Raw genomic sequence first — 72089 nt, forward strand, 5'->3', positions numbered from 1 at the left:
CTTTTAACCCAGCTGCATATAGAGTCTAGACTTGCACAAAATAATAATTAAAAAAAAATATCCTTCTTTGAAGAGCCACAATTTGAGAATAAACCAAGATGCACAGGCTGAAATAAACTTGTCCAGACGTGATTCATTCTGGCATGTTTTAAGTGAGTGTTTTCTATAACTCTACCTCTCTTTTAATATAGCTTTATGCTCATGTTGATGTAATAAAACATTATTTAGAGTGAGGCTCACATGTCCAGAAAGATTCCATAAATTCTCAGGACCTTTTACATTGTTGGCCTCAACCATTCAATCACACAAGAGTTACACTGTATCGCAAAGGCTTATGACAAACGACAGTGATGCTGTAGAAGACCCAAATAATGCCCTTCAGTGATGCTGGAAAAAAAATTCATTGAAGGCCAGAGGCACCAGCATTCTTTTTTCATAGTAAGAGGGATTCAGTAACAGCCTCTAATTTCTTTGGCATGATTATACAGAATCTCATGCTGTGCATGCCCTCTAATGCATGAAATAATGCTTTTCTGTTGAGGACAGTCAGATCTAAAACAGGGGCATGGCAGAAATATACTCCCAAAGACAAGGACAGTTGAAAGGACATCTATAGCACATGCAGTGTTCAGGAGCAAAGGTCTATGCTTATGCTAAAGGCTATGAGGGAAATGAAGTATGAGCATTTAAAAGTAAACTATCTCTTCATTGACAAAATGTGAATATTCTTAATTTTCTGGATCATTAAACCTCCTCCTGGGAAGAGAGTTAAGAAACTTTGGGATATTTTTACAGCATCGAGTTGGGTTTCGGGATGTCTAATAATGTGGTAATTCAAGCTCACATTTGCAGGAGATCAGTGCCCTCGCAAAGCCTTCTCCAAGAGGGAGCAAGAGCTTCTCCTAAAAGGTCACAATTCAGGCACAAAGTACCAGTTGTCCAATTCCCTTTCATTTGGGTTAAGGATCAGTAAAGGATCTGTTTCTTTAGAAGAGAATGAAGGAGTTCCTGCAGACATACTTAACAACTAAGTATATCAAGATTAAACGTATTGGATGGAAATAGAGAAATGGAAAAGACAAACTGCGATTTGTATGTGCAAAACCTAAGCTCTTCTGAGCCTCACTGATTCTTGCCACGCTGTCTTGGAGAAGGTTTATGTCTCAATCAAGTGAGTTTGGTTTTTTTTGCAGAAATTCAGAAAGTTCAGAAATGGGAAGGGACAGACAGATGTCCAGAGCTGCCCAACACCAACCGATGTAACTCCACCCCATGATGTTAATTTTAAAATTATTTTGGAAGAAAATCTAGACAATATCTTACCATCAGGAAGAGAAACATCAAAATGGGCACCAAGTGGGCAATAAGGCACGCCAGGATTTCCAGTGTTGTTGTCTACAGCGCTTTGCCAGTCTTTGGTAGAGAAGCCACAGTCATAATTTTAACTGCTTTGCATGCCAACAAATACAGCTCCAGATTAAAACCGCTGAATTCTCCATAGCACCTCCACGTTGCATTTCAATTTCCTTTGAGGTAGGAAGTCTGTTTCTGAAATTTGGCTTCAAGATTTAATCTCTGGGTTTTTATTCCAAGTTTGCAAAATTAAACACAAGAGAATATAAAGCACAAGCACTCTGGGCTGCTCAGGAATGTGCGCAGCAGGTTTTTACAGGCTAGGGTAAACAGCACTGCGGTGTACGGAAATACCATGAAGTTAACATGTAAAGTATTATGGCATGCTAATCTATTTATATTTCATCATTGCACTTACTTTGCATAAAAATAAAATTACTGGGAAGGGTTTTATTCCTACTTGCAAAAACTTCTCTTCCTTTCCGCCCTCAAACTGCTCTTTAGAACAAGATGCTCCTTTTGTTCCTCACTGAAACAGTAATATTTTATCCAACAGGCAGTACAATATCTAAGACTTCTGGACACCATCATAATCAAATATAATAATAATATGATATTCTTCTTAGCTCCTCAGAGTACCAAAGTCATTTTATTATTTTGAAGATGCTTTGAAAGCATCTTAACAACATCTTTATTGAAGCAACATAAATGTCTTTAAAGCTATCTTGGTGCAAATGTATCAAGAATACTCTTGAAATTCTTTGTTATACCTTGTACCTGAAAATCTATTTGACACTTATTCTACTGTATTGAATTTCTGTCTGAAACAGCTGATTTAGGCAGCTGATAGAGTATGGCAGGTGCCCCATTCATTGTGTTATCATTTTATACAGTCTGTCCATAAAACCCCCAAGAGGAGGATGTACTGTCTGTCCATGAAAAATAATCCACTGTCTGTGGCTTATGGGAACAGCAACAGAATTTTAAATACCTTGGAAAAACCAAAGCTTGGCCATTTACATTATTCTAGCAGCATTTTTCTAGCTGAATGGCCATATTCAATCGCACAATGAGAGGAGTAATGCAATTAAACCAGCACCATAATGAGGAACTGGAAACATGGGGTTTAGTTTGAAAAACAAAAGCTTCTAAATTTTAAAATAATGAAGCAACACGACTGTTGCACACGATGTGAAGAATGCATTATTAGACACAGCAGTAAAAAGTCAAATATAATATATTACAGCAATATTCTACAGTTCATCTATGGCTCTTTTGACACCCTGTACTCATGTATTTCCTGATGTTAACTGCTCAGATCCCAACATTTTTGCTCCCCGCAATGATTACCCTGTCCGACAGGAGGAAAAACGTTTAATTAAATGTCCTCTAAGAAGGGACAATTAGAGAAATCCAGGCACGCCCGAAATAACAGCTGTCTCCTAAGCAGGCGGGCTGAGAGCTGGCACGGCTAGCTCAGCAGGCAGGAGAGCTCTCTGCAAATGGGATGGGATGCAAGTGAGAGAGTAGGATTTTAAAAAGGATAAAACCATCCCAAATGGGCAAAATAAAGTCTAAAATTTCAGAAGCCACCACTGAAGAAAAGTTTAAACCACAGTCAGCTGGGATAAGGACACGACTGGTGCATTGGCAAAGCTCTGGCCACAGCTCAGCTCCTCGGGGAGGAAACCACAGGAGTTTGTGCCATCAGTCTGAGTGTGGTTTTAGGTAGCCTGGCGATGACAAACCAAATATTACTGTATAAAAGAGCAAGAGGTGAGAACGAAAAAATGCAAAACCCCTTCAAAATTTACTGTTACTTGGTAGGACAGTGGAAGTTTTGAGGTATCAAGTGGAGGAGGCTCATAATGGTTGTTACTTTAGAGGCAAGGGGGAAAGAGTCACAGAAATGGAAAAGAAAGGATTTCCGCCCCCCCCCCCCCCCCCATAAGCTGCTCCCACTCCACACTCAGTAAATATCTGTTTATAGGCCTCACCATAGGAAAAGCATAGGAGGAAAATAGTTCAAAGCAATTAGTGGCAACACAAAAAATCCCAAGGACAAATAAAGTTGTAAAAGAAGAGCAGTTACCTCTGCAGAGGAAAAAAAAAAGAACGCCAACTGGAACCTGTTCCTATTGCAGTCATAATTTAGACAAAACTGAATATACTATATAATATATATGAAAACACATATACTGCTATAAAAAATTAGGTTCTTTTGAGCGCCCAACCCCACTCTAGATCTGAAAATATTTTGAAAGACTTTTACCCAGGGAAAAGCAGCAATCTTCCCTCAGCTTTAACCACTGACAAAATGGGCTTCATATGCAGCAGACAACTAAGTGACACAATCAAACAAACCATGGAAGTTATTCATAATATAGAATAAAACCCAAAGGTTCACTGCATCCTTAGATCTCTTGAAGGCCTTTGACAAAGCAGGGTGGTGCTAAAAAATACTAATACTTGCTAAAATACTTGCTAAAAATACTAATACTTGCTAAAAAAAGATTTCAACTACAAGAAAAAATTGTTCTCTATGTCCTGTGTTGTTCTGTTCTGTTGAAGTCCTGGAAGAGTCACGTCAACACAACTAATCCAAAGAAGCCCCAACAGCTTACTAAAACAGTAATGATTTCCATTCATAAATAAAAAATAAAAGTGCTGTCTCTGGGTAGTGCAACGTTACTGGCTGCCACCTCACCCATATTTTTAAAGAAATCCTATGAATTCAAGGCTATAACATTAATTATGTTAAATCCCCCCAAGAATCCATGACTAGAAAGACACATACAAGCTTACATGGTCCAAACAAATGAGATCATTGGTAACAATACTTCTTCAGCTATGTAGAATTAATTTCTTTCCATTATTTCAAGACAGAGAATTCCCCTGTCTGCTTTCCCCTCTGTGCAGCCGCTTCCCCAGGGGCTGCCACGTCCTTCATGGACCCCCTGTGCCTGGCACTGCCCCCTGATTTCCACGTTGGGAAGCTGCATCATGTACAGGGTATATGCATGGTACTGAGGGTACAGTGCAAGCTTGAGCTTAAATTTATGCTATTTAAACCCATGTCATTTCTGACAATGGATCCATGACAAGTGTTACCAAATGTGGGAAATAAGGTGATAATTTCATCTCCAATACCCACAGTATCACTTCTCAAACAAAACAATGACCAAATACATCAGAAAATTGTGTCTTAATCCATTTAAGTAAAAAAATTATTACCTCAGGGAAAGATCTGCTCACAAAACTATTACTATTAGCACCCAGTTGTGCAAGAACTCATTTTGGAAACAATTTTCTCCTGCACATTAGTGGCACGGAGAAATAATATATAATCATTTTTAATGGAAAAACTGACAGACAGTCTGGATCAAGCTGATTTTATAAAGTAATTTGTTCTTGGAATTTGACCAAAGGAAAAATGGATAGATAACATTAAGAGGTCACCCAACCAAATAGTAATTTACACTTAACAAATTCAAGTTATGACTAGGATTTGGTAATTCCTGTATGGAAAGTTCAGATATCATCTTAATGTTAAAATTAAGACCTTTGCAAAAGTACGCAGGGCTTCTAAACTGCTGTTCATAGAAAGTCAACTTGGGTTTAGTTACGCTGTGCTGGGGACAGCTGATCACATCAGCTTCCTTGTTCTGCAGCTCTGTGCGTGTTTATTCTGTTTACTGAGGAGTGGTGCTGGAGGGATGCTGAGCTGCCGGGCAGCAGGCAGAGCTGCCAAACCTTCCTCTCAAAAAGCAGTGCCCGTGTGGTCTGGGCTCACCTCTGCCATGTGCTGAGCAGATGGGAAATGAATCACTAACAACGAGGCACTTCGCTGCTCCAGTTCGGGCTCTTTGCTAAAATTATAATGGCTTTTTTTTCCCCAATGTGAAATAATTCCCTACTTTGAGAGAAATTGCCTAAGAAAATAAGGGCTTTTGCCTTAAATGTATTCCTTTGGCAGAACTGTTCAGCACATTCTCCCTCCTAAAATGTCTTACTGATGAACTTTAGCTGACCCTAAGAAGTCATTTCATATGCGTAAGCAGTCAAGCTGGCTCAAAAAATGTAGTTATTGAAATAGATTTAAAATCTCCCGAAGTCTAGGACAATATTTGCTATTTGGTTGCTTAAATTCATAGCAATGAGAGAAATAGCTAAAATAGTTAGTATTTATTCAAGTAGAAATATACTTTTCCAGTATATTTAATGTGAAAATGTATTTTATGAGCAGAAATAAGTACTTTCCACTTTGGGATGATATAAACTGAATATATTTGGAAAGATACACTGTTCTGTAATAGACACTGTTAAAGCGATGCTGCCACATTTCAGTGTTGATATAGCCACCGTTACAACCGATCAGGTTCTGGCTATTTCAATATGGTTTTCCCTACATACTAATAAGTTTTTATTACAAGTATTTCATACATTTAATTCCTTCTGGTCCTACTAATCACGACTGTATTGTCTGTTACTTAGATTTCCTACATTTTTTTCCCCTTTTTTGGTAACGTCAGAGTATAATTAATTCCAGTGAGTGAAGTTAATTGCCCCAGGGAAAACCTGCCATTGGAAATGACCCAGTCTCAAATAATCTAGAGCTGGAGACGTACCACAATGTACTCTTCCCACACAACTGATAGATGGAAAAATTAACCAGCAACAGCAGCTGCTGGAAAGAAAAACAATTCCGTAATCTTATTTTCTCTGTAGTAATGTGTCCTTATCACTGGAGGAATACCATAACAGAACCCATGCATGAGATGAGACAAGCAGTTGTGGCCAAGGGGGTGGTAGGGATAAATGGATGTGTTACCTGGAAGATGCTGCCAGGTCAGAGCAAACCACAGAGAACCTCTGCTCAGCTTTTGGGTTTTCCTCTCTTTCCCATCCAAAACCCATTCTCATTTTCTGCGCTGTTCAAATATTTGTCTCTGTAAATCTGCCCATCTGAGCTCTGTCTTCTGCAGCGCTGTCCCCACACATGGGGAGGGACAGATCTCTATATTTTGAATTTGCCAAGGCCTGCTCTTCCCCAACGCATCCTAGGAGCCGGGATTAGTGCGCTCTGCTGTATTCTCTCTTCATCTGTGCTCAGCTCTGAAACTGTCACCAACACCCAAAGTACAAAGCTGGGATCTCAGAGAGTTTTGTTAGTAACTACATATTCTAGTATTATTTTAGCTGCACATCCTGAACAGCAGGAAAAGACCTGGTCTTTTCTGGTCTAAAGAAAAAAAATCAGACGATTTTCAATGGGAGAGGGATCACTCCCCAAAGAGGCTGCAAATACCATCATCAAGACTCACTGGCCGCTGAGCATACAGCATTTGTCAGTGCTCATGGCATGCTACCCCAGCTGCCAGCACATGAGCCTGTTGGCAAATAACCATAGAGCAATGCACACACACACCCAACTCTAGCCCTGTTCTACATGAGAAGAATAACACAGAGAAGTAAAAGAACAGATGTGTAGAACATCTTATAAAATTGTGAAATGTGATTTTGAGGGATGTTCACTAGACACATGAAATCCTGGATTTTCAAGATGTTGCCACAAGGCTGAAGAGAAACCCTCCAAGAAGTTTCTATAACAGTCTGATTCTGCTCTGCACCCACCTGCTTGATTAACCATTAAAAGTCTTCACTACTATTGTTTTCATTTTGGGGGCCTGGCTTTGCCAAAGGCAGGGTGTGGAGTTTCCACGCTGTGGTAATAAATGAGATATTGTAGATAAATTTTTTCTCTAATTCTTTTTCTTAGAAAACCTTTATGAAGTATTCAGCCTAATTTTCCGAAATGGAAGTTCTAAAATAAACCTATTACTTTTAAGACCTGCCATCAGTACCAAACAGGGTAATCCCGTTGTGAGCCACCACACCAAAGCCAGCTCCCGTTCCAGAAGTACAATGAAGTTGTTTTCAGTTCTCTCGAGCTGCATGTCCCCACTGAATATTCCCACAGAAGCATTGTTCAGAAATGTCTTGTTAGACATCTTGTCATCAACTGAGATATTTTTTTAATTGATTTTGCTGCTACTAAACTGCAATGTATCAAATTGACTAACCACATCAATAGTCAACATTCAATATACACAACACAGAAAAAGAAATCTATTGGCATTCTGCTACCACCAGCAGAAAGGAACTGAGATGGCCCTTTTGTATCCCAGCATTTAAAAGCCCTGCGGGACACTATTTGTAAGATAGTTAAACATACATAGTCATTCTGGATTATTATGTGTATGTACACATATATACACAAACTCACGGCAAGAACTATTTCTACATAAAATCCCCATTCAAAAGACAAATGTCATGTTAGGCCAGAAGCATTGTATGTTGTTTGCTTATGTTTAGAGCTGAAATTATCTGAAGCAAATTAAAGAAACTGAAAAGAACATTTGTTTCTGTGTTCACTTAATTTCAAATGTTATCTTATAGCCCACACCAGCATTAATGATTCTCATGAAATCATCAAATATTTGATTTCCAATTAAGCCCTTTTCATCCCAATGCTGGGTTTGTCTCCCTCATCTTTAATTATGTTTCCATCTACGTTATTCAAGAGCAAATGCAAAGATTTGCATTTTTACATTATATAGAAATCACATTGTAAATATGTATCAGGCAGCTCCCTCTCTCCTTTGCTGTTCACAGGTTCACAAAGCCAGCCTTACAGAAAAGAGAGAGCGTACCCCATACCAATGCTCTGCTTCCTTTTGTGTAGCTTTTTAAAGACAAGAGAGTGCTTGTTAGGATTGCACTGTCTGAAATAATTTGGTATCTTCTTCTTGCTCCTGCAGGTGCAAAACACATCTGAGGAAAGCCGGCATAAGCACAGGTATCATTTGCAGGTGTGGGGACTTATAAATGCAGAAGCTGCAAATAGATTTTGTTCTACTTTTAGAACCAAATCTTAATCCATCACTGAGCAAAAGGAATGCAGCTTTGAAGGTACCACACAGGGGAGGAAGGACAGCTGAGCAAACTGAGCTTTTGGTGGCAGAAGTAGTTCAACACTTGGTCTTTTCCCAACTTGGTCTTTTCCCAACTGGACCTGTCCTTCCTATCTTACTACCTTCACATTACGTAAAATCTGCTCTTATTTCATAAACCTCTTAGTTTTGGATTCGTTTTTACTATGAGGGCTCTACTAATCCATTCCAGACAATCAGAAATAATAACAATTCTTCATTTGACCTTCCAGAACAAAATTATGAGATTTTCTGGCACAGGCTTCAGTATTGTGCTAGAGCATGCTTTGGTTTGCAAATATATAAAATGTTATTATCACTATGAACATTAATGCATTTATCACAATTAATGTCTCTGAGATTCTTTGTAATACTGAGTCACAGATTCATAAGCAGGGAATCAAGTCACACTTTCTGTTTGGCACTGGAGCTCGTTCTGCTAATCATCACAAATTATATTAGCTGGTAAAGTTCCACCTAAACAAACTACCACCCTCCTGCTAACGCTGCCTGGTTACTGCCAGAGGTAAAAATCTATTTCACAGTCCCAGCTCGCACTGTGTACTACCTTAACCCATGTCTGTTTAAAGCTACGCAGGATTACTGGTGCACGTTTGAACAATTCCTGCTAATATTTTACTACTTACTTTCAGTAACAAACCAGCTATAATGAAAACCAAGGGAAGTAATATTTAGTTTGAATGAGGGCAAAGCAACAGGGCTTGCTTAGTATTATTAATTCGTTACAAAATCACGCTTACGATTCCTCTTCTACTTTTCAGAAGAACACTATTTTTCTCAAACACATCCCTCTCACCAGAGCTGTCCTGGTCTCAGTCTCAGACAAGGCAGGAATTCTATTTGGAAATTTGGAGCTATTTTTGGTAACCCAAATGTAGAACCCTAAGTTTGTCAATGTATTTTTTTTTTTTTTTTTTAATGCGTTACACTGTACTCTCTCATTTATTTTAAGCAGGACATAAGAGCAGTGCTGAAGCAGATGGAACTGAGGAACAGAACAGAAAAGACTCTACAGGAAAAAAAAAAAAAAAAAAAAACAACACAGAATTAGGGGGAAAGCATTAGATGAGGGTTGTCATTTCAACCAAGAGGGATAACTTGCAGAGGCAGGACTATTTACTGTACCTACGCTGTAATCAAATTAAGACACATTCACAGTTTCACACAGAGGGAAGGTGTGAGCAAGGGGTTGCTGCAGGGATGTAGCAAGCAGAAGGGGAGCTGGGAAACAACAGAAAGGGAATAAAAATAGAGGTTGGGGGAATGCACAAGTGCTGTGGTGAAAGAAAAGATGTTTCTTTCTATCAGTGAGGAGAAATGTCCCAAAGACCAGGTTTGATTAACTTGGCCTCCTTCCTAGGTGCACCACCTTCAGTCAGTTATTAGAGCTGAGCCTCAGAGTGTCCAAGGGAAACCAAGCTCAGGGGTGGGCACTAATGTGATCTAGTAAGAACTAAAAATCTCCATATTTTGTGTCATTATGTCACAAGTCCTGCGTCAGAGCAGCAATTACAGTTCAGGATGGCACTAAGGTGCGGAATCCCACAGCCACAGTTTTCCCGGATAACTGAAGGAGTCGGTGCTGGAGATGAGAGCAGAGCAAACCCTCCCCTTAGTTTGTGTACCATCTGGCATGGGGTTTGATGGCATCTGGTTTTGCCTTCTACCACTTCCCCTTTTTATACCAGTGTCTTAACCACAGTATGTTGCGAAACCCATCGAGAGAAGATATAGCAAGAAACATGAAATTCTCATTGCTGTAATACACAGAATTTTTTTTAGCCTCCAAAATGAGTGAAATGAACACTTGTACAATTCGCTACAAATGAGGACAATCTGCCTACAAGCCAGAGGGTCCAAGCCCCATCAGAACATTTAGGGTGGAGATATCATTACCGCAAGTCCTTTCTTTTGAATCTTGAAGGCAGTATTTTGATTGAAGGCAGGTTTCTTTTGGAAATGTCTTATTTTAAATTATATCAGGCAGGATGATGTACGACTTTCCGTCAGCATGAGAAAAAAGGATGAATTAATGGAATCATAGAATCTCTTCAATCTTGTATGTTAAATTTCATAAATTTTTAAAACAAAACTTTGATAATAATGCAAAAGATCCCAATGCCCAGCCCCCAGATACAGGCCCTGGAGGGGTGGGCTCTGGCTACATTAAGTCAAGAGGAGTTTTAAACCTGCCATGAATGGAGCCTAGGTTTTACCCTAGACCTTTTTCTTGCTTCTAAATAGCACTGCATTGCAGTATACAAAGCCAAGATCACTTTAGCTAAAGGTGACAAGATTTATAAATATATGATGCTAGAAAACATTCAGGATGTTTTTTTCCTAAACCATAAGGTTGACAACTTCTGGTAGAGCAAATTAAGTATGAAAACACATGACATTGTCCAAAAGTTTTTTTTAGAAAACTCCACGTTTCTGAACTCTCAAGCTACACTGCAGTCCCAGATCACCAAACCAGTACTAAAACAAAGGAATGTATTTAATCCAAACAAGACTCAGTGTTTAAAAATAGCATCTATGAAAGGGCTGGTAATAGCTAAAAAGGAAACTAGCTCCTATCAAAGAGTTAAATAATTTTCAGCAAGCAGCATGTGGTAACAGCGCAGCTATTTTTTTTCTTTGTTCCATCTACAGAAGTTTGCAAGTTATGAAGAAAATGTTCTGAACTGTTGATTTTCTGGAGAGATACCCACCCACACATTATGAGTACTTGCACATTGTAAATTTTATAATTTAATGAAAAATAGTCGCTTAAATTCTGCCCACAGTAAGTAGTTATGGATTTTAGTAGTAAATCTGCATTACAAGGTTACTATTTCAAATTTGTAGTATAGAAAATTATATACACCCAGGATAAGTGGTGGAAACTAGCAAAGCCCTATATGCGTCACTACTAAAGTATGAAATAAAAAAAAAAACCAAACTTCTATAAAGAAATTGAACACCTTGCATCTTTTTATTTTGCTACTTTACAAAGGATCCCTCCCTCCTCAAAAGCAAACTTAGTAAATTACGTGCTAATTCTTACCAAGTAGAATTTTGTTGCAGTCCAAATTCTCCAAGCTACAGGATAAGAACTCCAGCCAGATAAGAGGCTTAATTATAAACAGAATGAGCTGCAAACATCTCCTAGCAGTTGTATTATCTTTGATTCAGTATTATAGTCCCTGTCCAACTACTTCACTCCAATTCCTACTTACTACTTTACAGAATCACAGAATGGTTGGAAGGCCCTTCTGGAGGTCACCTGGTCCAACCCCCCTGATCAAGCAGGGATGCTGAGAATAGTTTGCCCAGGACCATGCCCAGGTGGCTTTTGAATATGTCCAAGGATGGAGACTCCACAGTCTCTCTGGGCAACCTGTGCCAGTACTCAGTCACCCTCGCAGTTAAAAAAAGTGTTTCCTAATGTTCAGACGGAACCTCCTCTCTTTCAGTTTGTGCTCATTGCTCTTATCCTGAACATTAGAGAATAAATATCAGGTACTTGACACTGTAATTAGCTGGAAATAACGTTTCTTTTGTTGTCAATAGTATTCTTGTGAGACAAAGTAGGAATCTGGTCTTTAATGTGGATTTGGTTTATGTTGTATTTGCAGCTAACCCAGCTTGTGGGGAGGGGGGGAAGACCTTGGAAATGACTTTTTGTGACATCAACCAATGGAGAAAGGGTAGAAAAATAACCATATGGTCACATTTGGAAAGGCATGTTTCACATGTTTATAGCTCTAACTAGACTATTTCTTAGTAGAAAGCAGCCTATTCAAGCACCGTGCTCAAGTAAGAAATGATCATTCTGCAGAATCAGTTATTACCATCCTTGTGAACACCAGAACGAACGTTATTAGCAGAAAAGCACGTGCTTCGTCAGGCAGGAGCGAAGCGGTTAGAGGGAGAAGCCCAGCGAGCCCCCAGCCCGGGCGGGGCGCGCCGCGGCGGTGCCGCTGTCCGCGGTGCTGAAGGGCCCCGGCCCCCGCCGCTGTCCGCGGTGCTGAAGGGCCCGGGGAGGGAGGGCGGCCCCGCCGCCCCCGGCCGAGAGCAGCCCCCGAGGGGCTGGGGGGGCGGCGAGGGGGGGGTCCGGCAGTGTTTTGCCATTCTCTCCTAGGAAGGTCTAGCAGGGTGGGAGCTGGCTGTTGGGGGGAAACACGTCCTCCTGGACGTGTAGTTTCAAATCACGCACAGCGGAAGCCACTTCTGCCCGGAGAGGAAGAAATTATTTTTGTTTCCATGCCAATGTTTCAGACTAAAGTAAAAAAAATCAGGATCCCACAGAAATTCTATAGGAACTCTGGATACCGGTATGTCTGGCACCAGCTTTTGCTTGTCTGTTGAGGATTATCGGGTTTCCTGTGGCTTTCACAGGTTATGTCTTTGCGACTGAACCATTTAGAGAGACATAATGATGTCATCATGAAAGCAGGTCATAACCACAACGACACACAGTTGGCAAATCCTTTCTTTGCTAGCCTACAAAGCAGTAGCCTAAGAAGAAAAGTCTGTTTCCCATCTCATCACTCAAGCTATGTCCTTTCTCTGTCATTCTGCCTATTATATCAGTTTTCTACTGGGAGGCAGGCCCAAGGGAACGTTGTATACTATAGCACAAACACTCTGAGATAGCCTCATCACTTTTTTTCCCCAATGCCAAGAATGATTTATGTATTTGTAAACAGAAAGCGTGACCCATTACCTGATAATTTCATCTACCTGACAGGTTCTTGGATTAAGAGGGTAGTAAGCACTCTGGCAGGAGTCTAGGGAACTAACAGTGCTTTCACTGACACACATACATGTCTTAAGACCTGGATAGAGGCAGCCTTTGTGAGAGTCATTCTAGGACTGGCCGGTGTAGTTTATGACAAAGAAAAAAGCCAAATTAAAAGAAAAGAGGATTTGTTCTTGTTTCAGGTGGAATGTTATTAATTATGGGTCAGAGTTAAAACCACATAAAAACAGTGCAGCAGAGCAGGCAATTTGGCCTGACATTTTAAAAGAAAATCAATTTGTTTAAAACATGAGATGAAATCTCATTGTGAATGTTCACAGATCATTATCCTCTTAAGTTTACCTTCAAATTACTAAAAATTGAAATTCTGGACTTCATCAGCTCTACAATGTATATAATACTTAGGGATTAGTATAGTTTTTTCTGGTTGTGAGTTTCTGATCGCTAAGTTCACTGCTTTATTTCTTCCTTCTACATATCTGATAGGGTTTTTTTATTGCTTTTCATTGTGCCCTATTTTATTTTGTGCCTTGTGTTATGTCTCAGAGTCATGGTAGGTGAATTCATGCTGTTTTAACAGAAATACATGTTGATTGGATGTGAATCTCAAAGAAGAATATTTTCAGTGACAAATATTCAGATCAAATTGAGTGTGCTTTATTAAGCATAAAAGTATGCCTTAAAACCAGAAAACTTTTCGAAGAGATGCATATGTTACTCTTCAAGTAATTTTCCAGAACAGTAATCATTCATCTTGCTATCTCAGTCACTGCATCCCAGAAAAGGCTTGCCAATCTTTCTGGTTTTCTTAAACTACGTTACCTGCAAATACATTTATTTTAAAAGTTTAGTAACAGAACAACTGACTTCCAACTACCTAGAACTATTCAAGGTACTTGCGATCAGTCATTACAAGTTTGAATTAAATTATCTGTTTTCCTCAGTTACCATTCCAACCAGCCCTTAAGCCAGAAGGAGGAACGCAAAGGTGGTGTGAGTCAAAAAAGAATTAACTGTGGCCTTGTTTACCACCTGGTACCTTTGAGGCAGCTAACGAAAGGACATGCACAACTGTAATGAAATGCTATTGAGATGAGATGCTCACACTTCAAGGGCAAGAGGCATATAAACAAAGCCTGAAGGAAGAGACACTTCCCTTTAGTACCTGCAAGGATTCAGTGTCCCAGTCCAGAAGACACTGTTCCTGTGCCACAAAATTAAGAGAAAATTTCACACAGGAGAGCTGGGAATTACCAAGAACTGGAGGTAGCAGCAAAAATAAGGAATTATTTCAATTGTGGTTTTTTTTTTTTCCTCCTTAATCTAGTAGTTCCTTTTCTATTTCACAGTATTTCATTTTAAGAGCAACAGTTTTCTGCAGTCATGAAGGCAGCTAGCTGATCCAAAACAAGTTCAAACACTGGATTCAAAGGTATCATAATGAATGATTTATCAAGCTTCTGAGTCTTCAAATCACACAATTAGGTTGTCTCTCTGAAGTGAAATTTCGTAACCACAGCCAGCAGGGCTAAGCTACAGATTTTTGAAGCCAAATACATAAAAGACATACATGATCTTCAGCAAGTCAAGGAGAGCTCACATCACCCTCTATCAATGAACCGGTCATGAACTGATTGATGACATGGCTGGCGCCTCGCACTGGCCAGAGGCAAAGCCCATTTGGTTAGTTATCCCCATCTCATGGGAACCAAATGGCTTTTAAAAAGTCATATGAAAACTGCTACCCATGAAAGCTGTGGTACAGCAGACCAGAAAGCATCCCCACTGCTGCCGAGCAGAGTAAGAACTGTTCCTGGTATCTCCCCTTCTCCTCACTTCTCTAAAGTTACTCAGAGTTTGTTGGTTTGTGTTCCTGTATTTATCTTCTTGGCTAGGACAACAAGAAAATGTCATATTTGATGAATTCACAAAGTTATAATCATTGCAAATGAATAAGTGTCTGCATATGGGGAAGGCACAGCTCCCCTGCACTACATCTAGCAAGGCTCAGGCCATCACTGCTGACTCCTCCCAGGGTTAGTGCTCATGCTGGTGCCCTGCCCTCCCACTCTGCACACAAGCTGTGCACATGCTGACAAAAGGCCCCACACCTCTGATTCTGGGCATTTTTTACTTTGAGTGTACAGGTTTTTCACTGGATTTAAGTTTCCTATGGGTTTAATTACTTTTTCTACTCTTGTTTGCACGTTTGGTCTTATTTTTTAAGAATGAAAAAGTTTCAAGGGCAAGAGAGGAAAAATGCTTTTGAAACTCTGACAATCTCTCAATCCTAGTAATTCCCTGTCTTCCCTTACAAATGCCTCTGGAGGTTTGTAGTAATGGTAGAAATGAGCTCAAAGACCTTCTCTTTCGACTACAAATGACTAAACATCATTCTTAACTCTCCAGCTGCAGACTGCACATGTTGACACTCTCTGTTGTCCCCAACAGTCTGAATAAACCTTGGGTTTAGGTATTATTCAGCCAACTAAGAGTTTCAAAATTCTACAACTGCTGGTCCCACGTACTGGTGTAAATACTCAGCATACACAGTTTCAATACCCATCCTGCTGCAGTGACATGCATTTGTTAGCCCACAGGCTCTCATTTTTGGGGCATGAGATCCTTTGTGTCTTTCATTACTCAAGTAGCCAACTACTTTTTTGCCCCCAGAGCGTGTAAGATCCAGCTGAGGATCCTGCAAAGCTGAACACCAGGAGGCTTGCACTGGGAAAGGAAATTGAAAACTGGGATTAGGTTTCAGCTGAATTAAGTGGCTGTGTTGTGACAGTGGTTTCTCAAAATGCTTCATAAATTTCTCTCTCCCATCTGCATCAATGCTTATTGCTAACATATTTTGACATGCTAGTTGCTTTCTACCTCTTTGAAAAAACAAATGGGAAAACATCCAAAGAGTCCAAATTTCAGTCTGACTTTCTCCCTCCTCCAAATTTTCAGAGGAAGATTGCCAGACAGCAAGAGAAATTTGGGAGACTCCATAATGCTCAGCACAGCATACTTTTACACAAAGACTAGGCACAGGCGTATTTCTTAGGGCAGCAGCAACACTGTTAATGCAAAAGAAATGGCATTATGGTGAATGTGCCCCATTTTTCAAAGGTCTTGTTCTGGAACATAAGCCAAATTGAGAACTTGGCAAATGGATGTGTTTGACTGCTTGATTATTCCCCAACTCCACTCCGCGCTTCCAGCTTGGGTCTTATAAACACAAAACTTCAAGAGAGTGCAAAATTACAGCTGAGTCCAGCAGTGGTTTCTCTGCTCTCAGAGGTTTTTTTTCCTATTTTAAGTTTACCTTATACCAGAGCAGAAAATGTGGCTCGCAGTTGAAATGGTGCATTTAATTCTGCCCAAGTCTTTATTTGGTTAAGACAATCAATTACTCTCCCATTCACATGTCAACAGTTTAAGGTTAATTATCCCTGTTTTGTTCCGGCCTTGTCCCTGCCCTGCCCCGAACATGACAGTATCAATTCCAAACCAAAAAAAGGTGACATTTGCCATCAGGAAAACATATGTGTATCAGACAGAAACAGTCTCACTACTGCATTATATCAGAGTCTGTCCTTAGCATATATGTCCAAGGACTAGCAAGGATGACCCGACCCAGCCCAGCTCTGAGAGGCACGTGCACTGGTGGCATTTCTGTGCGCACACCTATGCACCCAAGCACGCACTGCAGAAGCTAAAACTGTGACGCACACAGGGTCAGCGCTGCTTTACTTCATCAGAAGCAATCAGGAAACAAAACTGCCCTAGGCAGTCTTGCTGCCTTTTTGCTTTGTGGCAGTAGCTGTTCTCAGACCGTACCCATATGACACCTCCTTGCCAGATCTCACACCTTCAACCACCTCTTAGGGCACCTGCTGAGCTCCCACACTAAAGGCTTCTCCTCACCTCCTTCATCTGCTCCCTACTTTCAAGATGCCCACAGCAGTCTCTGATGAAGACGGAAAACAATCTTAAATCAGTAGGTTTGGTTTTAAATGGTTTTTGAGGACCTTGAAAAGTACAACAGCATTTGTCTGGAGTCACAGTGCCTCATCCCAGAACTGAGGACCATCCTGCACATAAAACTGTGGGCCCCTCACAGCCTCAGATATCGCAATAATCAAGGACACACTAAACAGAGAGGGGTTCCTTTGCCTTCAGAAATGCCCCCTGGTTTTTCAAAGATTATTTACAGACTTGGCACTAGAAAAGTGTAAGAGACGATTCCCACTTTCCTTTGCACTAAACAAGTAGAATGCAGAAGTGAGATGAGTGGGTGTTGCATTTACACAAACTAAGTAGCAATTCTAGTGTCCAAGCTTATATAGATATAACTATATAACTCCCAGACGTACTCATTTTACCCCGAAAGACCCGAAAGCATTGAAAATGTATCGTTTTCCGAATTAGGTGACTGATGGAGAACCTCTGAGAGCACCCAGGAGCCTCCCTGCGCAGGGTACGAGGGACCTCTTGTGGTGGCCGGGCGGCTGGCTCAGCGCTCCCGCCTGCCAGCCGGGCTCCAGCAAACGCCAGCGGCAGATGGAAACGAGATCCAAATTGATCTCTCTCATTAGAAGACCCTAACTTGCTTAATACATGAGGCATTAGTATATAACCCAATATTGCAACCTAGTTTATCATCCTGGTCTCCAGCTATGAACACAAGGCATCTAAAAATAAAACAGTGCACTCAGTAATATTTTATTAAATGCTGCCAAATCTAATGCAGCCTGCCTAACCACAGTGTCACAAAAATAATAGCCGCTGGAAACAGCTCACCTAGCTTCAGTCTGAGCCTGGATAATGCAGTGCAATGGAGGAAAGAGTTAAATTGTCCCCGTAAGTCCAAGACCAGATTTCTTAGCACAGAAAAGCTCTGTTGGATCTGTGAGCCTGCCTGGTGCTTTACGTTAGGTGGCATTGCTCCAACTTTGCAACTGAAGGCAGAGTTAAACTAACAAATGTCTCTTCCTTGCACAGGGGCTCCATCTACTTTAAGAACTGCACAAGCAATGATTTCTAGACTTTTGTAGCGAACTCGGAAACCACCAAGCGTTGTCCTGTGACTGGCAACAACGCTTCATACAGCAGACCAATATGCACTCCTAGCAAGGCTCCAAACAACCTGTTCACACCTATCCCGCACATCTAAGCCGAACAGTGGGACATATCCTGCTTTTATTTAGCTAGTCTAACACACATCATGGCAATTTCTATCATCTCCTGTATTTTTTTAAGTATTGAATTATTTCATGCACTCTAGTCTACAGTTTCCTCAAAACTGATGTATTCTGTCACAATCCTGAAGGCCATATTTATAGGCACTATATCTATCTGCTGATTTATTGGCCTAAAAGATCCCACTCCAGAGACAGTCACAAAGCCACTTGTTTTCAAAAAATGGGCTCTATATTTGGGTTTCTAGTTTAGAGTCACCTTAAAAAGAGAAGTACAGCCTCCAGCTGCTAGTGACCCAGTCTGCAAGGTGGCGTGAACATTTCTTCCAAAATCAAGTTTAATTTTTAATCCTTAGATCAACTTCTCTAAGTCACTTTTAGGGAAAGAAAAAAAAAAAAAAAAAAAAAAAAAAAACAAACTACAAACTGCATTTATTTGTAGGAAAAGCACCACAGTTTGGTTTTTTGGAGAACACAAAGTGCTAAACACATATGAAGATCCCTGCTTTCTGCAGAAGAACACAACCTCATTTGAAAACACCTTTTCCCATCAAGAGCACTGCTAGTGTCTGCTGCGTCCAATACACAATATTGCTGAGATCCACATCTAACACACACAATCACACATTCAACTGTACCTACAAGAGGCACATCTGTTTGCAAGTTCATTTGAGACACTACTCCTCCCCTAAAAGTCCCTCTTTCATGATTAGCCCATAATTTAGCTTTCATTTATCCCAAGTCCTAGAAAGGAACGCAACAAAAAGCAACAAATAGGAAAGTGGCCCCCAAAGCTGTACTCACCGGTGTGCTGCTGTCGGAAAAGGTGTTCATGCTGATGGACCTGCTCATCTTGTCCGAGGAGAGGGATGGTGGGGAGGGACTGCGCTTGTCCAGCTGCTCGTGGTGTGGCAGGTCCTGGCGCTGCAGGTACTCACGCCATGCTCGCTGGATGCTAAGGCAAACACCAAGGCGCAGGGTTGGGGGGAATGCAGCAACAAAAAGGATTTAAAATATATGTTCCTAACTAAGAGGTGGGGTTTGGTGGTTTTCCCTTTTTTTGTGCACTTAGTTTTCCGATTTGGATAATGATCACACATAACTACCCTCTGTAGGTCTTATATTAGCCACTACTAGTATAACTTGAGATCTGTTAAGTAGAAGCAATTCTTTACTTCAGATTCTTTACAGAGATTTAAATGTGAAACTGTACAGAACTCAGCAATTCTCTTACATCTTGCAAACAAAGAAAAAAATGCAATTATCTGTTTAAAAGAATGAACAGGCTTCAAAATCTTGTATTTATATCAGCTTTCAGATTTTAATGTAGATATGGTTGGAAGTTCAGAGCCAGACGAGTATCCTTTAAAATTTCCTCCTACCTGGGTAGATGGGGACTTAAAAGCTCCTCCAAAGCAAGCCGTGGGGATTGCAGTAGGAGCTCTGCTTTCGAACTCTACACTTCCACCAAGTTTCTAAAATCTGATGTGAAATTCTGTAAAGAAATTCCATTTTCTGTGCCGGCCAGTGGCCGGGGAACTGGAGGCTGGGGTGGCTCTCACCAGGTGGCAGTGCCGGACCGCCTGTGCCTTTCTGAAGGTGCCAGGGAGACCAGTGAGAGATGCTGGGAATTAAAACTGTGTTTACAATGGTAATGGCATTAACACAAAGTATGTGGATGTTTGCACACAGGATGATCTGTGAACTCTGCAGAAAAGTGGAGCTAAATTCTGACCTGAAACTCAGCAATTTTGCTGCAGTGCAATGAGCTAGAAAGAGCTCCTTGTAGGATTTTTAAGCAATTGAGTGTTTATTCACAGGGATATCAAGTCAGTAAAACCTTCGGTGTGTCAGGTAGAGTACCCTGACTTTTGCTTAAGTTGTTCTCAGTGGTGCAAAGCTCTTGCGCTTCTTTCCCCAGGTGGCTGTGCAGGGAGCGGGTGGGAGATGACTCTCCTCCACCCTGCCTGCTCCCAAAGGACTTGGCATGCTCAGCTCCCAGCCTTGCTGCTGGGGTGCTGCTCCCACACCCAAACCCTGCCTGGCCCTGCTCCCACCAGCAGTGCCTGCACCCCGGGGCAGTGCAGCGGGCAATGCTCCTTCCTGAAGGGACCTTACCATGTGCCTTATGGTTCAAACCAAAGGGTCCAAAGACTTTGGCGTGGATTTACTTTGTTCTAGGAATACTTTTTTTATGTTGCCTTTTTAACAGTTAAGATACACACAACAGCATGGCCAGCAGGACCAGGGAAGTGATGGTCCTCCTGTACTCACCATTGGTGAGGCTGCACCTCGAGTACTGTGTTCAGTGTTGGGCCCCTCACTACAAGAAGGACATCGAGGTGCTGGAGCATGGCCAGAGAAGGGCAGCAAAGCTGGGGAAGAGTCTGGAGCACAAGTCTGGTGAGGAGCGGCTGAGGGAGCTGGGGTTGTTTAGCCTGGAGAAGAGGAGGCTGAGGGGAGACCTTATTGCTCTCTACAACTGCCTGAAAGGAGGCTGTAGCCAGGTGGGTGTCGGTCTCTTCTCCCAAGTAACAAGTGATAGGATGAGAGGAAACAGCCTCAAGCTGCGCCAGGGGAGGTTTAGATGGGATATTAGGAAAAATTTCTTCACCGAAAGGGTGGTCAGGCACTGGCACAGGCTGCCCAGGGAAGTGGTTGAGTCTCCATCCCTGGAGGTATTTAAAAGACGGGTAGACGTGGTGCTTGAGGACATGGTTTAGTGGTGGACTTGGCAGTGCTAGGTTAATGGTTGGACTTGATGATCTTAAAGGTCTTTTCCAGCCTAAATGATTCTATAGTTCTAAGATGTCATTTCTGCTCTCACTTTCACAAACCAGAAGAACATTTAGTGCCCAGACACCACCAAAAAGGCATTTGATTACAGACTGGCACGTCCAACTTCTTGGCTCTGCAGGAGGAGGATGAAGCTCAATACAAGGACACCTACAACTTCTCTTTGCCTACAGTGCTGGGAACTCCAGACAGCGGGAAGTGCCTCTTGGCATGTAATTTTTCCTAGTCAGGGAACAATGCTCCCGACACACATGGCATTTTGAACATCTCAAGGTTGAGGAAATCAAATACATGTATGTTGTTATTTTTTTAGAAGAATACCAGATCAGAAACAAAACAGCATTCATTACAGCCTCACCAGGATAGGTGCACTTTAGAGCTAGTCAGGTAGGTTAAGTCCTGCGTTGTTTTCATTCAGGAGCTTTAAAATGGACAGCAAAGCTCCCAAATGTGAGTGCTAATGGAGGAGCTTTCAGTAAACTCATTTTGCTTTAAAAAATCCCAACATCTTCACACCTCAAGCATTCACACTTCGCATTGTTTCAGTTTCAAGCTTTACTGCATAATATATACAAGTAGTATTTACATATTTATATTTACATGCGCTTTCTATTTTAATGCTTGGGAATATACTGAGGCAAAGTCATAACTACCCTTCTAGAAAGCTCTCTGAAAATTTATTCTTTCATCTGGCTTATATTTGCATGACTAAAAGACTCTGGCTGGATTTTAATTTGAAGCTTCATGTCCTTTTAATATTTTAATATAGCATTAATATTTTAACGTCCTGTATAGCGAGTTAGCTGTAGTTTTTCAACTGAAATTCAGTATGTAATGTAGCAATGCATATAACTCTCTGTAAAGCTGTGCCTGATGTCGCAAAATTTTGTCATGAAGTAGTTGGGGGCTTCAGCATAAAGATGTTAATACTTTTTAATGCAGGTGGAGCCGTGTTAAACTTTTGCTGTTTACTGGGAAGTCCAGTGGCACCATGTTAGCGCAGGGTTGGTGCTGGCTGGATGGAGCTAATGCCTGTACCAGGGCTGGAGGAACAACGCTGGAACAGGCACAAAGAGGAGTCCTCTGCTCTGATAGACATGTGGGCAAGATTTAAGTTATAACCCCAGTGTTACCACATGTCCTGATACAGCCCATCAAGCTTTTTAGAATAATTGACCCCATGGTAAACTATACAGCTTGTGGAAAATGTATTACAAAGCCTAAAATTATTGCATTTGGAAGCTGGGGAGTTCATTAGAAGAACACAGTGATGCTTATCTCTTCCTTCCAGGTGGTGCAGCTAGGTGTCATCTATGTGCCTTGGCTGAGTGCTAGCAACTGCCTCGCTTTCCAATAAAAACCAGCTTTCTTAGAGCCATATAGATGTGCTGCAGCCCCCAGCCCAGGAGCCCTGGTCCCGTCAGGCTTACATCTCCATCCCCATGCAAACCCAAGGACTGCTCCTTGCAGAGGAGTCCCACAAGCCGCCTGAGGAGCTTTAACCAGGCTTCCTGTTAGATGTGAAAAATATCACTGAAGAGACTTCTGCTTGCTCTGCACTGTACGTCCCCCCACCAGGATGTTCTCTGTATATATGAAAAATCTAGCAGTTTTTCAAATATTCTGTGGTTTCACAGAGAAAATGACAAAATTAGTGCAACATTGAAGCTTAATGTTTGAAACTCAGTTCAAAGAGAATGTTCACGTGCACAAAGGTAGAGAAGAGCTCATCTACTTTGCAAAACTGAGGCTTTTTTATACTTAAAGTTACACAGAAATCCACGATAGATAGTCTGGGTTCTGTGGTTCAGGAGTCAGACAAACTCAGCTGCATTTAAAGGCAGAAAAGACATTCTTTGTTACTTACATTTTCACTTTTGATTCCAAGGGCTGTAAGTTGATATGATATTTTTCGATATTATTTTCCTCATCCATGGCAAGCTGATGGCTATGGAAAAGAAAAAAAAAAAAAGAAAAGAGTTTAATGTGTCTCAGCATGACATTTTTGCTATCACCATGAATTAATTCAGAAATTTTGACAGAAACGAACAAGAGCTGCTCATTATAAGGTATCACTGTCTTTGGAGGATGGCATCTGGGTCCCTGTCTCCAGCCCCATTTGACTGTTAACCAAAAGTAACAATTTGGATCCAGTTTCCAGATCGGAGCCTGTCTGAGTCCTTGCACTAAACCTTCCAGATGCCACAGCTTCAGAGACAGGCACACCCAGCAAAGAAGCCACTGCAAATAAAAAAAAACACACTGGCGAATATAATAGATATTCTTGCTAAATTAACTTTCATCCCTGGGGCTACGTTTGAAAAGCTGGAGAGTAAAATGGAAAGTAACAATGGTAATGCCGGTAGCAAATGAATTACATCAGCAAGAGCCATACAGGAATATGAAGAAAAAAATCCTTGTAATAAACTATGACCGAGGAATTGGTGCTGCAAACCAATCGCTTTGAGAAAACAATTTTAAAATGCTAGAAGATAAAAATCAAACATCTCGGGATGCTGCTTTGGATGGGACTAACGACATGAATGAAAGGTCTTTGCATGAAAATTTGTAAGATTAGACCCCAACCTGTGGAGTTATTTTGAGACTTTACTGGACACTTAACTACATCATTCAATCAACAGCAGTTTTCAGAAATTATCCTCCTGTAACTAAAAATAAGAATTGTTTATGGGAGAAGTGCAAAATATTGAATATTTAGTATATTGCCAAGTAAGAAACATAGTCTACAACAAAGACACTGGCCCTCAGAAAGGGCTTGTTGCCTTGTAAAAGACATTACGCTATCACGTGTGAGATATCATGGAAGTTACACATTTACCTTTGAAGCATGTCTTTGCCATCATTGACCTGTTCCAAGGTGTGCTGAAGCCTTTTGAGTTCTTCCTACAAGGAGAGAAAAAAATATTTCGATGTGCTTATGGGAAGCCCTTGCTTTGCACTAATGCCATGTGTTGTGGTTTAAGCCCAGCCGGCAACTAAGCCCCACACAGCCGCTCGCTCACTCCCCCTGCGTGGGATGAGGGAGGGAATCGGAAGGGTAAAAGTGAGAAAACTCATGGGTTGAGATAAAGACAGTTTAATAGGTAAAGAAAAAGCTGCACATGCAAGCAAAGCAAAACAAGGAATTCATTCGCTGCTTCCCGTCAGCAGGCAGGTGTTCAGGCATCTCCAAGAAAGCAGGGCTCCATCACACGTAATGGTTACTTGGGAAGACAAACACCATTGCTCCAAACGTCCCCCCCTTCCTTCCTCTTCCCCCAGCTTTACATGCTGAGCATGACATCATACGGTGTGGGATAGCCCTTTGGTCAGTTGGGGTCAGCTGTCCCAGCCGTGTCCCCTCCCAGCTTCTTGTGCCCCCCCAGCCTGCTCGCTGGTGGGGTGGGGTGAGCAGCAGAAAAGGCCTTGGCTCTGCATAAGCACTGCTCAGCAGGAACTAAAACATCCCTGTATTATCAACACTGTTTCCAGCACAAATCTAAAACATAGCCCCATACCAGTTACTATGAGGAAAATTAACTCTACCCCAGCCAAACCCAGCACAACATTGGAGATTCCCCCTCGACCTCAAGAGGTTGTGAGCCAATGACTAAACAAAACAGTCCCTTGGGTAGTGTCTACATGGTTGCTTTCAAATTTAGATATCCAAAATATCTATAAAAACCCCAATACGTTTATCAAGATGTCCAGCACATAAGTTTGAAAGAAAATATCAGACCTACAAAAAAATAGGCAGAGCAAAAGAAGAAAGTATTCTTTCACATCTTAGGTATGTGGCTGTTTTGATTTCAGAGGAGATGGTCTTGGTAAGAAGCAAGTGAGCATCAGCTTGTACTTTAAGACACTTCTCTTTGTTCTGCAATCAAACAGTATTCAGTCTCATAATTAAGAGAGTCACTGGCTGAGATTTACAGCCCAAAGCCTTTACCAGGGTATTTGCATCAGATCCTGTTTCAAGCTGAGATGTCACAGATTTAACTGTAGATTCATAGCTGGGGTTCCCTGCGTCCATGCTAACGTTCCAGGAAAAATCTACCCATGATGTTCAGAACAGAGACGTGGCTTAAAAAACTAAATTGTGTCTAGCTGGCAGGGTTTTATTGTTCAGAATGGGTGGGAGTTGAGGGGTGGAGGAGAACCTGGTCACAATGAAGCCCATGCTCCAGGGGATGCAATTACCAGGCTGAACTTTCCATCCCTTCACAGGACACAAACCCACAGAGCGCCCTGGCATCGCTGGGACACGCACGTGCAGAGGACACATGCCCAGTCTCCTTAAAAGCTGGGCTGACAAGCAAACACTGAACCCCCTGACTGCACCCCTGTGATGCAATGCAAAGAGCGGCACCGTCCCGAGATGCAGGGATGTGCCTTCAGGTTTGTGTTTGTACAGCAACTGTTTGACAGTTAAGCAACACTGGAAAATGAGAAGTCTATGCGAAACACAAAGATGTTAACTCATGACTTCTTTTAGCTCATTACATTGGGAATCAAATGTAAAAGTAAAAGCTACTCAGAGTAAAGAAGGAGGGTAATTTACTTTACACCTACCTTGTATACAGATACAGGATTCCCAGGAAGGCTAAGAACATTAAAAAGGCAAAACAAGGATATTTTCGTCTTGTAGATTTTATCTGACCTGGGGATGAATCAAAGATTTTTGCTTCCAATAAGACCGTTGCAATCTTCATGAGCACAACAGATCAGCCAGCTCTACCTTCTGCTTTCCCAAATAAAGCCGATTTTGTGAAACAGAGAAATTTTATGTGGCACTTTTTAATCCTGTACAAGATTCTACCCTGTTCGACATGAAACAAGATCACAGTTGGTAGCTGATTTAATCCTAATACAGCTTTCATTTCTTTCCAGCCTTGGAAGAACTATTACTGCAAAATATGTTTTATGCATAAACTAGATTTGTCAAGATGACAAGTTAGCTATTTCCCCAGTCTTTGCCCCTCTGGGTCTCTAATTGTAGCACCATTTTTTGGACACACTGCAGCCGATAAAGCACTGTGCGTGATTTGGGATGCCTGGTTGCTGCCTACTGCTCATTGGCCATTGGAAATAATCCAGTTGTGAAACTTCTTTTTATTTTTGCCTTCCTTTTTTTTTTTTTTTTTTTTTTTTGCCTGTTCTGAGGAACATCCTCTTCTGGCATATTAAAAACAAGCAACTTTCAAAATTGTTTTCTCTGAAGCACAGTTCAGTTCAGAAGATAACCTTTTCTTCTCCCGTACTATTCCACTGGTCATTTTTTCAGCCTATCCCAGAGCTATGTACGGTAATTTAGAATGGGAAAACAATTTGCAATTGACTTTATATATAGCTCTGGGTGACAAAACCTGCATGACTTACATAAATCATTTCTTGTGTTTGACATCATTTTCTATTAACCTCAGGGTGAAGACTGAACAAAAAAAAAGTAAAAACCAAAATTGGTTGTGACATTTTTGACTATTCAGTCTTTCAATTAAACATCACCAGACAGTCTTTATAAAAGCCGTAATATAAGGCAACTACAGAAGGGGCATAGCAATGTTTGCATAATTGGGAAGAGAAGGAGACATAAAATCTATACTAATTTCAGTTTTGCATCATTAACCATAAAGTATTGATTATTGCTCCTTGCAACAAAATTTATGAAGCTAGCTCTGCTGCTGCACCCACAGAAAGTGATTCCGTTGCTTTGCCCTCAGCCCCCGGCGCGGTAACTGATGGGTGGCAGTGACAGCCGGGATGCTGCTCTTCCAACCCGCAGCCTTCGGAGATGCATCTCCCAGATTAGACCAGGAGTGACCCAGCTGCAAACTCGAACTTCAGAAAATTAAATTGGAAGAGATCCATACTTCTGTTGGAATACACGATGAATTATGATGCCTCTATAAACCTTGTTATAATGTAAACATATTGTAAAATTTACTGCAGCTTTCATTTTCCTACTTCAATTGAATACAGACATTAATAGCAATCGGGTAGCTACAGACAGATATAGATATCTAAGGAAGAAAAAGCAACGAAACCTTGAAGTGCAAGACGGGTGTTAAGAGCAAACTAAAGTGTCTTTTTCTAGTCTTTAACGTGTACATTCTGTTTATGTATTAATTATTTTTCAGCCTGTAGATGTGTACTTTTAGGAAACTAGGCTATTGCAATGACTTAATTATTGCCAGGAAGCTCAGTAACCCTATGGGGCAGAAAAGACCAAGGGGCTCAAGTCTACAGACTCTCACCAGGGAGAAGCCTGCGTAAAAGAGCTGTTTTAAGCTGCGCTGAGCTGGCTCTCAGTACAGTCTGCGCACTGTAAAAGCCTGGCTCGGCTTTGCTGTCAATATTCAGTTAGAACAAAAAGATTCTACTACCCTCTGCCTTTTTCCCTGCAGATCTGCTGTGTTTGGCTCCACGCAGCCCAAGGACAGGCTCTCTTGGTGCATGTCCAGTGCAATGATTTAGCAACCTCACCCAGCTGCCTTCAGCAGTTTTCAGGGTCTTTTTTTTAGTGAAGAGACCCAGAGGTTGCTGTAGACTTTAGTTCTTGTTTGGGCTTGCACAGAAATGTCACCTCTTGTTTGACCAGCTGTGGAGATGATGGCAGCCAGCAGATATGGGATCGTCGAGGCAGGCTCAGACGCAGAGGAGCAGAAATCTAAAACGATCTAAATGCACTAGTCTGTAAATTCATTTTGAAGAAGTCTGTTTCAAAAAACAGTTATTAGTGTAAATTCTAAAGAAAGAAAAGAAATCTGCAGATGTTAAATCATACTTAGATAAATATTTACTTCCAGTAGCAGGCAATGATTCATTTTTGTTCTGTACACAAAAATATCCATTCAGGTCAGTGGAGCTATTTATACCTGTGGGTTTAGACTAGCACAGAGAAATCAGGGCAGAGGCCACATATTAAAAATTAGTTTTCCAAATCCTTTTTGGATATGCATGCTATTGTTTGAGTGTCTCTGCGTAAGAGGTCTGTCGATTGGTGCTGAATGAATATACAACAGTGCTTCCGAAGAGGTACAGAGAGAGAGAGAGATTGGAAGAGAAAGCTTCAATTTCAGTAGAACTGCAGCCCAAAAATAGCAGTAAAATAGGTTTGTTTTTCCATTTTACAATTAAGAGTGAGTGTAGCACTTATTCAAACATGCCAGCTTTGGGTAGTTCTCTATTTCATTGATGTTCTTCCAAATTTTAATTGAAATTCTGTTGAATGGTGATTTTCTATTATACAGGAAAACTGGCACTTATGTGTGTTTCTTCCTCCCTTACTTCCAAGTTGCTTGACGAAACACCATGGTGCCAGTTTGAGATCCTCCTCTTCTGGCATAGAAAGGCCACAGTGACATACGTTGGAGTGGCACAGTCGCTCTTGCCCCGATGGAGCAGGGTGCTGGAAAGGGGCTGGAGCATCAGCCCTGCCCAACAGCACCTGGGTGAGATGTAGCAGAGCAGAGCACAGCCCAACTGCTGCCTTGAAGGAAACTGTGTCTCACCAGCCTGCCAGTGCTATGCAGGGAGGGAGTTAGTGCCGAGAGGTTTAATTTGGAAATATCAATAAAGATCACTGGAGCTTTCACAGCCGCTCTTGCCAGCAAATGTGTTAGCTCATCTCATTGTTCCAGAGCTGCTGCATTTAAAAACAAACATATGATGACTTCTCTGTAGCACTGACACAGGCATGGGCAAAACCGATCATTCCTTTCCCAGCACAACCTCTGAAGTGATGGCACAGCCAGGGCAAGCACCGCTGAAGGCAGTCTGAAGCCAGAAACACTGCAATGCCTGCTGCTGTTAAGACCAGAAGCCATGCAGGATCCATCCCCTGATCAAAGCCACCTGATGCCTCTTTCTGTCACCTATTAGGAAGCCAATGTATAAGCTTAAACATTCTCACCTCCTGCCGTTTTCCAATCCTGTGGTCATCAGAGGTGGATACAAGATAATGAAACTCTCTCTGCTGCTGCTCACCTCTCCCAGTCCATCGCACCAGTCTGGGGACAGCACACACAGTGCTAAACCACCTTTAGCACCAGCTCTGATCCATGTGCCATTTGTATCCCAGCACGGAGGCAGCAGCCTCAGCTGCTTTTCAAACACCCCAGCTGCTTTTTGTTACTGGAAACAGTCCATTGCCAATGCTGTTCAGAGCTGGTTACACCCGGGTCTGCTGTTATCCGTATTTTTAAGACTTTGTTTCCCATTTAACAAAGCATTCCCCTCACCTCCTTTTTGTGTCCATGAAGCACCTTGGGGTTTATTAATTTTATATTTTTTCTTTTTTAATTTCATTCATTTTCATTTATATTTTGCCTGGTTTTCTCAGGGAAGACCATGGCCCCTGTATTAAATGATGTAGACTCTGTGCTTCAGTCTGACAAGGCCTGTCAAGCAGTGTGTTAATTAAGCCTCTTAGCAAGATACAATGAGTCTAAAGAGGATAGAAAGATCAGGATGCTTTGCGGTGAAGGCTTTTACTCACTACTATTTTAGGCATCCATTCATGCTGGCATGGAGGGGCTGCTCCCATGGGAAACACACTGGATTACATGAGCAGCCCCCTAAAGCTCCTGTTCCCTCTTGGTACAAAACAGGGGGGTTGTCCCCAAAGCAGCATCTCTGGTGGCACATCAGAGGCACAAGGAGCCCCAGCTTGGGCAGACATGAGACCATCTGCATTATTTCCCATTTTAGGGATGTGTAGAGTGTTCTGCATCCCATTTTGGGGGCTGGAACATAAAAGCTAATGCTATGTCCTGAATATGCTGACCATCCAGTAAAGTTGGTAATTAAATGTCAGATGGTGGCAGCTGCTTCATATCTTGGAACAAAAAGACACATTAGATGACAGTGGCTTTTGTATATTGGGGGTGGGAGGGAGAAGGTCCTATTTTATTTGCTCTGGCAACCCAACAGGGGCATCGAATACTTCAGCTACGAACGTTCAAGAAAAGTACGTTAACTGCACAAGATTAACATAGCTACAGGGGCTTTGCAATCCACAGCTGTCAGAATGATTTGCCAGATCACTTTAAAAAATTGTGCCATCAATAGTTACCTAAACCTACTTTAAAAAGTTTCACATTCAGATTTAGAAACAAAACATGAATTAGTCTTGCTGAAATAGGTTAGTTACTGCAGGGAGACACAGCATGGTCATTCAGGTCAGATCGTGTATCCTGGCCTGTCGCTGACCTCTGATGGCACCTTAGGTCTTTCCACCTCCTTTCTTGTGTGCATCTTGTCCATTTAGGTCACAATATCTTCAAGGAAGGGAATAACTCTTATTTTTTGCTTGTGCATCAGGGAACTGGTCTTGATTAGTTAAAATAGAATGTGGTTATCAAGCACTAATTAATAGCAAACAATTTCAGACTCTTCCATCACTCTTCCATCAAATACTGTCTGTATTTCCCTTCCATGGCTCACCTTCACTGCAGGGGTATCACAGTCCCCCTGCTACAAACGTGGCTCCCGGTGAGCACAGGGTAAATGTGTGCAGGCTCTGTCCATGCACTCGTTTTTACAAACAAACCAACGAAGGTGTCAACCAAAACCTGAGGACTGCTCAAGGAAAGAAAGTGTCACACGGAACAGAAAATGAAGCCAAAGGGCAAGCATCACTGAAACTTTTCAGGCTGGAAAGAGGTTACCACTAATTAGACTGCCACTGGGCTGGGTGTTAAGCACCACGGCTGTTCAGCACAAATGAACGTGCGCTGATGCTGCAGCAAGGTTTCTGAGGACGTAGCTGATAAATGGAGCACAAAGGGGAACAGTAGCCATTAGGCAATTAACTCCCACAGTTTGTTGCTCACATTTCCATTATTCTAGATACTTAAGAGATGCTTCACTCAATATGCATCATCTTAGTTTATTGAAAACCAAAATTATGCTTGCAGAGCCCAATTGCCACAATTTAGGTTATTCTCCGACAAGAAGAACCACGTTGCTTTCCACTGTTCTCCAGCACAGGCCAACTCTCAGGGAATGTTTTCAAAATAAAGTTTCCTGTGAGTTTACTAGCGAATATTTTTACAGAATATGGTCTAATTTTCCAAAGGTCCCCTTAGGTCCTCCTTACAATGTGACTCGGTTGACAAGTCTTTTGTGGTTTCTTACTTGCTCAGTTTGGTGTGTTTAGAAATCTGTTGTACCATTGTTTTTTTCTGTCATACCATGTTTTTTTTTTTCCCCATCCTTCACATGTAGTGCATATCTATAATGTCCCCACACATACAGCAGTGGAGAATCACCTACAATGCTAGCACTGAGAAGTCCCTTCTGGCTAAGGGACTTCTTGTCCAAGTACTGTGAAATCTCCGTGCTGATTTGGACTGCTTTCAGATTGACTTCTGAGGTTTACCATGGGAATTCAGGAATGGAGCTGGGGTGCAAGTTCAGGATCATTTGAATCAGGCTTTCCTGTAACCCTGTCCCACAGAGAAAAAAAATATTGCAACAGCACTTCTGATGATAGTTTCTAGATTACTTTTTTACTTTCTGCACCCTCTGCTGTTCAGCACACAGTGTGACCCAACACAACAACTGGTGGCTGAGTCCCTCACCCTGCTCCTGCCTGCTAACCCAGCAGCAGCACAGCCCCACCACCTGCCTGGGGCTGGCTTGGGTTTCTTGGCTGGAACTCAGTGTTGGGTTGTAGGTACCTCCCTCAGTCCCTTCACTGAAAACCTAACAAGGCAGAGAAGGAAAAGCTTTATTAGAGCAAGTTTGCTGTTCTGCCAAAGGTAAACTCCTTGCTGCATGATTTCTGAGAGTTTTACTCATTACTGTTTAAAATTCCCAGGGGATGCATTTGCCTCCTATTTCAAAGGACACTTTCATCACTTAATAGATGAATTGGTAATATTTTCATTTTCTTTATGTAAAGCCCTTCCTCCCTTTTTATACCTTATGGTCATAATATCTGATTGTTTCTCTTCCCAGTCTTGCAAATCATGACGTTGCTCTCTCCTCCCTCATCATTTAATCAAAATAAGACTCAATACAAAACTTCATTGACCAAGTGTAAACCCAGCATAGGGAACAAAAGCAGAAAGTCCTGGCCTTCATATCTTTGAACTAAGCTCATGCCTAATCCCTTTGCTATGATCCTGGCTATGTAAGGATGCCCAGAACAGCTGATATATTAATTCTTCTCGTAAGCGGGTGTAAATGGCCAGAAGGGAAATGTAGCAATGCTGGTGACATCTCCCAGGGGACAGGAGCACTCACAGGATGACCTGTTGAGCTCTTTTCCACTTTCCATGATATCAATAAATTTTTCTTTTACTTCTTGCAGCTCTGCCCTCAGGAAGAGTAATCTATCGCACCATGGCTACAGAACATTATTTCATAGTTACAGCAGCTCTGGAAATCTTGCACAAGGATGAATACCATTAAAAAGCCAAGTCAGACTCCTTTTAAAAAGCCTCTTCTTTCTGATGCTGCCACTGCGGTCAGGGCTTTCAACAGCACTGCTTCTGCCTCGAAATACACAAGCTTTTAACTTTTGCCAAGGGAACCAACTAGAAAGAACGAAGCTTCTTGACATCTTGGCTTCTCTGTTGCCAAAGTGCTTCTGAAACTACAGCCAGTCTGAACACAGAGGAAAAGGTCTGGAGCAACACGAGTGCTATAGGAGACTCAGCAAAGAAAGCATTTCATAGGTTATAGTTCAAGCGAAAAAGAAAAATAGCTATATATAGATACACACACTGGGATTCAAGTTCATGGCCAGAAAGCCAATTTCCCTCTGAAGTCCAGAAATTTTTGGAGTCAGATATGACAGGTACCCTACAAGCGGCAGGAGGCACTAAATGATTCACTTATGGGATGAGGAGATGCTATAACCACATTTAGGATTTTAATGCCATTTGTATGGGACCTGATGTGACAGTGCAAAACCTGGTGTAAATCACCACACCTTCACCGAAGCAGACAACATGTGTTACATGTTGTCCATATACTTTACCCTTACTACAGCGACAACCTATACCAGAGCTAGAGCTCATGCAACCAGCATGCCGTAGGAAATGCTGATTTTTTCAAAAGCAAGTTTCCATTTGGAATGAAAACCAACAATTTTGACATGCCAAATGCCACCACACATGTTGTTAGAACAACCACCCTTCCCTGCAAGTCCTGGATAGCAAAAGGCAGCCCTGAAATCCCAACGGGGCATGCCCAGTGCTGGAAAAGCCATGGAGGCAACGGGGCCAAAGCTCGCCAGGGCTGACCACCTGTGAACACTGCACTGCAGATTGGGCAGCAAAGCCTAATCACAACATGTTTCAGAAGAAATGAAGCTTTCCAACCCAGTACTTTAATCTTCAAGAAATGAAAGTAAATGGCAACCCCAGCGTTGTGTTTTGCTTTATGGCACAAAAGCTGCTCCTTGAGAGAACATCATTGGCCAAATTACATGGGGAATGGTCTGTGAATGTTTTTGTGGAGAAGAGACATGTCTGTCCTTAAGTGTAACCAACAGTCCAAGTTTCTTTATCTTTACCATTACTTTACCCTTCCTCTGAAGGGCTGCAGAATTATGCCTGCTAAAAAGACACCAGTGTTTTGGTTTAACGGTTACTTTACAAAGAAGACAAATCTGCACCAAACCCACTCTACTGGAAGAAACCCACACCTTCCATCTCCCTCTAAGGTCTTCATTGCAAATTACAGTTGAGTCCAGCTTAATTTTGAGAGAAATATGATGAAATTGCAACCAAGCCAGTGTGGATTTCAGCATGCCAGGAAGGGGAAGGCAGGGGGAAAATCTGACATGACAGATCCATCTTCTGAACTCCCAGTGGAGGTTTTTTCTCCCCAGAAAAAGTAAGCAGCTCTTTTTATAGCTCATGAGCCTATTACTTCTAATGACAACAACAGATGACTGTTTTAAAACTGAAAAGAAACATATTAATCCAATTTTCAGCTTTTCAGCATGTGGTACTGTCTACTAATTTTCACAAAAGAGAAGACTGATGAACTAGTTTAGTAATCAGAAGGTTACTGTAAAAAAAAAAATAAAAATCATGCATCTATTACAGAAATGCTTTTCTACATGTCTCACATTTCTGAAAGTCCCATTTAGGCCAAGCAGCATATATTTCGTCCATAACCAAGAGCTGCTTTTCAGAAAGCGTGCACAAATATCTATTACTTTGCACTGTAGCAGCACTTACAAAACAGTCCCCAAGCCATCAGCTTCACAGAGACTGCCTTTGCTTGGACAAGGGACCTGTAGGATTTAACGCCAGGACGCTTTGCCCTCCAGTACTGCATGCATGGGAATACCCATCTCTAGGCAGGACAGGCATCCCCGTGCCAGGGCAGTCATGACAGAGGTGAAGCAGAAGCATTAAGCAGCTCCGAGCTGTGATGAGTGTGGACAGGCATGCATGGAGGAGGCTGCCAAGGAAGATGGCCCCAGCGTGGCCTGGCTCATCAAGTCTTTCCACACCCTGTAGCTGCTGTTTGTACCGCAGCTTTGTCCTCAGCCACAGCATCAAGGAGCAAGCTGGCTCCCAAAAGGTGCCACCAGTTTCCAACCAGCCTGAACACACAGGCCACTGTGCTTTGCTCCCGTTCTCAGGTGTCTGAGACATTGTCACCATCATGGTCCCTCTCTTGCAAGGCACATGAGTGAGAGGTGCCAGCACAGTCAGCAGCCACATGAAATCTCTGGTCGAGGACTCAGGAGAAGAGCAGCTACATCTACAGATTTTAGGTTCATGGAAAAATACGTGCATTCACAGAAACGTTATTTTCTCTGTTATGATGAACTACAGACTGAGCAGTTTTGATTAGGGTCTTAATCTTTATGTATATTGTAATTTTCATCAAACACTCTTGTGTTTGTCTTCAACATGAGAAATAGCTTTTCCGTGCTGATAATAATGAAACTACTCGCTCATTCTGATGCTTGTAACTATGCAAGCACACCAAGAAACGAGCAATCCACTTATTAATGTGTCAGCTGAGCTGTGCTTGCTAGAGTCAGTAAGCACAAGTTATGTCAGTCTCCACCCCTGCACTACCTTCCTTTCCATCCCCACCATCTCTTGATCATACAATACGATATTTTCTAATGCAAGTGGAAAATATTTTATATTTAGCAGCCAGCAACTGCTCAGCCATAAAGATCATTACAGCTGCAGAAACAAGAAACGGTCCTCAAAAGACAGCACGCTGCATCCAGCCTAACCAACCTCCCTCATCATCCACTCCAGACATTACATCCCAGAAGTTCACTGGAACAGGTTGCCCAGAGAAGTTGTGGATGCCCCATCCCTGGAAGTGTTCAAGGCTGGGCTGGATGGGGCTTTGAGCAACCTGGTCTAGTGGAAGGTGTCTCTGCCCATGGCAGAGGGGTTGAAACCAGATGATCTTTAAGGTCCCTTCCAACTCAAACCATACTATGATTCTATGATGTGGTTCAACAGTAACAAAGGACTTCCATTTTTCTGTGCACATCTGACTTTCATAAAGCTTCCTCAGCACTCTCAAGAAGTAAATCTGCATCATACCCATTTTCAGGATGGGCATAACTATGCTAAGAGGCACGCATAGGCCAATTAAATCAGTAGGGAGATTAGCAAAAGGGCTATCTAGGCTAAAGCAAATGTCATGGCCCTTGCTTGGATCCCAACACTGATAGCATTTTAGGATTGAGCTAAGAGCACCCTACATCCATGTATCGTTACGACCTTGCCAGAGTGGAACTGTAAGCCAGGGAGCCAACATGGGTTCCTGATCAGCTACTGTTCTTGCATGAGCCAACAGCTCCAACTAATAACCCCTCACAAAACTCATCAAGCTTGCTGTATGCAAACTGGATGGCAAATTTATCAAGGTAGGGACCTCGTGCTGGCAGAACAGTCACTATGTGTATGAGGCTTCATATACACAGAGCACCTTGCTAAGTGATTTTTTTTTTTTTTTTAAGCTCCTTCAAAAAGAGACTGTTTATGCCGTGGCATTTCACCCCAATGCAATTGGAAACAGCCACAGCACAACTTAAGAGGGGGATAACAGCAGAAATTCCTCTAACTTTTGTAGCACTGCTGGGGACCACTATAAAATGGTACTGAGCTAATTAGACAAGTCATAAAGATGTTCCCTTGGCGATCTCACAGGTGAAATAATCTGATCTTCTACACCCTGCCTTCCTAGTTAATCTCTTGATAAGTCATTAACACAATTGTTCAGTCTACTGTAGTCCCTTTATAAAGTGCATGTAATTTACAATCCCATTAAAAAGATGGCCACAGATTAGTCTCAGAGGCAAATTACAAAACTATTCAGTTGTGTTTTTAGCACATTAGCTGTAGCTATATGAATCCTGGAGAAAAAAAAATAATCACAGAACATAGGAGGTTTCAGAGCAACTATACCCATCAAAACCCACCTATCTAATTTTCCGCATAAAAATTAAATATAATTGCAAATTGTGGGATACCCTGCTCAGCTGCTGAGCAACCATGCGGTCTTTTTTCTTTTGTGAATAGCAAGAAAAAAACAAGTACTAAAAGAACGCAAAAGGTATACAAAGTTCTTTCATTTGAAAAGCTAGGATTTAGTTACTTCACAGCTTATGCTAATTTTCTGCTGCTATTCAGTATTCAAGTTATTTCTGTTATGTAATTTGAGGTGCTGGAGGATGCTAAGCACTGGCTGTTTCAACAGAGCAGAAAGAGTGAAGGCACTGGACCTTGTAAAAATATAATGAAACAGATGTTTGCTGCTTTTCTGTATTTATGCTTCTTAGTATCAACTTCTAAAATCCAGCATGTAGAAGCTTCCAATACTACCTTCAGGAGGCTCACTTTCATCTAGGAAAGTGATTAGGAGATTGTTTCAAAAAATCAGCAGAATACTCTGGCTTCCAGCATGTAGAAGCTTCCAATACTACCTTCAGGAGGCTCACTTTCATCTAGGAAAGTGATTAGGAGATTGTTTCAAAAAATCAGCAGAATACTCTGGCTTTGTCTGGGCTTCTCCAAAAGCTACACAGGTCCTAAACAAAATGCTTGAGGTAGGCTCCAAATGCACAAATACTGTGAAACATCTTCCACAACAGAGCCGTGGTCCTGCCTGGGATCTTAGGACAGAAACAGCTCAGGTGTCATTTTTCATAGGATACAGGAAAAAGCACTCAGATCCTATTAGTTTTCAACAAAATTTAGGCATTTGAGCACTTTGGAGATTAGAAAACAGGATTTTCGGAGTTTAACATTATTGAACTTCCCAATGTAAGAGGTGTCTCATTCTTGTGTTTCCAGTCCCTCCTCATCCTTCAGCAGCACTTTACCTTCCAAGTGCTCTCCATTTGTTTTTCTGTCTTTCACGAACAATAAACCAGATGGGGAATTTAGAACATCACAAAATCGGGCAGCAAATAATTCTAGTTTGTAAAAGAAGCCCCCTCGTATTTCTACTCCAGCTGTAGGGAGGCTTGAAAGCAGCACGCTAAAAATGACAGCACTTCCCAATAAACATCTTTTAGGAGGAAACCCGAGGAGTCTGTGCCGTGTAGGAAGCAAAGGCTGTGTTTCCAAGCTTTTGTGTGACGGTGTGCATCACTGAGAGTCAGAGCATGAAAACAGCCAGTCCATGCTAGAGTCCTTCAGAGCAAGAAGAAGGGACTGGCTATGACCACCATGGACCAGGGCAGATGGAGCAGAGGCAGGCGGCGGTGATGGGCAGAGGTGGCAAACTTCTTTCAAAAATCTAGGCTTGAATCTATTTTGAAAAGTTCATCCTAAGGTCAGGGGTTGGTTCAAGCCTTCCTCCCTCCTCAGAGTTGCCTGATATTAGCAAGATGCCTGCAACTCCAAAAATATTTAATGACAAGCACGTGCAGGAGTCACATTGCTAACCTGGAGAGAAATAAAATAACACTCCCGAGCTTTATATTATAGGCGAAGTGACAGCAACCACTGATATAAGGAGGAGGGATCTATGGCAGTATCTGCTAGGTTCAGAGGTTGCTCTTGTTTGAGCTCCTGAGGAGTTAAATCTAATTTCTCATATACTGCAGATATCTAAAAAGATGTTTTAATTGAAGGCAGTTGCTTAGCAACTGCATCCCCTGTGCTGCAGCGATGCTTTTCACCTGGAGCAGATAAACATCAGGATGGCACTTTACAAATCTGATTAGCAGCAATGAAATAGCTGGCTACAACGAGCTGCAAGTGCTTTTCCAGAAGTTGTGCTTCTAACCTGATACCTATCAGCAGGGAAAACCCAATGAAACTCATTTGCAGGTTAGAAGAGCTCTCTTCTCCTCCTCTTGCCCAGCAAACATTTCAGTCTGCTTCTCACAACCAGAGCTGATCAAGAGGCAGATAGCATTGGCAGGATTTTTCTTACTCGAAAGATTTCATTGCAGTTGAACACATATATTAGAGTACTTGCAATCATGCACAGATGTTTTTCTGAACAGGCCTATGATTCTTTGAAAAGCACCAGAAAAAGCACATTTCCAGACCACACAGAAAAAGATTTCCTTGTAACTTTTATAACTGGACATTATTGTTTAAAGACTGCTACTATACTAGCCTTTACAACCTGTTTAAGAGCTGGTTATTGGTGCTACTACTGCATTTCTAACAAAGAATATTAAGCACTTGAATAGCTCACTTCCAACACCTTTGCATTATAACGTTAGTATAAATGTTAACATTTATACCTTACTTCTATCACGTTCAGTGATCTGCTATGTTGGGGTCTAATACATGGCAAACAATTAAGCATTTAAGATTCAGAAAAGATTCATATGCATTTTCCCATCCATTACAAGTCAGCTACACGTCCCAGCCATGACCAGAATGCAATTTGCCAAGCAAAGGCTATTCTCGTTGCCTTTATTAGGTTCCAAAAATCCCAAATACCAAATGCAGAATAACAGGCCATGAGTCCCCAGAGAACTGTCTATTTGAATGCTCAGAGATGTACTTGAGACTCACTTCTCAGGTCTCCAGATACCCTCAGAGGGTTATTCATCAGCAGCACCCCAGCTGATGGGGTGAGGAGCAGCCTGGCTTGGTACCACGGGGCCAAGAGGCGGCAAGGGGGGCTGGAGGGAGTGCGAGCTTGTAATGCAGACAGCTGGACTGAGGAGCAGGGGACATTTTTCATCAGCCTTGACATGTCAAATACCAAACCAATTGCAAGAAGAGCTTCCAGGCAGTCAATGGTTCCTGGAAAGGTACATAAGAACTATGCCCTGGGCAAGCCCCAGAAGAAGGTATGCTGGGAGGGTTTTCAAGGCAAGTTTAATTTACTCAGCTTAGATTTGAACACCTAACCACCACAAAGGTCCAGTTAAAAAAAACCCTTCTGCTCCAGCTGGTACTTGAGCATCTGCATAGATTTTTCATTTTAAATAGGACTTGGAAAAACGTGTGAATTTGCTGTCTAGGATTAGGATGAACTTCAGCATGTGGTAGAAGCCTGTCTCAGTGTTACATGTACCAAGCTTCAGCCTTCACTATGAGAAGTGAAGCTTGGGCTTTTGACTCTCCCAGGGTGATTCACTCAAACCTTCAGCTGGTGTTGCAGGAGTGGGCTACAGAATGTGCTTTCTCTTGGCAAGTACTCTTGAGACTGCCTTTGGTGTAGCATCTTCATACCACAGTACAGCTATCAGGATACACAGCAGGGCTCTGTCACATCTTCTAATATCACTCCAAAGTATTGAGCCAAGAACACCCCTATCGGAGCTTGGCTGCAGTTATCGAGCTCTTTGCTGAAGTCCAGATTCTGGAGGGCTGTTACTGTAATGTAGACAAAGTACTAATTAGCCTGGACCATAGAGAATTTGTCCCAAATGTGTTCTTTATATGCGGGATGAATCATGTTGAATCATTGGTTGTAAACCACATGAATCAATTAAACTATAAGCCAGAGTTTCCTCTTTTCCATTTAGTCTTCTGTGATCTCTTAGATAACTCTTTGTTCTTTGTTCTGTTTCTTATTCCTTGGTTTAGATCTTCATTCTCATCGCAACAACTGGCAGAGCTGGTAAACAGTTGAAAATTGAGAGACAGGCAGTTTTCTATATGATTGACACTAGGCAAGTGAAGCACAGAGGAGTAGCTTAAGCTGGTTGCCAGTTTTGAATGCTGCTTGTCTCATGACAATAAGGTCGTAATGCTTTACATAAGGATGCTGCCATTTGACAGTTAAAAGGAAGTTAAAATAATAATTGGAAAATTCTGTCCTTGAGCTACTGAGGAGAAAATAAAGATAGCCAGAGGAAATTCTTTCCCTCCTCAAAAATAAGATCCCATATAGCTACCCTTTTTTTTTTTTTTTTTTTTTTGACAAGAATATTGCTAGCAAGCTATTTGGACACTGATGTTTTCAGTTTTATTTAGAAAAACTTGAAGTCATCTACCTAAGATGGAACTAAAATGTAAAGCCTTATGTAGTCATCAAGCCGAGACAGCTACACCCAAAATATGTCCTTCTAATTATAAAAAGAGCAATCAACACTTGTATTTCAGGAGCTAAGGAGCTCTGACAGGGCCAAGAAGCTGTTCCCTTCCCTCTCTGCTATCTTCAAATTTGGTTAGCCATAGGTAGGGGCAGGAAAGTTAAACCACTGCCCCTCACAAGAAATTTGTGATGCTACAGGGGAGAGGTTAAAGGGGTGATGCGATGCATGGTGATCCTTGGCAATGTCTATCTTAACAAGTAGGGGGATGGAACAGGAGCAGATCTGCATGGCAAAACCAACGGTCTGATAAGCAGTTGGAGATATCAGCAACCTGGTCCTGGGGGCAAACACCCATCAGTGGCTCTCAGCTTAGCTCCAGCCATGACAAATACAGTTTGTGCAGTGAGAGATGGTCTAAGTAGAGTAAGGGAGGGCAATTGGGAAATTTGTTTCAAAGACACTCTCCTGATCCAAACTAAAATGCTAATATAGAGGCACTGATGTCAATCTAATGTCCTGTTAGTCTTCCATAGGTCTGGGGCACCAGGATGCAGAATATTCATAGAATCAACACATAGCATTTAGAGCTGAAATAATAAATACTTTTTCCTTGGTGGTAGTACTCCAAAGTCAAAGCAGAACCACAGCTTTATTTCCAAGGTTTATTAGCTCTTCAGTTATTACATTCCCTTGTTTCCTTGGCTCACCCTCCCACCAGCTGCCTTATTTGCTGTGTGAAACCCTCAGTATTAACCACAATACAGGTTCTTAATGTTTAATGTGTGGCTGATAGAATTCTGCAGCATCCAGCAGAGCCTTTGAATAAAGGGCACCCTATAAAAAACTTAAATGCAAACAAAAAAGCAGCATGTGAAACCATACGATAGAAGCTGGTCTCATTCAATCTCTGAAAGCAAAGAGCTACAGTTTATATGAATAATTCAAAGACAGCCTCAGACAAATGATCCCAGGTCTATAAGGAAATGGTAAAACCTCTGGAGTCTGCAGCTCTTTTTATTACAGCCTGGTTTGTGCTGAATGCTGTTTTCTCTGGGGTTATTTTTTACTTTTTATATATATATACATATATATATATATACACACACACACACGAACAGTCAGATAAGATGCCCAGATAACATGTACAGCAGACCCCAGAGAAATATTTTAATTTTATATTCGTTTCTGACTGGTAAATTATTCATTAACATGGATCATGCAATTGGGTAAAAATTAAAAATTGGCAAATTAGTTTTCATTTGTTTATGTTAATTATTTAGTGTCCTTCCTTTTTATTAGAAAAAACACAGAGGGAGATTAGTCTTGTTCTGACGATCTGTGTTTGCTCCCTAGACAACACACAAATTAGCATTGCTATGGCTGCTTTTATGCAATGTCTATGGAAATATGACTCCACTGCCCAGATCTGTTGCTGAGACGTTGTGGCATATGCTGGATTTCTAAATTGCAGATATGCCTTTGGATATTTTTCAACAATGCTTTGAAAAATAGGCTGTTGGGTCTTTATTTACAGATGAAGCCAACAGTTGTTTCCACGGCCCTTCCATGAATTCAGCTGTGGCTCCCCAGCCCCGCCAGCACCTCCACTGCCCCAAGGAAACTCCAGCCAGTGCGAGTTTCACCTCCAAACTAAGACACAGTCATTCCACGTTGATGCTAGGTTTCAAAGTTAGGGGGTCACCTCCATTTTAATATCCGTTGATGGATTTAACTACATAGAGAAAAACCTAAGCACTACGTGCCACCACAGCACACATAGTGAGAACCCGCTGGATAAACTGCTGTGGGTTTCCTAGGCAATGCACATAAATGGTATTTGTGTATTCAGAAACACTTATCCATTATGGTTTTTAAAATGTTTTCTATTTTTTTTCTTTAAGATATCTCTCCTTCGAAAAGTGAGGACTGTGTCTAGTCTCTCCACAAGAGCAGTGGGACTGACATTTTGCAGCTAGCTATGGGTCTGACCCTGCTCGGGTTCAAGTTCAGGCATCACTGTGACAAGGGGCTTGGGTTGCTCGCCATCCTCTGTCCACATCCCCACACCACTATGCATTAGGTTACCAACCAGGTTTATTCAGCCCATTGAGCTGCGCTTGCCGTCAACTCCAGATCCCAGAAGGGAGAGCCAAACATACTTTCCCTATGCAATTTTTCCACAGTAAGTTATCTACTCACAATATATTCACCCTGTCCTAGGTGATTTGGCTAGACATCAACTAGAGATAGCCCATTTTGTGGGTGCTGAGGTTCATCATGTTCAGTCACCACCTCCTCTGTTGCTCAGACACTTCCCACCCAACCCACATAGCTTTCTTCCATCGAACCCATCAGCGGTTGCCAACCAGACTGCTCTGCTCAGCACAGAGAGGGAGCACGAAGAGACAACGCATCTGCTTCAAAACACTTTTGGATACCGAGGAACACATTCTTCATGGTCAGTCTTCAGCTTTGCTGTTTGCTACGTAGCAAGTTTTTAACACAATAACCGAGTCAAGCACAAAAAATGTTAAAAAAAAAAACAAACAACAAACAAAACAAGTATGCCAAGGAAAGTGAGTAACCGTGAACACAGTGCAATTCCAGTAGCTAAAAAGGTCACCTTAGGTTAGAGAAGGAATCCAAAATATTCCCATGTACATTCCTAACTACTTTGGATGTAAGAAATCAGTGCTGTAGGCTGTATAACTGCTACAGAAGGCTGCAGATCAATTAATGATATCAGCAAATTAAAAAGAAAAAATAGCAAATGGAAACCCTAACTTGTTTATAATGCCAATCTTTCTCTTCCCAAATATTCATAACTCTTTGCAAGATAGCTTCTCCTAAGGAATTAGGATGAGAACAAAGAAGAAAAAATCCCAAAGCCCCAAACACAACAAAGAAAGTTATGTCAAAAAGCATTTCTAGCATTTAATCAATATTTTTGTGTCATGTTCAAATTAAAAACATTTTTTCTGAGTCTTTAATTCCATTATTTCTAGGAATTGTCCCTGACATCTGTACAAGCTCCACCTTAATCCAGTTACTGTGGGTGAATCCTCAAGGTAAACAATATTGCTGATGCTTTTCAAAAGAAGAAATACAGCATGTTCCTTCCTCTGGCTGCATTAGCTGGGCTGGATTTGGAGAAATGAAGAGCAGCGTAGACTACCTAAGTCATTTCAATAGCTCCTGCCAGTTGAAGGCACACGTACCCAGGAGGAGACAGCTCCGTGCATCATCAGAGAAGGTTTATTGGAGTTGAGATTCACTCTCTCTCCCAAGGTGGAAGAATTGGCCCTTGCATTAGGGATACTTATGAGAAGATAAGACATTCTAATTTTGTCCATTTATCCGAGTTAGTTTTGCTGCATAGTAAGTATTAATATAAATATCCCTGCAAAACACACTGCAATTCTGAATTAAAATTTTCTTCCTGGTGAAAAGCAGAAGCCCATTTTTATTTAGTGATTCATTAAAAACAAGTTTCCTCCCTTGCCCTACACTTTACAGAAGTGCAGCAGATTTACATTATCATCAGAAACAACACCCAAACGCGAGTTTAAACCAATGATTATGCTTCACTTTACATAGAGAGTCACAGTGATTAAGTTATGCCTGTCCATGGGACTCCAGCACCCTCCTTCTTGTGTAAAAAAACCCTAGGGTTGCTCATGTGTGCTCTCCCAAGAGGCTAGGAAGTAAATCCCGAATTTCATGTTATGCCTTTTATGACAAATTGTGAATTATCCTCTGAATCCTTAATAAAGTGAAAAGAGAGGAAAAGAAAAAAAAATACCCACTCATTTTCAAGCACAATTTTGTAGATACTGTGAGTGTGTATATATAGATATATATATAAATTCCATGTATTTAAAATTATATACAAAAAGCAACTGCTGAGCAATCATTCATTTTAAGGAAAATGCTACCACCTCTTCCAGGTCCTTAATCCTGGTGGGATGAGAAAAAGCAGTAGCTGCAGAGGAATTGGGATTTACATCAACCTCACAGTAATGGGGTCCTTCTCCGCAACACGGTGCCATACTCCCGGAGCAATGAACTGTGCAGATCCTTGCAAATTCCGCAAATCTCCGCCCCTCTCCCGCTGTAATTACACCATCAGCGCTTCCACCCAAGCACGCTTGTCGACAGGTTGGACGCTTTCAAACTTGTCACAGGTTTTGCACCAGGACAAGTATCAGCATACAAGCTCTCAGAGGAGCAAAGTTATTTTCATTATTTCATTGATATTCCCTAAAAAAATCCCATCATCTATGTTCATGCACCTGTGCATCAGTCCACCCCACAGCCCTACAACTCCCAAATCCCTTGCCGAAACACTAAATTATGGACTTGCATATCTAACAAAGTCAGGGCAATTTGGCCATGAACAGAAGAGCCCACAAGCGTCCTTCCAGCTGGAAACTAGCAGCACTTTTAGACACAGCCCATCTCTGTCCTCTTTGAAGCCAATCGAGTTTCAAAACAATTTTAATGGAAAAAAGGATTTCTCACATACAACAAAAACAAACCCAAGAACATTTACGGCCAGGACACTGCGAACATCTTAAGAGCAGATTTGAAAATAATTTTTCCTCCCCCTCTTTCTTTTCCACCATAATGAGGAAGGTGAACTTCCATCTAACTAGAAATATCTTTATACAAATTAAGTTTTGTGCTAATTTAGATTTCTCCACCAGGAAGCAGATGCATTCAGAAGACAGACGTAATTTATGAACTCTAGCAGCCTTCATTGCAAAGTGAAAAAAATATGGATTTAAATAGTTTCAAGCATCATTTTGGCTGCACATGGCTTGCTTTCATCCTGGACCTGTGTGAATACAATAGCTTAATGAAAATTAATGAGGAAAGACTGTTCTCAGGGACAAGAGAACCAAATGCAGGTAACTTTTTAACAGAACTTCACCTTTAAAGAAATTCATTATCAAGCTCTGGTCTTTTTAATACTATGGAAAAAGGAAGATTCCCCAGCTTAATTGCTTTGTGGTTCTTGGATCAAATCTTTGCAAGTAAAATTTCTATTAATTAAAATAGCAATTTACTCCGCTAGAAGTGACACTTGGCCAATGCTAACAGAAACCCTTCACTTCTGTCAGGTGGCATAACTGGTATTTTTTAAGAACAAGCAATAAATACCCTTAGCATCACAATTCTGTAGAAGTTATTTACATTTTTGGGCCCCAAACTCAAATTATTATAATCAACACTAATTCCCAAAATGAATTCACAGTTTCTTGTAACTCTAGAAACTGGGTTGTCATGGTGAATATTTATGAGGTTGATAAAACAACCTTATGGGATGTGTTCTCATTCAGACACATATGATGCACAAAAGGAATTTCTGGTTTTTCATACAAACTGGTCTGTTGAAAAGGAAGGTTTTCATAGGCCCAGCGATTCCTGCACAGGTCCACACCCTGTATGTGTCCACAGCAACAATTCACCATAGTTTCAGCTCTTCTTTTCTGGACATTGCTGCCTTTCTCAGAAGTCAGTCCTGCTACTCACCCAGCTTCTTCCTTCAGGCTTTTGCTGGAGGAGTGTCTGCACTTTAGGGGGAATTAAATAAAGATATTCACAAGTAGCTGCATACCTCCCAACAGTTAAATTCCCTAATTGGGATGAGTGCCATCAGAGCTGACAGTTGCTTGTACCATGGCTTGTGAACTTAAAGGACCTTGGCTTCGAGAGTTTGGTTGACTTTCCTTTACTTAACATATGCTTGAGACAGCATCACTGCAATGAAGGAGGTTTTACTAATGGATTTTCCCCAGCACATTAGTATAACTCCAAATATTAGCTCCATGCTTTTAATGGGAATTTTAATAATTTATCACTTGGATTACCAGAGCTGCAATATCTAGGCTTCCCTGTTAATAAATCTTAATGCTGAGCAAACTGACACTGAACAAGTCATCTAAACAATTTCATCCTTTATATTTACAGTTATAATTGCCAACAGGAAAAGCTCATTCTTGTTCTTAAAATGCTCTATTGAGTGATTTCACTTATTTAAATTAACACGTTCACATGGACCCAAAGTGTCTCATGTCTAAAAATCTGAACCTTACTCCCTGCCTAGAGAAAGGGTCATGTCCTGGTTATGGAACTGACTACCTCAATTCTTTTTAATTTCTGTGAAATTGTCCTGTGACATTGGTTGAAAACTATTCTTTATTAATTTGGAGGAAGATTAATGTGCTCATCTTCACATTTTAAACATAACTCTAGGTGCATACATTATGGTTTAATAACTTTATTTCTGACTCTTACTGGTTTCTTTTCTCTAAATGAGATGCCCGAGTAACAAACAAACTTCAGAACAGAAAATACAGTTAAAAAAATATCCCATCTGAGGGGCTGCAAGGCTGGCCTGTTCACATGGTTGTAAAACACCACCAGAAGCTGCTCGAGTCCAGTTTTATCAGAATGGGAGATGGGCAGTTACCCTTTGCAATCATTTGGATAAGTACACACCAAAGGAAAAGACGTCTCCCGGTACTCATTTTCAACTGGGTACCTGCCAGCTCCACTGGATGTGCCTTGGGTCTGTTAGTGGAAGAGGCAGTGAATGATTGATCCTGCTCATCCTTTCCATTGCAATCACGATTACAAATCGCCTACTGTGCCTACCCTCAGTTCTTCCTTTTACAGAAGGAAAAGCCCTTGCTTACTCATCATGTACAGAGGCTCCTCTACAACTGATTTTGTTCGCTAATTTCCTTCAGAGTGTTTCCAGCTCTGCTCTGTCCTGTTAGGATGCAGGGGCACCACTGCATACAGTAACATCAGGATAACATCATGATGTCCTCCTCTGTTATTTTCCTAATAATGACTAGGATTGTATTTGCTTTTCTTTCTCCTCCCGAGCATTGAGTTGACATTTTCATTAAGATATCTATTACAGTGCTAATGTCTCACTCCCTTGTGGTAACGATCAGCTCAGAGCCTATCATTTTATGTGTGAAGCACAGATTTTCCCCCACATATGCATCGATTTACATTCTCCGCAGTGAACTTCATCTGCAAATGTAGTGCCCGGTCACAGGCTTGTTTAGCCACTCTTCACAACCAACCACTTTCACTAAGCCGAATAATGTAGCACCCTAAGGAAGCTTTGTCACTGCCCTAGTCACCCCTTTTTTCAGAAAGTCACGGAAGGACATAAAAATTTCTGATAAAATAGGTAGCACATTGACAGGTGATTTGGCAGTAAATAAATCTTCAAATAACAGCAACTTAATTTTCAAAGCTTACTGCCACTGTATCATCCAAAGATAAAACTTCAAAGTGGTAACTAGGTGTACTTATTGACCTAATCTTGGAATAAAAGTCCATTTCTCAGGACAGGCTTGCAGAGAAATTAGATTCTAGTAAGACATCTACATTTTTATGAAGGCAGTTCAAAGGAAAGAAGAATATCTTGTTTGTCACCTAGTGCCATTTCATACACTGATACGTGCTAATAGCAAGTTTACAACTAGATAATCATGCTCATTCTAATTTGGAACTCCAAAGGGAGAAAGGATATCTTGCTTCATTATTCATCGACCTGAGCAGAGGTATCTGTTCCACTTAGCATTTGTTTAAGAGAAATGTTTTAATATTAAGAGAGATTTAGACTTCAAACACCTGGAAAAAAAAAATATTCCTTAATCATCCAGACCTTGAAGAGTAAACATATTCCAGTTTTCTATATTCCACTTCAAGCCTGGTAAAAAAAAAAAAAAAAAAGGCAAAAAACATCCCACAATCTTCCCTGTTTAAGATTGGAGTGAATTTGATTTTGCTTATGAAAATGGAAATTCTGCACCGTCAGAAGATGAGAGCTATGGAAAGCAAATGGAAAGGAAAACTACACTCCAGATCCCAGAGTCATAAGTCAAGATTCAAGACCAGTTTAAGCGTGATGGGAAAATGCAGCCTGTCATTCATCACCAGATCTGTATCAGTCCGGTTGATCCACTATCACAATAAAACTCTTACTGGTATTATCACATAGTACTGCAGGGTTATTTTTCTCCCCTCAGAGAGGGAAAGAATCCAATAAGAAACATCCTGTAATTGTCCTTTGATTCTTGGATTTTATGTCCAAGCACAATGCGTATTTATACCTCATCCGTGCATGTGTACGCACTGTCCATATATCCATACATGCACACACATCTATGCATACAAGCCAAAAAGCTCATAAAAAATTATTTGTTCAGGTCTGATTTTTCCCCCCCACACCTCCATCTACACATGAATTATTCTTTTTCATGTTGCAATAAACTGTTCCAGAAACTTAAAAAGCTGCCTAAGCATTTGCATTTTTCCTATAGTTCAGGAAACAAATTTGCACCAACAGATTAGCCCTGAAAGAAAGAAAATAAGAACAAATATTTTAAAACAAGTTTAGAGCTTAATCTCACAGCTTGCTTGAGGCAGAAGGTGAAGTGCCGTCAGAAGTTTTCGGTATCTTGCAGTGTGATTCTTCATTTTGGTCTTGATCTTTTATTCCGATTTATTAGACTAACAATGATATTTTGTTTCATGTTCTTTCTAATACCTTGCTTTACTACAGCGGTTACTGAGAAGAGTACAGTAATAATACTGTAATATTCTGAGTATCCCCAGAGAAATGGAACCCAGCCTCCCTGCAACCACGCGACAGCAGAGGTCTCCGTATGGCTCAGCTGGAGAGGGACCGGCAAGAGGCATCGCGGGTCTGTAGGAGACCTTGGGCAGAGGGAGTTACAGAAAGACAGACCTTGGGCATGGTGGGGACAGGCTGAGGTTAAGCATGGACTGAGAGCTCAGCTGCCTGGTCATATTGGAGGATAAGTCATGCCCAAAAGGGACTACAGATGTAGTCATCCTCAGGGCTTGGAGAAACAAATTCACAGGACACACGGAAACATCCAGACTTTTTTTTCCCTACAGATATCTTGTTTTGTGCATTCCTACATGTCACGCTGGACAAGGGTATCAAGGTTTAAATAAACTAAGGCCCTGAATTGCTAAGTCATGGCCATAGTATGCTATTCATGCTTATGCATGTGTTTATGCCATATCAAATTGCAAGATGTTATAATAGAGCATTTTACTTATTACAACAGACAATTTACCATTTATTTTGTCAACACACACGTTTCGAAATAACGTCAAGAGAGAAAAAAGTGGCTCAAGTAAGACTACTATTTGTACTGCAATTATTTTTCTAGATATATAGGTGCATAGTACCAAGAAAATCCCAGTGAAAATTCCAACACATCTTGCATAAATCAGCATGCTTAGCAGATTAAACAGTACCAGGAGTAGGGGAAAAAAAATTGTTTCTTCTGTGATCTTCAAGTAAATCCACGTATACAGACCTCATTTGAGACGAGAGCAGCAGGAGGGAGGGGAAAAACCCTCCAGGACAAAGCAAGTGTGTAAGCCCCTATTTGGCAAGTGTAAGGCTTAGCACTCCTGCAGTACTGAAATGCAGCTTGGGGCCTGAAAAGCACCTACTGAAAAACTGCAGGTGATGGAGCTGTAGATATTTATGGGTTTAGACAACGTCAATCAGATAGAGCCACAGGGGTTTTGTTGGTTTTGCTTTGCTTGATTAAAAAGAAAAAAAAAAAAAATCACTTGGCTTTCTGTTTCACATTGTGCTAAGACTTTTTTCCATTTCACCTCAGAGCTTCAAGTCTAAAAAAGAAATGAAGACAGAATCACTAGGGCTGATAAGACACTGAATCCTTTCTTAGAAACCCTGAGGTAGCACAGGGCTCCAGAAGCACCATCCACCACCAGCCTTCTCCATCCACCATACACTCTGGTCTGCTGCAGGGCTTCCTCCCACAGCCTCCCTCCTTGCAGACTTTTCCCTCAATGCTTTTTTTGTTTGTTTGTTTGTTTCTTTGTTTGGGCAGGATTCACCGAGATTTTGAAATGATAGGACGTACCATGGATTGACATGGTTTGAAGAAACCCCAGAACATCTCTTTTAAAAGTTGCACCAGTCATGATGTTTTGGTGGGTTTGGCTGGGGTAGAGTTAATTTTCCTCATAGTAACTGGTATGGGGCTATGTTTTAGATTTGTGCTGGAAACAGTGTTGATAATACAGGGATGTTTTAGTTCCTGCTGAGCAGTGCTTATGCAGAGCCAAGGCCTTTTCTGCTTCTCACCCCACCCCACCAGCGAGCAGGCTGGAGGGACACAAGAAGCTGGGAGGGGACACGGCTGGGACAGCTGACCCCAACTGACCAAAGGGCTGTCCCACACCATATGATGTCATGCTCAGCATGTAAAGCTGGGGGAAGAAGAAGGAAGGGGGGGACATTTAGAGCAATGGTGTTTGTCTTCCCAAGTAACCATTACGTGTGATGGAGCCCTGCTTTCTTGGAGATGGCTGAACACCTGCCTGCCCATGGGAAGGAGTGAACGAACTCGTTGTTTTGCTTTGCTTGCATGCGCAGCTTTTTCTTTACCTATTAAACTGTCTTTATCTCAACCCATGAGTTTTCTCACTTTTACCCTTCCGATTCCCTCCCTCATCCCACGGGGACTGAGCAGCTGTGTGGGGCTTAGTTGCCGGCTGGGCTTAAACCACAACACATGGCATTAGTGCAAAGCAGAATCCTCTCAGGGGTGCAGATCCCTAAGCCTCAGCCACATGCATTAAATGTTTGCCTCAACCTTTAATTATTAATGAGTTTTCAAGTAATAAGAAAATATACATGTATTGATGTTTAATGGACAGTGGAAATAGGATTGTCTCCAGAGCAATTTTGTTTTGATTTTGCAGACTTGCTGCTCTAAAGAACAAGAGTCAGGATAAGTTAATCACAAACACTGTAGGCAGACTAAAATTGATCTTCTCTTCAAAAGTCTCTAGGTCCCCCTAACCCTGCTCCTCAGCTGGCACCAGTTTTACCTAGCTCCACTGAGCTGGCAGGAAAGCTTGTTCAACAGCTCATAAAATTTTTTGTTGCTCTTAATTTCAGTGGCTGCTCCATCCTGAAAAGCTTGAAAAGCTCTTCCTCCTCAAAGCTTTTCTACCCAAGGGGACACACAGCTCCCAGCCTCACTACTTATACTTCTACAATACTGAATAAGTGAAACCTGCCATGGGGCCACTCATATACATATATATATATATATATTTGAGAAACCAGTAAAGAGTCATAAAAAAACCCAAACAAGCCAGGCTTTGTGGGAGTCCCCAGTCTGACGAGACTATAACTACTTGAGGCTTTTAAACAGGTTACAGCTTTCCCTAAGAGATAAAACTGCACTTGCTGCTGCTCAGCTGAGAACCTAATAGCAAATAATCCCAGCTGAGACATACCAGCAAAGCTTGATTCTGCAATCATGGAGCAAAAAGCCTGTCCTTCGGACCTGCTGGCTTTCTGCAGCATGCTGTCTCAGTCCACTGAATTTTCTTGCTGTGAAATCTAAAGGTGACTTCATGAACTGCAGTATCTTCAGCTAATTCAGTCAGATGCAGTCAGTCTATAATGACCACGTTATACAATATTGGCTTGATTTGGTTTGTTAATTCTGCCCTCCTCATTTGAGATTTAAGACTGCATTGTTGCAGATGAAATGTGCAGACGGGGCCTTTTCATACTCCCTGTTTCCTGAAAACATACATTCTTAGGAAGCTTTAAAGGACAGATCCAACAGGACAGGAAATTAAGACCCCATCTCCCAAACGTTCACAAGATCAGATAAAAAAAGGAAAAAAAAAATCAAATCACAACATTCACAAACAAAGGAACTACACATACTAAACAGCCCCAGATGGTGCCAGTCAGGAAAGGTAAAACCAGCCCATTCATTTTAACACTGAGGTTTGTCACCATTTCAAGGATGTGGATTTGGACCTAACTCATAAGTCCCATTAAGATCCTGACCAATGGCATGGGAGCTGGTCTGGGACTAAAACTGCCCTGGGCCACTCTTGATGCACCCACTGGAGCTGCTGGCAGACATCGAGGCCTCCTTCCTCCTGTCCCAAGCCACACCACCACGCCGAGCAATGTTTTTCCTGACGGAAAGCAGAAGACCACGGTGGATGTACTCTCTGAGCAATGGCCAGGGCAAAGACAAAAAAACCATGCCCCCAGTTTAATATAGTCTTGTAAATACTTTCTACCTCTTTCACTACATGATGGGGATCAGCAGAAAGACACCTGAGGATCATTAGTAAATCAGGCAGGCAGAACACGTAGTCTCCATTTCCACTAATGAGACTATTAATTTGCACTCTAAGAGAAGCCTGGCTGGTCAATGAGAAGAGAGACTGAAGTCTTTGATACAGTGTGCAAAGCTGGATAGTCTGGAGGACATTTATGTGGGTTTACTTTGAGATATCCTATGCAGCTGGGACTGTCATTTCATTTGCTGTGCAAGATGCAATACAGCTGCAGCTTGCACACTGTGATAATGGTAATTTTAGTTTTTGGACTACTTCCAAAAAACGCCAAACCAAATGAAACCAAACCCACACCACTCTTCACTCACTGTAAACCCCCAGGGGTACTATCACCAGTGCTGGCTCTTACTTAGCTCTATTAGAAAATACTAACTTGATCCTCTTCTGGAGCTCCATATCCACCCTTTCTCCAAACTAAACAAAAATGCTGCAATAAGTTCTTCCAAGTAAAAGAAAACCCAAGTATTCTGTGACAAGAAAACCCCTTTCCTCGCTGTCTGGTATCACCGCGCAGGTCTCTGGCATGAAGGACACAGTAACCTCTATGTTGGGTTCCCAAGAGCAAAAATGAATATGACGGAACTCACAAGCATGAAATGCCAGAAAGAGTACAGCAAGAAACCTTGCTTTTAAATGCCTGTATCTTTCCTGTCTAAATGGCAGAAAGGACAAAAACTCAATTCACCAGAAGTTTGAAATTTTGTGTCATCAAGAAGCAAGATAGAGCCCTTAGGTTTACACATGAAAGAACCTGACTGATTATATCTCTTCTTTTCAAGGTGCTTTTATAGTGCCTTCAATTTTTAAAGTGAGCCCATTACACCAAAGATCTTTCACAGCTGAGCCTACAAGTGAAACATCCCATTTTTGCCAAGTTTAATACTACAAGAATGTAAGAAATACCACCATCATACACGGAACCACTGCCAAGCTACAATAAGGTCACAGAAGTGAACTTTATTGACTGAAAAGCTGAAGAAAAGGTCGAATGGTCACAAAGAGTCACATCCCTACAGATTCAGTTTGTGTGTGAGAGTATGGTGGGGTGAGGGTGGAAGCTATAGTGAAATGTTACATAAATGTTAAGTTGAAGATGCTACCTTAATGCTATTGTTATATCTCTAGAAACTGCAGTATTAACAGGATAAATCTAGAGATTCAGGTTTAAAAAAAAGCAAATGTTGGCACTGGGTGTTCATCTGCTCCATTTATCATGGATTGCTGAAAGCAGTAAAGGTCAAATCACTACTTCTACAGAAAACTCTTTACAAGTGGATAAACTTTGGCCATGGTAAGGAAAGGTCAGATCAATAATGCTATGTAATCCCTCAGAGCCAGCCAACGCTCATTATTTGGAAGACTGCAAAGATCATTTTGTTGCTGGGGCAGTTTTCACCATACCAGCAGGTACTGGCAATGCAAAGGAAAACCAGCCCTTCCACCCCCTGTGCTGGGCTCTCCGATGTGGAAGGGAGGTATGGGCTGGGTTAATTTTAAGCATATGGTTCTCCATCAGACTCTTTTGTAAAGCATTACAAGCTACCATAAAACATAAGCCCTAAGCTTAAGACTTAAGCCTAGAAGTATCAAGTGGCTCTCCTAGGCAAGGGTTTTCTCTGGTTGTTTGAGCATCCCCTTGCTGGGCAGTCCATTTTTGTAGACAGAGGAAGCCAACACTCAAAGTGCAAAAGCACTGTGATCCCAAAGCACCGCAATCCCAACCCAAGAAACTTCTGCTGAGACCCAAGCCTCACTAGCACCTTCTCCCACTGGGGAAGGGAGTAGGGAGATGCCTCCAGCCCAGCAGCATCTCCTGAGCAGTCAGGAACAACCAAAAAGCCAAAGTGTTCTTACGATGCTCCCTTATAAAGGGACTTGTAGTTTCTTAAGAGGTGAATAAGAATCTCTGTGCTCCTCTGTGAGCACAGCCAAGCTCATCTGCACCAAAAAAAGATAACCACAACTGGGATGAAGTATTTTTCTAAATTTCCTTAGTGATAAAATGCCATTTTAAAAGCAAATTACCAAAAGGAAGCCTTGCTCTCATCAGTCGAGGTTCCAGTCCAAATTGGTATGGATTCTTTATAATTTATTGCTTTCATAACGGCATACAAGAAGCTATACAAATATTTGAATCTCTATAATAAACAGAAGCTTCTCCTGTTAGATGCTTAGAGGAAAGCAAAGCTATTTTTCAAGGAGGTTTTCTTATCTACTCAAGAAACAAGAAACCCAAACTCTCTAACAAAGAGAAAGGTTTTACTCAGATCATTTGTTTCAGACTAATCCCCATACTACAGGATAACATGAGCTATTGCTTGTTACAATGCTACTTGATAGTGGGAAACCCTTGTGCTTCTGTAGAAGGATTGACCACTGGGAAAGAGCTGCCAGGAGAAGGAAGCACATTGTTACAAGCACAGAGAACTTAATTATCACTAAATTTAGCACAGAGGCAGTAAAAGCTATTGAGAAAGTAAATGGATTTCTATTTAAATCTTATGTTTTCCCTTTCTAATTTCACCAGACAGAGAAGCAGCACAATATGTTTAATCAATACTTATTGTATCTACGGTAGTCTCATTACTTTTCTTGCCATTGCACATTAGGTTGTTGCACATTTTCAAAACCTGCGTATCAGTAGCGTGGGCTTTGTGAGACCCCCTGGAGTGACAGCCCTGTCTACAGGGTGGATGGAGGAGCTTTGTTCTGGGCCTGATTTTTCTCCAGGGTAGAACAAGCTTTTCTACTCTTATCCCATCAGACCCTTCTATTTAAAATATTATAAGGTTTGAAAACATATTGAAAGCACATTTGAGGCCATCACCTGGCTAGAATCCAGAGACTGACCCAGCTGGAAGAACAGGCTGCTCTTTCTTACACAAAAGCACCAAGCCATCCATTTGCAGCAATTTCATATAATGGATTTTTAAGGACACAAAGCAGTTTTGATTGTTTAGTCTCATTTGCTATTTAACACAGCACACAGAATTTCCCCTATCCATTCCAGCACTGAAGAACATAACCCTTGGCTGAGCAAAGACTTGAAGAAAGAGAGGACCCCCCAGACCCACAGGCAAATGGCCCTGGTCACCAATTATCCTTACAGCTGTCATTATTTTGGCCTCATTTTCTACTTGCATTCATCTCTTTCTGGCAGCTGAGATGTGAGGGCTGTCTAGGTGAGCCTGGCCTGATGCCCTGTGGGGAGGCAGTGCAGAAAGCAGAGGGTGGTGAGCTGGGCTTGTGCATCCTGCAAAGGGGATGTGCTGCCGCTACTCCTCCCAGGTGAAGTTTCCTAAAGGAGCCTAGTGCCATTGAGCACAGGCATACTCATCCTTCCTCTAGGGCTGTCTGCAAGGACTACAGATTTTTCTCCATGAAGAAAGTTAGAAGGCTGCCTTTTTTTTTTTAAAGCAATAATGGTGGATAAAGCAGTGAATAGAATGCATGCCCTGTGCTGCATGCAACAACCCTGGTTGCGAAGAGCAGCTCTAGGACAGGATCCAGTAGGAAACACATTGTAAGAGCATGAGCTGTGGTGGCAACTAATTAGCAAGTGGAGTGTACTGCTGCTGGTCTTTTTAAAGGATCGAAGATGATGAACTTGGCAATCTAAGCCTGAATTACTACACAGACTTTGACTCCCCTGCAAGCACCAATTTATCCCTTTAGTCCTTTCCCGCATGACTTCCACTGACCAGCTACACTTTGCCCAGGCTCTTTGAGAAGGTGGGAGTGACTCGCAGCACGGGGGTGATGTGTTTCCTCAGTCATTATCCCTGCCACAACAGACTTTACTGATACTCTTCAAAGCTTGCCACACATAGCTTGTCTCAAAAGAAAGACCACCTTTGCCAGTCCATTAGCTCAGCAACGCACAACCTAATCCTCAAAGAACTGAGTGTATGCTGTGAAAAGCAAGCCTGCTCAAAAACACCAAGCTTCTCCTCTTCAGAGCTCTGTAATCTTCAATTTAACCAGCATTAATGTCTCAAAAACCGATGCTGCTCCTCCACTGTCTAGTAAGCTGCTCTCTAAAGCTATTAATACAGACTTTTCAGTCCGAGGTAAAAGCTCAGGGTCTCACAATATTGCTGACCCATTTCATTAAAGAGCAGTTTAATAAACGGTAATGGAAAGAGGCAAGGCACTCAGAGCTGCTTTGCAAGTTATGAGAATGGTAAGCAAAAAATAGCACCGTGAAGCGTTTATCCCTTCATCTCACAAATAATTAGAAATACATGAGATCGCATTACGCTTTTTAAATAGGCTATAGTAATGGCTTGTGGGAATGCAATTCAATGACAGTAGTTTATCATGGTAAGTCAGCTCTGTAGGGTTACAGTATGACAAGTCTAAATGGGAACCATTTGTTTCCCTTCTGCATTGCAGCAGAAGCTGGCGTACTTTTTATGGGAGCATCATTGACAGTCTCCAACTGTTATTTTTTTAAATTAAACGCCATGCCTACCGAGTTAATAGGCGTTCAGTCAGTAAGGTTTCTCTATAAGTTCCTGTAATAGTGCACACAATACTTTGTAGTAACAGATAATAAAATTTGACAAAGCATTCTGTAATTACTGCTCTGCTTTATAGAATATTACTAATATGCGTACTGAGCCACTCTTGTAATGAATGACACATCACTGAGAGCCTGCTGCTTCTTTAAACTGAAGGCACACAAAAGTAGCGAGTTGAAACATGTAAGTGGGTTTGTTGAAAAGCCAAGAGGCTTTACTATTTGTGAGCACGTGAAGAACAAAACTCTGCCTTTTTAGGCAGTCCTACAAGTCCTTATCCATCCCCCTGTCAACATTGATTTCTGTAACATGCTCTGCAAGGCTCTTGCCTTGGGACCTCTTGGGAGCAGAAGGTAAGGCAATACCTGCTTATAAAAGGACATATTGCCCAGAAAACCTATGTCATTAGGTGATGCAGCTCCAAGATGCATGGTCCTCCAGCTCACGGGAGCTCTTACTTTGGGAGAGGAGAAACCAGACAAGTCTGCTCTGACCTAAGAGACACCAGGATGACTAACATGCTAGAGAGGTAGCAAATGCTGTAGCCTTTTACCCCTCTAATTCTCATTTACTGCAAGCAAGGTTACGTGTAGGATGGCTGCAGAATCTATTCCCTGCCCAAAAATTTTCAAGCCAGATCTCATCTCTTCTGCACCTATTCTTACATTGCTGACTGGCCCCTGCACACCTGCAGCTCTGGATATACCAGCTCCTGCTCCTTCTTTGCATCCTAACAAGCATTTATCTGGTCCTAGTAACAAGGAAGTCTTCAAACTCCGAAGTAGCTTTAAAGAATTGTTTCAGTCCTACTAAATTAAACCGGCTATTACAGAAGAATAGCTTTACCACTGGACTGTAGCACATGAATAAATTTTCCTAGAGCAGGTTGGTTTTATTCCATCAACCCATCTCCCTTTTCAATGATACTCTGTCCCTCGCATTGCCCCAACAGATTTTTGTATGCATAACTTTTTCCAGATGGCAGATTCAGTGCAGACAGTAATTTACATAATTTAAATCTGCTTACTAGCATAAATTATATCACAACACACCGCGGGTTTTTCTTTCAGCTCCCTGTGTTGCTCGCACCAATGTCTCGGCAGTGCCCATGCACGGTGATGGATCGCAGGTGGCCCTGGAGAGCTGCGCTGGGCTGCAGGCTCAGCGATTGCACAGGGCAGCTCCGCAGGTGGAAGAGCTGAATCAGAAAAAGATTTCTTCATGGCCGTAATTCATATCTGAATGTGCTCCAAACAGCAACATTAGTGTATTAAAGTGAACTCCATTAGCAGACTTAGCTGGATGGCTACTCCGGTGCAAGAAGGTCAAGGAGAACTTCTGGTTACACATTTGGATTTTCTCACAAGGGAAAATACAAAATAGGTTGTGTTCCAAGCAGGCTGAAATGAATACACTCTCAGTGATTATCTTCTTCCTTACCCTCCCTACACAAAGTATATGTTCAATTCTTTATTATTTGAAGAAAACAGTTTTAACACTTTTAGCTCCATTTATTAACTTCTGAGAAAACGTAACATGCCTCCCTGCAAATATTTTGTCATCGAAACCTATTTATATCAAGTTTTGATTACTTCATTGGTCTTTATTTGGCAAACCATATTGTTACAGCTCAAAATAAACACTAAGAAAAGTCTCAGAAAGCCACTGTGATCTTCAGGAGATCATCACATTCCCACTCCAGATGGGATTTGAAGGGGTATCCGTGCCAAGACCAGTGCATTTGTTCAGATTTGTACAATGCACCTGTACGTAAACTCGTGAGCATAGATATGAAAACGCCCAGCAGTGATCAGCAAGTCAGTATGACGAGAGGATCCTGGAGTCTTCCCATCCCTCCCCGTGCCTCTCTGCCACATAGTGCATTATGGAATGGCTTAAAAGCAGAATAAATAAAATCAGAGCTCTGTTTTGTTGAACAATAAAGAGGACTAGCTCCAAGAAAGCCCAGTTGCTGACTCTCCAAGAAATTGCGGACAAAGGCAATGCAATTATTCCCACTGAGCTTAAAATGAGCAGAAAGGAAGCACTGAACACATAATTTAAGACTTTCAGTAAGAGCAACTTGAGCTGCACAAAAGTGATATTAAACCAGTGCAAAGTGGCTATGCTCTCACAATGGTCTGCTTTCCTTAAACCATGGCTATGTAAGAGTAGGAAACATTTTCCGATAGCAAAGGCAGGTCTATTCATAAGAAAATACAAATATCCAGTTTTCTACCGGTTTTACAAGGGAAGACTGCCAAGCCATACCGTGGTCCCTACAAAAATTCTTTCTGTATATGGATATATAAGAATTTCTCATCTGCTTTGCAAATTGTACTAAGATCACACAGTTGAAAGAGCAAGGATAGAAAGTTATGCTGACCACTAAAATCTGTCAGGTGCAATGCTTTCGTGGTCCAGTGACCTCTGCCAACGAGGTCCAATGTAGACTAGGACTAGCAGAGATATCACTCTCGTGCTTGCCTGGAAAGCTGGGATGAGTGGAAAGGTCTTAGACCTTACATACATAGCACAAAAAATGATGTCACACTAAATGCCAGCATTTAAGTTGCCAGAATTAAATGCCAAATTCAATGCCAGAATTAAAGTAGCCTAACCCAAACACTCAGCCCCCTCATGCATTCCTGATGCTTTTTCTAACTACACAACCCAACTCTACCCCACTTCCCCCCTACGCCATAGGATGGAGTCTGTCAAAGCTAAAACTATTCCACAAAGAGCAGTTTTATTCTATAAATAATATTCTATTCTATATGGCTTGCTTTCTCCTCTTTGTTTGGTGAGGGAACCAACATCTTTGCACATACATTTCAAACCTCAGTCTGCATCGCCACTTTTTTTTCTGGTCTCTCCTATATGCTCATCACAGTATCATCGGGGCATTTCATTATCCAGTCTGGGGAAGAAATTGAAGCAATTTTCATTTCACAAAGTGAATCAAAAGCACAGAGACCAAGAGCAAAGCTTTTCCTTCATTTTGGGTACACAGCCTGGAGTAGGGAGGGAGAACTGGAGAATACTTGGATGTACTTATAGATTTCAGATGTGACTGTGACTGCTCAGACCCTATGATGATTAGCTGAGCATCCAGAAGAGCAAAGAGCACACCAGGATCTCTGAATCATAACCTGAGTGACCCACACACAAATGCTGTCATTGAGACAAGCTCAGAAGACAAGATCCCCCCCAGCATTCGAATCTATTAGCTAGGATATTGCTCTTCATCTGTCTGCAGTCCCTCATCTCGCCTACACACTTTCCAAAATCCACAACAAGAGACATAGGGCTCGTCCAGCCATAACCTCCTGCCTGCTACAGCCCTGCTTTATCCCCAGGACTTGGTTGTAGTCTGCCTCTCCAGTCACCAGAAGCCAGGCTGAGATCAGGGCAATCGCCTCTTTATAATTCAAAGCAACACATTGATCAGAAATGTGTCTCTGTGTGGCCAGTTGGGATGCAATCACTCAAAACAGAAGCCTACTGCCAAATATGTAGTTATTCACCTTCTAGAGAACTCCAGTTTATACCGAACATAAGTTTCTGTCCCGAAATATACCCAGTAGCAACTGAAACATGAAAGCACTCAAAACAGAAATGTGCTGGCAAACATGAAATGCAAATGTATTCATCTTCCAGAGAGCCCCACTATGTGCAGAACATAAGTCTGAATCCCAAAATAATATCCAGTACCAACTAAAACACACATTTCCCCACATCTTGTCTTGCTTCCATCAATTTAGCAGCACAATGAAACAATTTCCATCGTTAACATATGCACCGTATTAAGGCTAGCCAAGATTTAACATTCTTTTGTTAATTTGGCAGAGGGGGAAGACACAATAGAAGAGCGCCCTACAATTTGCAGCCATCTGTGATACTGAAAACAGTAATAAACTTGAAAAGTGCTGTTATTATACATGTTATCACTCCTAGCAAGCCAATGTCTTCAAACATTTATGCCTTTTATGTCTAAATTAATGCCTCTTAATTTCTGTATGAAGAAAGTGTTTTCAGACTTCTCTTCCCATTATATGACCATTAATCTTGTCCCCTGGTTTGAGCTCCCCTAGTACAATACAATTTACACTGTCAGAGATCACTGGATAAGTCATACTCAATTATAAATGTAAGATGCTAAATTACTTAATGCTGTTATTTTTAGGGTTGTGACAGGCACCACTAGTACTCGGTGTCTTCGGCCACTTCATCTTCACGCAGAGAACACCTCCCAGTCTGATGGGGCACATCCATCACCAAACTCATTGCTTTGCTTACGAAATGAACAGCAAGTCTCCCAACAGACAATTAAACAAATATTTTAAATTAAAATTTGTGTAAGAATATTCATAGGCTTCTCATAGTGACAGGTCTCTATGTAATTGCTTCCCCCACCCCTACTTGAATATGTTTGCTGTCCTGATGATGAATCTCCCATCTACCTTCTGCTGGGAAAAAATTACACAGACTTCTCAGCATGCGAGTGCCGCAGGTCACATCTATCATCCTCAGGCCTCTGTTTTACTTTTAATTACAACACTTCACGTGGGAACGTTACTTCAAATCATAAACTTAAGGAGAAAGTAGCTTTTAATTTGCAGAACAGCCATTAAATTCTCTGCTTCGGTGACATTAATTTGCTGGTGCTCTTTGTACTAAAGAAGAGATGATGTTACCTTGCTTTCAGACTTCATGAAAGGATAAGTTTGCCCAAAGTCACAATTGCTTTAAAATTAGTTACGGTTTGCGTCCACATGCTTCCTGTGATACTGCATTTAACTAAGGCCTCCACTGAGAATGACTTTCAATTAGCAGCAATGTTTTTAAACAGATACTTTAAGATCAATCATTTTGCCTGGGACATACGTTTCAGTTTTAACACTCGGGTTTAGTTTTACCCAGTTTGGGTCTCTATTTTTATGTATAAGCAGATCCCATTTTTATGAGACCAGCGGGATGAGGAGTTTGACACACATCTAATAGGTCCGTTTTGTTGGCAAGCATTTCAGCAACCTGAGAGGGGCTTACACACACGTACACCCCTCGACTCTCTGCTGACCCTAAAATCCACCAGCGTTTCCAGCCAGCTTTTGCATCTCTTCCTTTGTGAGTGGACATTTTCCATCACAATTTGGAAGCGATCACACTGCTACCCACATTTCAGATCAATAACCAGCACCACAGCACTGCAGTTCAATGGAAAATGCCTCATCAGTCACTGCTGGCTTTATTGGCTTGTCCCTTGCGTTTCCCATAGAAAGAAGGAGAGACAGGGGGCTAGTAGCTCGGAATGTTTTGGGCAAAAGAAAAAAGGTAGACTATTTAAATATTACCCTACAATTTTAGGCACCTAGCTAACTTTGAAAAACTGAATGCTATACTCTGTAGGTTCCTAGTAGAATAGGAAGTTATAGTCTCAAGGATCTTTTGTTGTGGAATTAAAATAAGACGTTAGAAAAAAAGAAAAAACCAACCAAACAAAAAAGCAATCGTTACAGTAGCATCCAAAGGCAGCTGTCCTCACTGTATAGCTGAAACAGAGTCTCAAAGACAGCATTTGCCCTGACCAGCAATTTTCATCCAAGGCAAAAGAACAAAAATAAACAGACAAAATGACTGGAATAAAGTCACATTGCTCTCTCCAAGCAAAAGTGGTGAACGAGGTGGGGAGACAACAAAAGTAATGGACGCATGATGGGCTGCCTGAAAGCCTTCCCCAGCCCAAGCAAGGGCTCTGAAAGGTGCCCACTGACTCCAGAGGGATCAGCTAAAGGGAAGACCCATTGCTCACCCAGCCAGATTTTCCTGTCCATCACACCAAGAGAAGATGCAAAAACACACCAAGCTAGCATCCTAACAAAGCAACACAGAAGATTATTACTTTTAACTACATATTTGGATTACATTTGAAAAAAATCACCGGCAGAACTTAAAGGGCAAAATCCCACTCAGTCTATAAAACCAGGAAGACTTTCATCTTTGAGAGACAAGCCTAGCTATACAAAGCACCTTCTACCTCTTCTTGGTGATATAAAAACAGGTAGGACATGCCAGACTAGCCTGATGTTGATATATGTCTCTCAAAATGTGAGAAGATAACTCAGCTGCTGTATGATTTATGACAGTTTTTGTGGTAAATCTGAAATCCTAACACACAAAAAAACCCCAAAACCCCAAACAACAAACCAGCAGACTTTTTTGTGACACTAAGATCGTTCTTAATATTATATTAAATATACAGAAGGGAATTTTAAATGCTCTCAGCATTTGCCTCAGCCTGTTCCTGTTAAGGTTAATAGAAAAATCAGCATTACTGTTAATGAAAACATCACTTTCAATGAGAACAGAGAGAACAAGCCTTTGGGTTTCTGTGGCTCATTTGAATTTGGAGGATTATTTTTTTTTCCCCACTCCCTGTCACACAGAGAAAAGATGGTGATATTCTACATACCTCGTGTATCACATGCATGTACATGAAATTCAGATGAGCAATGTATGGACAAACAGCAACAACAACACGTTTCCCATGTGAAGCAAACCCTTGTGTCAGCTCTAGTAAGTGAGGTGTTTAAGTTCAATACAGACGCGGATACCACAGGGCCAGCAACATTAAGGGCTTTGAGCATTTCAGTTTATACAGTGAGAACCAGCAAGAGTGGCCTCGTTCAGAATGACAAGAGAACGGCAAGAGAGATGCTTCCTAAGGTAGGAAAAAGTATTGCTCTGCCACTTTTATTTCCATATAAATCAAAAGCTGCCCATCTAGGAGCACTGCTGGTACCAAATTACCTTTGTACAACGAGCTTTTGCTCAAGGAAAATAAATTCTTTAAGATACACCTGAAATCCAGTAACCTTTTACCAGAATCAAGACTGTTTGCCACAGAGCACAAACGCAGAATCACCCTGCAACCGTGTATTTCTACAGGAGATGCACAAGCTGCAGAGATTGTCTTAAACAAAAGCTTGCTTAAAGAACTGCTCATTTATTCGGTTATGAGCATGTAAAACTTGCTTTTTTTTTTTATGAGCATGTAAAACTTTAAATACTTTAAAAACAGGTTCATTGAAGCTGTTTAAAGTATTAATAGGAAACTCATCTGAAATGCCTATGTAACTCTGAAAGCAGCTAGCTTACTCTGGGTTTTTTAAATAAACTTAGACAAATATTGTTCAACTGTTTTTTAATAAATGTAAATAATATTCTGAAACAGGGACAAAATGGAAGTGGTTGAGGAGTAGCTGAGCTATGTAGCATGTAAATGAATTCCCTACTTGAATATCAGGATGTATATGTGCAGCATTCAGGAATAAAATGAGCGAAACTTCCACAGCTTGAGAAGAGCTTCACAGAGCTCCATAGTATTACTTTTATTACTGATACAGAAAAACTGATGAGCAGCAAGGGTGCAAGATTTGCAGATGATACTAGCATTCAGTCAAACCTAATAAGACCATAAGGAATGCTGAAATTTGGTGAACTTGAGGGCAGATTAAACTTACCATTAACAGATGAAATGCAACAGATACTGGAAGATACAATTAGATTTACAGGCAAACCTAATGGCAACATTCCTGCAGCTGGGATATTAGACCCAGGTTCCTTCACTGAGAAGCAACAGCCTGTGGACAAGTCACCAGACTGGCCAGGCTATGGAGAAAGCTTCTCATCCCCAGAGAAAATGTTGGAGCTTCTCCCACCAGAAAGGGGATGGAGAGGAGCAGTCCCCATAAAACCTCCGGCACATTACAGGGACTGTAGGTCCACCTAAGCCGCTGGACTGTGAAGTGGATGATTTCATCTAAGACGATGTCACCTTCCCCAGCCACCACTGCTCAGGATCCAGGCTGCTGTTGCCACCACTGTGGCAGGGACACTTCTGCACCTCCCACCTCATAAATTAGAAGGTGTTAACTGCTGTTAACATCCAGGCTTTTCCAAGAATTTATCCAGAGTAAGATATGAACTGCTGGGAACATGCGAAAGGGGAATGATCTGTTCACTCATCCTCTTACAGGAGAAAAAAAGAAAAAAAAAAAGACAACAAAACAAACACAACTCATAAAACATAGAAGCTGCTCTGCCTGCCACCCCCTCCGCCAGGTACCTACAGACCAGGCAATGCTCCCAAACACCTCTGCTTCCCCACATCTTCAAACTCTGTCCCAAAGATTTTAATTCCACTGTTTTCCATGAAGCTGATAAATTGAAGGGAGGATGCTTTGGCCAGCAGCTCACGCGTGCTAACCCTTCTGCAGCCAAGATGACATCAAGAGCGGAGCTCACCCTCCTAGGGAATGACTTTGGTAACTCTTCGAGCACTAACTGTATACTAGCTGCTGTGCAAACCTTCTTAGTGAGATACCAAATGCACGAGGACCAGATTTTTTCTGAGGAAAGGTCATTCCTGTACAGCCATTATTCAGCTACACTTAATTGTGTTTTAGGAAGTAGGTTAACTAAATCGCATCGCTCAAAAAGCCTTAGGAATGACTTTGCTTTCAAAGCTGTGCATACTGGGTTCCTAGAGAGCCCAGGTATGTAATTTTTCAGAGGAGAAATGCCATTTGGTAATTAGCTTAAGTGATGCAATTTTCTTCTGAGGATAATAACACTGATGTGCAGCATCTGACGTCTGGTGACCTTTGCAGCTGCAGCTTCATCCTGGAGAAGGATGTGAAAACAAAAAGGAAAAGAGAAGCCCTACAGCTGGTGACAGAAGCACAGCCACTGTGACCCACTCCTGTCAGCAGCGGGTACCAACAGGTCAGTAACAGGAACAGCCCACCAAGAACATCCTTGGTTGCCCTTCACTCTTTTACAGGTTGCGATGCCCTGTTAATCTCCATATCTCTTGAGTTTGCATTCAAGATATTTTTTACATTGTGCTTTCATAAGAGTCATTTATTTCCTGGTTTAAATAAGGAAGTCTGCAATATCTTACGTTACGCAAGATGGGCTGTTGGCAGAGCTGGTCACATTGCATCATACCAGCAGAGATGGGTCAGCTGGGGAACTAGCAAAGGCCATCCGTCGTCAGCCTTGAGCTCCTCCTGCGACGCCAGTGCCTGACCAGCACTCAAGTATCAACACAGAAGTAGTTGCTTATTCAAAGCTGGTCTACCAACAGCAAGAAAACAGAATATTAAGAAGGGTCTAGAAGGAAATACAAGAGCTGTTGGGTTTGCTTTGCACTCATGAATAACCTGTTTCCAAACGGACACGAATTCAGCTCATTAGGCCATTTGTCGAGGTGTGGCTGTTATTCCTGCCGCTTCCTGGCGAGGGACGGGTTGGCAGGCAGCTAGCATAATCACCAGCCATTTCTGCTGAAAGATTTCCAAACCTAATGTTTCTGGGATTATGCCCAGGATGGCAAAAGAAAGATCAAGCTCAGCTACCTCCGGTGCTGCAGAAATTGATGCGAGGATATCTGCCAAGAGGCAATTTGAGGCAGGACTGCAGTAGGTGTTAACATGCCCTAATTCTTTTTCAAGCTTATCAAGAATAAGCAAGATGCACTAAATTAACACACCAGAGTTAGGACTCACTAACATGGATGAATGTATGGTAGGACTTGTGGAAGGGGGGCAAAAAAAAGTAACTCCAACAGGATTTTCCTCGTTTCTGATCATTCTCAGGGTGAGCAGAGTTGTAAGTTGTAGGAAACTGCGTTTTTTGATGTGTTCTAGCATTGCATAAAGATGTTTCTTTTCTAGTAAACAGAGCTAGCACAGAAAAGCCTACAAAGCGGTCTATTAGATCTTCTTAAAAAAAAAAAATTAAAAAAACCCCTTTCAGTTTCTTACAAATCAATTTACTTTTTCCTTAGGAGCTTCTCAAAACACTCTTATCGGACTAGGAACAACTTATATTTTCTATAACCAAAAGCTTCTGTCCTGAGTAGTTGCAACCAGACATGCCTCTGGACAGGAGACACACAGTCCTTGCCACTTACTTCTGAACAAGTAGAAGTTGATTGTGAGCCCCTGGAAACAGATATTTGCTACCGTACAATTTATCCAGCAGGAAAGCTGGAGCTTTGAAGGGCAGGCACTAATATTCCATGGAGGTCATCCCTCCAAAGGGTATCCAAAGATTATTAAAAATTAATATCAAGCTTTACAGTGCCATACCATAGCACATCTCACCCAAATGTTATTGTGGAGCGGCTTGCAAACAGTATTTGTTTCTCCGCAGTTAAATTGGCTGCAGGTAACCCCTGCAACTCCTCCACAAGGCGCAGCGCTGCCCAATGTATCTTTAGTACAGGAAATGAAAAATATTTTGCCCTGAAACTACAGATGGAACAAAATCACCTGTTTCAACTTCCCCATTTGTTTGTTTGCTTTCCCTCTTGTGGGAGAGAGCAGGTTTGTGGGCAGAGCTAATATCCTTCATTCCATCAGCTGCTGCTGCTGGAAACACTAGCCAAACTCCAGGACTCGGGAGCCATCTTCAGCACTGAGAGAGCAAACAGCAGGTAACAAAGCGAGGCACAAGATGAGAGAAACTGCTCACACTCTAGATTTGCAAAGCAAGATGACCATGGCTTGGAGCAGACACCGCTAGATGATATAACAAGGACACGAAGGACACCATGATGCTGCCACCACCTGAGTCCCTCGGCAGGAGGGTCTGGCACGGCCAAAACCCACCCATGCATGAGTGCAGCCACCTTTCACCACTATGAACATTCTAGCCCCAGCCCTGCCCACATTAAAAGTTTCATCAGGACTATAGGGTGCAGGTATGAACCATCATCTCTCTCACCTATCTGTAACAGTATTCTGTAAAAATATCAGGAGATTTCTGACTTCACCCATGGTTTGAAAACAGCAGTGCCATGGACCTTTCACTATAATAGTACTAAACAGGTATTGCAGTGTCTCCAGGTACCAAAACGCTACATAGCTTCTGGACAAAGAGGCGAGAGCTTCCTGTGCCTTCCAGATCTGATCACAGCCCATTCCTGGTGGGTCTTGCTCTGTCAGAAAGGACCTGTGGTGGGACTTTCCTCAGTCCCATCTATGCCCAGGAGACCCTGGCAGCACCCCATCATGAGGCTGTAGCAGATGGAGAGCATGGACCAGAGCAGCATTGCCAGCATCAGCACACACTAACAGAATGGCTTCTATGTGTTTTGTATGGGTAAGAACAAAGGGGATTTTTTTCCCCCCAGAGTTTGTGATCAGGGCAAACTGTTTCCTCCCAAATCTGGAGTTTAGCAAAACATCTATCGCCAAAGAAAATATTACATTATGTTCTTCAGGGAGACAAATATACCATGTGAACAACATTACAAAGTACAGTCCATTCCCATGTACAAAAATTTGATCAAACACAGTCATTAAGGTTGGAAGCAGTAATGCAACCGAGGCCAGGTCAGGTACATCCTACTGACATCGAATCAAACAAAATGCTCTACCTATAGGGTCTGTGCAGGTAATTCAGCCTTAGATCACAGTCACAAAATCCAGTACAGGGAGTCACAGAAGCTTTACATAGACAATGTGTTTGTAACCTACTTGCTCAGAAAAGCAGGTTCTACCCAACAGCGTCTCAAGACTTTCCCATTCCCACTTCACTACAGCCTGGGGAGAAAGCCTGCTTTCCGGAGAGCCACAGGATGAAGGCAGTAGCACACCAGACCCATGTGGGACCTGTGCAGGCAGGGAGTGCCTGAGAAAAGCAGTCACCTCTCTCCAAAGTCTACAGGATATTTCTGTATGAGAAGTTACACATTTTTCCCTTTAAGATTCCTTCTTTTAAGGTGCAAATATGAAAGATAAATAACCACAGGAGATCCCTTTCCTGCAAGCAAATGCAGCCCTTCCAAGAAGACAAAAGGAATAACACTCTCTTACCTGTTTTTCCCCACCACCACTCAAGTACAACAGCAAAACAGAAGGTAGAGGATGGCTCTAACATCTGGCAATGGAAAGGCAAACCTGCCCTCTCCCTGCTCCAGGAGGCACTGGCTCTTACCTGAGGGGCCAGGCAGGGAAGGAAGCAATGCTGGCTCCCACACCACTAGGGTGGAGATCTGGCACCTCAGTTATTGGCTTCCTACACCCTCAGCCAGCCAAGCTGGGGCTAATTACAGGCATTTCAGGTGCAGCAATAAGAGTAATTACAACAGAAAACCCTGCAGCAGAAGCCTCCTTGGTTTTAGCTTGATGCACTGAGGCAGTACTCAATGCACCAAGATGAGAGTGTTTCATACAACCTCAGAATCGCTGCAAAGACTAAACCTCCCAGGAGGCTAATGTGCTCAGACACCACCAACATGTTTAACTTTTTCTTGCTCCTGTGCTGTTTGCCTGGGTGGGAAGGGGAGCTTTGGGTGGAGAAAGTTCAGCAAAATCTCTTGCTGGTGGGAGCAGTGGATTCGAATTGTACCAATACTACAAAGTGTTTTTACAAGTACTTTCAGGTAATTCTGTAAAGTGACTGGCAACTATGCTGCTGCTCTTCAGAGAGGCAAAGGGCTCAGGAGCACTTTCCTGCAAATGCCTTTGCATTTAAGTAGCTTAGCTGTTTTCAGATATGTCAGTTAAAATTGGGCATGGTGGGTTGATTACCCCAATCTCCACATCCAGCTGGCTCGCACAGAGCATCAAATACAATAATCTCAGTCCTGTGCAAGAATTATTGGAAAAGTTTACCATGTTCTCCTGGTTTTATTGTTCTAATTTCTTGCCAGAAAGGTTGAAGGGCCTTGCTGATGTTGAAATGCACCTCAGCTATGCTTTGCATTTAATAGTCCTGTTGAACAACTACATTTTATAGGTGTTTTAAACACTTATAATTTAATAGTCCTATTTAAACACCTCATTGAATTCTGAAAATAACTTCAAGTTTTACTACAAATTTCTTTTGCCACAGAATGGTAATAGAGATTTTTAAAAAATGAATCCAGTTGCCTGATCCAATATGTGCCGTATTCATTTGGGCACAGAGCTTGTCACAGCTCTTTTTCAGTGCTTAAGTAGTAAAATTTCATTTGGCTCCCTGTAGAGGTTATTTTGCATACTATAAAAAAGACCCTACAACAGGAAAATTTTCCTATATTCAGCATAACTATGCCTTTATCATCTTACTCATTACATCTCTTCCTATCACAATAAATAATTCCTTGCAATTCGATTCCTTGAAAACTACAGAGTTTCAGACTGGTGAGTGGTTTATGTTCCCAATCCTTTCCTATTTAGCCAAAGTATATGTATTTCACCTTTAGCATCTTCCCAGGAACCAGCTTCTCCGAGCCATCGTGGCTGGCAGGAGGACTGACCGCAGATGAGGTGCTTGGGGTCAAATACCATCTCCAAAGGCAGCTGCCTTCACTTTGAAGCCTCTTGCTTCAAGGTGTTTCTACACCCATCATGCCTGGGAAAAGTACCCAGTCGTATGGGCTGGGAGCTTCTTTCTACGTTGTCTCCCAACAGCTCAGTCTGGATCAGCTAGTCCAATTTAATGGCCCATTTCAGTGTCTACAAACAAACCGTGTTAGCCTGGTTCTACCAACACCCATTTTTCATCATTCACAGTTTTCCTAAGGACAATTTTAGGCCATGTCTATCTTCACTTATTTGGCATACCTTTAAATGAAGTATTGTCTAAGTTCAATTGACTGTCCTGTTCCTATAGAGCTGTTGAAGAAGTGACCTGATCATTACTCTTGCCTAGTAGATCTTTTCCCAAGCACCATTTTTTCTCAAAAACACATTATATACTCTCCGAAGGATCTGACCTTGCTAAATGAAAATCTCTCCACATCTAGCTTCTGCCAAATCCAGGGAGAGCAGAGCTGACTTCATCTATCTCATGACCAAACTCCAATTAAACTCCTGATGACATCATTGTGTCATGAGAAATTTTCATGTTACCTCTGGTGTTGCTGCGGTGATTTTGCACACTGTATTTACTCATCCAACCTGTCGTAGAGGAGTATATTTGAACTCAGGTAACAGCCCCATTGCTCAGTGGACAGCACAGCAACCTGGGACAACATCTGGTGGCTACACTTCTCCTATCCACCTGAATTACTGCCTTTCTAATGCTCCAGGATGCTACAATGCAGGCTTTTCAGATGTAAAAAGTGTTAAATATTGGTTTTACTGTGAAGCTTACATGCAGCTACAAGTCTGTATAATAGTTACAGGTATTCTGAAAAAATAAGACTTCACCTTCAGAGAGCATACCAACAAACAATGGCATTTATTACTGTATTTTCTTTGGCATCCAGGGGAATTACTGTAGGTACAAACATTTTCCTTGCATTTGATCTCACTTCTGTATTTCAGGCCTATACAAGCTTTTAAACAAAAAACAGATGATCTAGCCTTTGGGCATATAAATAGTCTCCTTGGTTTTATTGAGATTACATGAGCCCACAAACAGCAAGACTAAGAACCTGCAGGACTCTTAAGTAACATAAAATCAGAGTTTTAAGAGGTCAGAGATTTAAAGCAAAAGAAGGTCTCATACAGTGTCTGTACTTTGAAACACATAGTGCAAGCAGGTGAGAAAAGTATTTGACACAATGCACGAGGCTTTACTGCTGCACCGTGAACATTAAGTGAATCCCAGCATCTTGCTACTAAGGTAAGTTCTTTATGTATTTCTTTTATTTATGAGACTACCTATAGAGCTTATCTAGCCTTTTGGAAAGCTGAAAAACTGGAAGCGGGCAATAAAGGGAATCAAAATATTCAGCTCTAGGTAAATTAGATATTCCTAATGCACTCTTTTTTCCTGTGCAATTTA

General features: G+C 41.7%; 1 protein-coding gene across 1 annotated transcript; it reads right to left on the reverse strand.

Annotated features, from left to right (window-relative positions):
- Nucleotides 1-19034: 19034 nt before the first annotated feature.
- Nucleotides 19035-25131, reverse strand: IQCJ (IQ motif containing J; the record flags this gene model as incomplete). The annotated part of the gene is made up of 4 exons (XM_082319012.1): nt 19035-19046; nt 19107-19257; nt 23938-24002; nt 25048-25131. The coding sequence occupies 4 exons, from the start codon at nt 25129-25131 to the stop codon at nt 19035-19037; spliced, it is 312 nt and encodes a 103-aa protein (XP_082175138.1).
- Between the last annotated feature and the right edge of the window lie 46958 nt (nt 25132-72089).

This window comes from Platalea leucorodia (genome assembly GCF_965183815.1).
Source record: "Platalea leucorodia genome assembly, chromosome: 8".
NCBI classification, from domain to species: domain Eukaryota; kingdom Metazoa; phylum Chordata; class Aves; order Pelecaniformes; family Threskiornithidae; genus Platalea; species Platalea leucorodia.